The sequence below is a fragment of the Patagioenas fasciata genome, chromosome 2, assembly GCF_037038585.1.
Source record: "Patagioenas fasciata isolate bPatFas1 chromosome 2, bPatFas1.hap1, whole genome shotgun sequence".
In the NCBI taxonomy this organism is placed as follows: Eukaryota; Metazoa; Chordata; class Aves; order Columbiformes; family Columbidae; genus Patagioenas; species Patagioenas fasciata.
In genome coordinates this window covers 139555338-139627426 of record NC_092521.1, presented here as the reverse complement: position 1 = coordinate 139627426, position 72089 = coordinate 139555338, and the positions used below count along the sequence as shown (strand labels likewise).

The following is a 72089-nucleotide window of genomic DNA, read 5'->3' as shown; positions in this document are numbered from 1 at the left end:
AACACAGAACCGAGGTGGCATTACCTAAGGATCGAGTCATTGGACTGCACCTCAGGAGAGCTGAACTCTCTTCTTGGCTTCCACACTGGCCTATGGGGTGAGTTAAGGAAAGCCAACTGACATCACTGAGTAGGGCAGGTAGTGATCCCTGTCTCCTTTGAAAGGCAGTTTAGTTCTACTGATGAAAAAGCTTATTGTTACTTATCCTTATTTAATTTTATATTAATATTAATCAAGACTGGTATTTTCTTCCAAATGAAAGCTGTTTGCTTTAGGAAGATTCAGTTTTATTCTTCTTCATAAGCTTTTCTGAAAATCCATTCCTTTCATTGTAAAATACCCTAATGTTTAACTTCTTTCCATATTTATAGATGTAGGGAGAAACAGTAAATATTAAATAATTGATTTGATCTCCTTTAACTACCTAAGAAGGTACACAGACTAGGTAATTAATGTTAAACATTGCAGCACCTAATTTAGCATTTAAAGACTGCATCTGCTGCTAAAATGAACAAAATACTTGCTTAATGGACTTGAGCACTCTATTGTGTTTTTCCTGTGGTCCAATGGGAAGCAGGATCCCAGATGTGTGGTTTTTGTCTGTGGCTACTGCTGCTCTCCCAAGCAGCATCCAGTTCTGAGGGAAAGGACATGCCAGTCATGATTTTCAATAATCAGTTTGGAAGTTGCTACCATATTCTGGGAAAGACTTTTGCAATGTGGATGTGACAAGGCTGTAATGCTTCCTGTAGGGATCAGGGACTGGTTTTCTTCAGTGTTAGTCAAAGATGGCAGAAAAAATACAGCCTATGACTACTTATACATCTTATTTTGTTATTTCTGTTATAGCTTTATCATAGTTGATTCTGGGGAAATCACTGAATTAATAATAATTGTGGTAGTAGTGGTAGCAGGGGAATGGGTATGTGTGTTTTGTACAATTCATTAAGAGTTTTCTAAGTATAAAATCTGATATCACTTTAAATAGGGCCCGTTATATTTTCAGTCATTCAGATGAAGCCAGCTTTTCTTGCTTTGAGGCCCACATGTTGACATTTTACAAAAGCCAGTATCAGAAAAGATACGTCGCATGTTTTGGGAAACAGCAACTCTGCTAATAGCATGCAAGGAAGTGATGACAATGACTGCTTGGGGACAATGTCATTAGGATGCTGTTAGGACACCCCAGATTCATCACAGATGGGCAGTGTGTACAGCAGCTTCTGAGGGTGTCCCCCAAGGTTTGTCTCAGCAGGCCTGGCTGACGTACTTCTGTTCTATGGCTGGTATTGGGATTTCTCAACCAAATCTAATTAACACCTAATACTGTTGCTTATGTGGCATAAATGCATCCTGGAAATTATGTTTCCATATATAAGATCCACATGTATTTCAAAGACTACTTGTTGGTCACCTTGAACTCTCAAATTTGTTACTTCCATGTAAATAACTTGAGTATTTGTGGAAGCATAATACAATGAAATGAAGAGGATAAAAGAACTAAAGTTAGGCACACTGCCAACTAATATGTTTCAGTAATGCTCATACCATAATTCAGAGAACAAGTGTCCAAGGTTATCTGAATAGCATGATCTGTCTATCTGTATCTGACTCGTGATTACAATATCATGCTTGTGATCCTGAGAGATTCGCATGGATTTCTTTACTTCTTGGAAAGAGTCTAGAACACTAAATTACTGTTATAGACAAATTAATTCCCTTCCTACTAGGGGTAATGTTATTTATAGTACAGTATGTTAAATGAAAAAATAGGTAAAATGTAGCCAGTCTTGGCAGTGAGGTATAGCTAAACTGTATTTTGCCTGAATAATGAGTATTTAAACTCTGCCTAGTTTTGCTTGCCCTTCAGTATACCATTGGGACTATATGTTGAAGAGGCTAGATGTTCTCTGAAAAGATGTGGTGAATGAGCAGTATTATACAAATTTTATAGATGAGGTAAAATTTAAGAATTTTGTAATCTGCTTCTAGGGAAGCCATAATCCTATCTAGAGAACATCTCTCTGAAGAATGTATCTCTTGATAATGGGTATATCTAAAGCGCATATCTCCTTTAAATGACTGGGAATTTTGATTTTGCCAAGGTGAATCTTAACAATTTGCTTGTGGTCTCTGGAGAACTATAATAGCTCCTGCTGATCTACTGAGCAGTGAGTCAGTGGTAGCATCCAGGAAAGGCTGGAGCTACTGTGGATTTCTCAGTAAATTGAACGTGCCCAGAACACATTCATCTGTAGACTGTCTCTGCTCTTCAGGCTGAGTGAATGGCTGTTACTTTGTGACTAACAATTTACTAGGGAGACTTTTGTCCTGGAATTTGGCAAGGGTAGCCAAAATCCACTAATCCCTGTCACCTCAAAACTACTATTCATTTGGGGAGGGTGTCTCTTTTTTTCTTTTTTTTCTCCTTTTTTTTTTTTTTGGATGTCTCTGGTTGTTACACTCAACACCCTATAAAGGGAACTTTTTTCCCCTTCCTCTGGGTAGTGTACTGAAGTAGCATGCTGTTCACCATTGCGAAGTCAGCTGCTTTTCTTTAAAGAGTCTATTGTGGAGCTAAGTGCATGAGTTTTGAAGTTGATTTTTGTATTCTTACTAGCCAAATGTAAAGAATTTCTAAACATCTGGTGCCTCTTTTGTAGCTATGAAGATATGTGGAAATCTCCGCCAGATGGTCCAAATCCCCAAATTATACCTGGACAAAACTTTGACCAGGTAAAGGTTAAACATTCAGAGAAACAGAAATCCAAACATATTTTTACTCCATACAGTTTCCAGACTGAATCTGGCATCTGTCATTGCAACATAAAAACAAACTAAATCTTATCAAAATGTAAGCCCACTTTGGGTATAACCAGAGGGAAGAGAATTTATGAGTGATGACTCGGCTCAGGAGAAATCTACATGAATTTGTCTCGTTCTGATATAAGCACAAGTTGTACCTCAGAAATATTTGTTTGACTTTCTGAAAACAGCAAGGAATTTGCTGTTACCTCAGGCAGGGAATTTCATCTTGGTTTACATAATACTCAGGAGTGCCCTAATGAATAATGCACTGAATAACTACTGCAGCAATTCCTGTGTCTTTGAAATATCATGGCTTAGCTCCAGGTAGGATGCAGACTGTTGAGCTGGTGAGAAACTGCTGAGGCTAGAAAAATATCTAACATCTTAACTGATTTAATTTCTACAAATTTCATATTTTTCTGAAAGAGACACCAAAGAACACAAGAATTTTTACACCAGTATTTTCCATAACAGCCTTCTTTGCAAAATGAGAACATTTTGTTGTAAGCAAAATAATCTACTTCTCTGTCTTTAAGTTTTTGTTTACTGTTGACCACACTGCACATAATTTTATCATTTTCTAACAAGTCTTTAATGTGTTATTGTAGGTAGTGTAGAACAGAGTTTCCTGAGTTTTTCCCAGAATATGTGCTTGGAAAGTCAAATCATGTTATCATGTAAAAAATGTACCTTAAAAGATAAAAGTGCTGTAAGATTGAAGATATCCAAAGGGAAATTCAAACAAGAACATATCAGTTTTACATCTCCTGAATTTGTGTGATGTATTTTATATTCAAAAACAGATGGGACCAGATCTCTGGATAGTATCCTTATTATACCAGTGCCGTTGGATTCTCATTGAGAGTTATCATATGACGCTCCAGGAGAACATAAGGATTTGAACAGCACACAGAAAAAGAAATAGAGTTCTTGTGATACTGCCATTAATCTTTATATCACAATATGCCTTCAATTGTCACAATATCTGAAATTCTGTGATTTCCTGCACAGCTTAATTTTTCATCTATGGCTTTTAAAATCTCACTTGTAATCTTAGCAAAAAAAAGTGAGGAAATTAGGTGGATTATCAATTTTGTCATGCTGATCTTATTTTCATAAACAATAAAGAAAACCAATGAAACACAGAGCTGTAGGTATAAAATGTAATGACAGCTGTATTTTGCAACAAATGCTTCTGGTGTGCTGAATAACAGGTATGATATCATAAGGCATAAGACAGTATCTGTTGCAGAATCTGAAGTTTCAGCACCACATCGCGTGCAGAGTGCTTATATTAACATTCAAGGCAACAATCTAAGTTCTTTGATGTCTAGTCACTATCAAACAGTTAAGTTTTCTAACATCTAATTTTTTTTTTCTAACATCCTAAGAAAGGATAGTTTTAAAGGAGTTTGCGGCTTCATAGATTTGAATTGTGTGGGGTGGTTTTTTGTTTGTTTGGGGATTTTGCAGGCAAGACTAGAGATAATTCTGGAGGAAGCAAACAAGTAGGTGGTTGAAACTGTCATCACTGACAGTCAAAATGGAAACCAGTGGAGTTTCAGGATCACGTTGCTGGAATAGATGAGATGGGCCAACTCCTGAAAGAGAGTGTGTGTGTGTTTGAAGAATGAGATAAGGAAGGAGAACAAATGAAGAAATAAAGAATTAGCAAGAAGCTAAGAAGAGTTTGCTGATAAATTTTAAAGGACTCTTAATGATTAAAAGCTTGAAGGATCTGAGATAGAAGTATGTTATCATACTGTAATATTATTATAATACCCAGATGACAATTGTAGCACGTATATCTTAAAAACAGAATCAAATTCATCTTCACACTCCGATAGATTTGCTAAAGAAAACAAATTCCAAAGTAATACTAACTGTTCTAAAAAACATTAATAATCTCCTCTTTAATCTTTCAATAATGAACAGATTTATTATTTTCAGTGATTAACACTTTGGAATCATACTAGTTGTTTAGCTCAAGAGTAGTATAGTAAAGTAGAGTAAAATTATATTTTACGCGAGATGTGTTAACTTTTCTTCTCAGATTGGCTTAGAGTGAGGTCCTTGGAGAAATTCCATTCTTTCTTACAAGGCAGGGTCTGAAAAAACCTGTTTCTTTTGCTCTATGTACCTTACTACCTTTGCCATTGCAATGTGGTTTTCTTCTGCAAAGTAAAGCAGAAGGAAAAAAATGCTGTTCTTCTGTAGGGGTCTCTGTGAAGTAAATAACTCTCCTTAGATCATTTATGAATGTCAAAGCTTTTATGGCAACCACATTCACAGACCTTTCTGTACAATGTTACTTGTATAAGATGTCCTTATCACCAGCTTGAGTTCAAACATGCTGTCTGGCTTTTCTATATATTCAGAGTATGTAGCACTGCAAAACTTAGCAGAAATTCCAAAGATCTTTTTAACTTTGGTGGTGTCAACACCTGATATGTTCAACCAATTCAGAACTCTCAAGAATCATTGAGATAATTTGTATTATTGCATAAAATTATAGTATTCAAGAGTATGAGTAGTTAGGAGTTGGCCAAACATCAATCGTATGTGCTTCTCATACAGTTCAGTCACTCCTGTGATTCAAAAATATCAGATAAGATAAATACACTGAAGAATAAGGTGGAGGGAAATCATGTTGTGCAAAAGCCAGACAGAATAAGAAGATTTGTTAGAGCATGCAAAAGCAGGCAGGTTCCTGTCTACTTGGCACAAGGAAAAGATAGGAGAAACCTGATGGTACAATGTGGCGTCATAGAGCTGCCAGTCAGAGCTGCGGGTAAATGCAGAAGTAGAGGGGGAACTGGAGGCAAGGGCAACCAGCTGGAATAGGAGGAGGATATTGTGAATGTTGCAGTGAGCCTCAGCTACCAGGCACAGGATAGGGAATCTGATGTCAGAGAGGGAGAAGTACACTTCTGATGATGCCTGAATCATGTCCTGTTCAATTCCCCAACCAGATGTCTGTAAGGGAAGACAGGGTGAGGACTGTTCACATTTTCACATTTTATAGGTGATTGCAGCTTATTTCAAAAGGTTAGAGTGAACACAGGGATTTGAATGTGTTGGTGCTGTCTTTGCACTAATGACTAGAGCAGATGGCAGAAGTGCTGTGCTACAGAGAGTGGAGAACAAGGAAGGAACTAGTAATTTTTGTGAAACAGCAGACTTGTTTTGTTCCTTGCATCTGGTCCTATGCCCATCACATTGCGTTGTGAGTATTTTTGCCAAAAATTGGTTCCATTTTGTAACTTGAATTTTCCTGTAAATATACTGGTTTCAATAATTGCCAAAAAAGTTGTCTTATGTTAAAAATACAATTTCTGGTCAAATCCAGAGAAATATTTTCCTGAGAACAGCACAGAAACAATGAGAAAAAGAAAATGGGTTAGATGTTGGAAGATAGTATTGAACTCCCAGCCTGAATCAAGCAGTGTGGAAAAAGAAGCTTGAATTTTCTTCATCTTAAATTAATGTAATCACTTACTTGAGACCGGGATTTCCTTGCATTCTGACCAGAAAATTCAGCAGTCTCAGATTTGCCTACTTCAGCATGGAAACATTTATTTAATAATTTGCTGCTTTTATATAATTTTTAGAATTAAGCTATATTTCCAGTGAAAATGAGTGGCACAAAGGGATATGAGAAACCTACCTGTATTTGAAAGATCGAAATTATCCTCCTAGCTTTTCTAGCTTCTTTTGAAAGAAGTATCTTGCAGTGATATACATTCAATAATAATTTAATTCATAAATTATATGACTCGTTCTCACTCTTACTAAGTAGCAGATAGTTCTAGTTCCAGAATCTCCTGAACTGTCTGGCTTTGCCTGATTTCCATCAGGTTCCAGATATCTTCGTAGATTTAGATAGGGGTCAGATAAGCATATTTTTATGTGCTTATGCAAACCCTTTGCTGAAGTTTATTCTTTTACTTTTCTTCCGTAATCATACATTGACATCTATATTTAAAAAAAAAAAAAAAAAAGGTGTGGAAAATTTCTTTGCTCTTTTCTCATTCTTCAAAGTGACAGAATAGTCATGATGGGACTCACAAGTACCTGCTGAAAAATCATTTGCATTCTCATCTGTGCATTAGACTGTTGGGAAAAAAATATGTCATGATCCTAAGTGGATGTGACACCAAATGCTCATAGTGCAGAAAACAATTTTCATCATTATTAGACCTCTGTGTCTCCATATTTTCTTCTCCCCTTCACTTTGTAAGGTCGACAACTACAACATTTTTAGAATACCCTTGGAAAGACAGACTGCATTTTGAGCAGTTAAGACTGCAAAAAATGTACCTGCAGAGCAAATGTTTCTAACAAGCCTTGGAAGAATTTGTGAATATGCCAGGGATTTCTCGTATTACCAATCACAAGCTGTAACATTTCCATCACTTAGCCTTTGCCTAACATAAACAGTGTTATTTTTTCTGTCTCTTCAAGTTCCAATCTCCTTAGGTTTCTGGGGCAATATCTTAAATCACATTTACTAGATGTGATTTTATATTTCCTTACTGTACAGTTACCATGCTGTCTTCCAATCACCACCCACTGTTTCATGAAGCAAATAAAACTACTGGGGCCAGATGCTGTCATGAGGATTAAAGGTAAAAACAAAACAAAACACAAAAACCAACCGAGCAAAAAAAAAAAATTCCCACAGACTGACTAATAAATAGATATTAATGAAAACTCTTTTAGGTGAAAGAGACGCAGTTTACTTTGCAGCATCAAGATTTGGCATCCACGGAAGCATGAACTAGAAGACAGAATAACAAACTTCTGAAGTTTATGACACTGGGAGCATGTAAGCTAATCTCCTAACAAGTTAGAAGCAGATCCTTGGGTTAATTGGTTGGTTGGTTGGTTGGTTTGTTTGTTTGTTTTTTTCCACAACCCAGTAGCACAAAACATGGTTCAATGGCCCCATGAGAATACAAGATATATGAAGAAATACATGTTGGACTATGTGTCGAGGGTTTAGATTGTTAATCTCCTCTCCCCCCCACTTCCCCCTTTTGCCCCTCCCTCTCCCCCCTTCCCACTCAGGACAGGCGATCGGGAGGGAAAGAAGGGCAGAGAGAAGAGAGTTGGAAAAACTAAAGATGTTTTATTAATGCTACCAATAAAAATAGAGACAATAATACAAAATATACAAAACCAATCTTGAAAGTCTCAGCAACTGCAGAGCCAGCACCCAAAGTCCTGGATTAGACTCTGTAGCCAACCGGAGCTGGATTCAGTCTCTCACTAGGCCTCAGTTCGTAGGGACAACTGGCAAGGTCCTCTGCTAATGTCGGCCATAAGCAGAATGGAAAAGGAAAAAGGGAAAAGGAGAAAGGGACGAGATCCTCGTGTTCTCCCACTTTTATATGAAGTATTCACGTGAATGGAATGTTATACACAGTTGGTCAGTTTCTTGGTCGCCAGTTACTCGTTGTCCCTCTCACGAGATGTGAATCTGTCCTTATCAATAAGTTTGCATTCCATTGCTAGGTTTGCCAAAACATGTGTCTGGTTCTCCAGGAAAACGCAGCTAATATGAAGGCTTTAGCTGACAGGCAAATTCACTAAAAGAAACTTGTTTTTTAACAAAACCAGGACACTATGCTGCGACTCCTCCCAGCCCTCACTTTAGATTGCTTTTAACTGTGAAAAGTCAGGTCAGAACCTTCACTGTGTGAGGTGTTCTGAGGGACTGCCAGTACAATAATAAATTTTGGTTTAAACACACAGTTCAAGAAAATATGAGAGGAAGATAGAATCCTAGGAATATCAGTTCTTATAACTTTGGTCAAAGACCAAAAGATTTCCAAGATAGTCTTATTCCTTCTCAGTTCCTTACCTGATAAACTAAAAGAAGGGTCCAACACATTGCTAAAGTCTGTGGACAAGTCTAAAACCTCTGTGCTTAATGCTGGCATTTCCAAGAATCAAATTTGCAAAGCTGGTTGCTTAAAATCACTTTGTCCAGAAATATTGTCATTCTCAAGAGGATTAGGTGTGAGAAGCTTTCCCTTTTTGTCCATCACTGTACCAGCAAGGAGAAACACAAGGTATATGTGAGAAAAAAAATTCTGAATGCAAAAAAAAAAAAAAGCACTTGACCTTAGTCATTTTTCTCATTTGTTGTTTTCTAAAATATACTTGAGCTTGAATTTAGATAATTAACTTGGAAATAAGTGTTATATAGCTTGTATAAAAGAAAGCAAACTGTAGTATTAAATTTTTGCTCACACTACCACTTCCTGTACTGTAGTGCAGTGTAAAATACTGTCCTCCATTCTCTCTCTAGGCCTTATTTATGGAGCATTAAGAGTAAAAGGCATGTGAAAGAGTTTGAGAGGTTGGATATTTAATACATGTGGAAATCAATTTTTTCTGTTTTGTTTCTGAGTGAGCACAGAAGAATTTGAAAGCTTCCTTCTATGTTAACAGTAAAATAATATTTTGTATTCCAGCCAGAGATGGTGTCTGATTTTATTACCTGTCCTGCATCATGTGGTTACCACAGAGTATTAATACATTGGTTCTATGGACAAACATAAACCCATAGCACCATCTTCTATATGTTCTTTGCAAAGCATTATTTCAATTTGATTGTATGAAGTTAACATACCTCGAGACTTTGTGATTGAACAAGCCTTCTCTACTGAGACTTAACACCTTATTCAAGGACACAGTCAGAGGGTAAAAATGTTGTGAAAGAACCTTTGCCCTGAATTCATTCAGGAAAATGAAAATTAGTCTTCTGCATACAGTGAGCATTCACTCTACTCTTACACAGCTCTTGGCAGATGATATTTGAATGACTTCTAGGATGCTGTGATTCTACAGCTTCCATTATAGTAATCAATCGCTCATAGGCCCGTATTAAACAGTGGCTTAGGATATATGCACTTTTTGCTCATGCCTTTATCAGTTTGTCATGATACCACAGTACATTCATAATAGCAGACCGAACTGAACCTTTTGATTTAATGGAATTAGCCATGCACTTGAAACTAAGCCAAACACTTCAGTTGTTTATGACCTCACATGTTCAGGTTGATTCTAGCAAGAGAACATGAGATCAGAATAAAATCTGGCTCTCCTGCATGATGAAAGAAATCTGTACAAGTCATTAGGTATCATTAATAAAAGATTGTGTTTATTATAATAATATCCACATCCTATTGTACTAATCCTTGTTTTCATGTAGTTTCATGTAGTTCTTTCATAAATTCATCATGTTGCAAGCCTTAAATTCTGTGAGAGAAAACAGGTTTTTGAAATGTACTCATTTGTGTATCTTTACAATAACCTTACCATAAAAAAGAACTTGAATACATGGGCAATGTCCTTCATGGCTTAAAAACCATCTGAAGTAATTATTAGCTTGTAACATGAATTGAACTGTTTGCTTTTTTTTTGTTTTGATTTTAACTTGCAATGTGTCAAAACCTAAAAGTACACAAACCCACACTATTTTCACTGTGAGATTACTATGTGTGTGCACATGCTTTTTAGAACCCTTTTCCAATTATTTTTTTCCTTTTTAATTTTAAGAATTATGTTCTCTGGCTCCTTCTCATCTCATGCCTATCAAAAATATTATGTCTAAGGTCTGAGTCATAAAAAGCTTACAAAAATTTCATTAAAAATCTGTTGTGATTCTTTTATTTCTATCAGTGGAGGGAACATGGAGGATAAACTTCAAAGAAAAATTGATTTTCCCTTTTTAGACTGATTTTAAAATTCGGTTAGCCTATTAAATATTTAAAAATAAGAGAAGCAGAAAGTTATCGACCAAAATGTTTCAAAATCTTTGGAGAAATATCTAGCTTTTTACATCATTGAGCACATAAATTTATGCAACTTATCTCTGTTATGAATTATGCACCAAAAATGCCTTCAGCTTATTGTAGTACAATATTAAGCCTTTGAATTACAGCTGTACAACAATAGGATTTATCTTATCACTTGTCTAGATTTAATATAAGGTTTCTATCTTTATCATTAGCTAATGCATAATTCGTGTACACGCTAATGAAAATTTCTTAGGCTGCTTGCTGAAAAACAATTATGTGCATCCCAGTCCTGTACATTAGAGTGTGAGTTATCTACTGAATCAGTAAAAAGATGAAAAGGACTGAAATGTGGTAGATGCTTAAGTATCATCTGTTGCATGATGTTTCATTGAAGTGCAGTTTTTATAAAATTTGTAATAGTCATAAATTTATACGCTTTTTTTTTTTTTAAATACAACCATATTTTAGCACTCTGCAATGACAGATAGAAATGACTAACTGAAAACAAATGAGTCATAGCATGCAACATTTTTATTTTTTTTTTTCCCTAGGAGGAAAATAATAAGCATTTTTTCTCATTCTTAGAGTCTGAAAGACCAGATCTCTCAAATGGCTTTCCATGCTGCTGTGAATCACAAACAAGACAAGTTACTCAAATATCAGTATGGAAAGGTGGGGACTTGGTTTTCGTTCTTTAAATTTCCTGATGGACAAATTAGAAAGAAAGGTGTTCTATACACTGGCTTATAGGATATATTTGAGTCTTAATGTGTTTTAACCATGTTATTAAATAAATGCTATTTCATATTATCCCAATTTTTAAAGAAGCTTATTTGCCCAATCTAAAATGTAGGGACAAATTTGTGGCATTCTTTTCCTTCAACCAGTTAGGAAGAAAGTCTTTGCTTTTATGGCACCTTCCATTTTCAGAAACCAAATTATTAAGAAACATACATTAATTTAACCTCAGAACACAATTTAAGACCTACAGAGAAATGGAGAAACTAAAGATCAGATTTTTAGAAATTAGGTGATATTTTCCAGCATTAGCATATGGCATATTTGTAGTCAATTTAGATTATGTGTTTATCCAAGAACCTGATTATTCACATAATTTGGTTATGTGGTAGTTATACAGGTTGAAAGGGGTGTTGGATCACGTTAAGAAAAGGAAATAAATCCATTGAGAGTTACTATGTATGAGGAATCTGCATGTGGTTTCAGGAGACTGAGCTTCAAGTTCTGGAGAAGTATTGCAAAAGGTTCTTAAACTGTCTCTTGCATTTCCACTTCCTGCAGTCTCAGAGACTGGCAGTCTCAGATGTGGCAAAGATGGAAAAAAAGTCCTCACATTTTAACTCGTTATTCAGTTAAAATTTAACTCTGACACACTTTTTCCTCCCCCACATTTTAAATGTGTAGCAAGTTGATGATACAAAACTCTTGCTTTGCACTGGTTGCAATCTGAAAAGTACCTTTCCAGTTAAAATGATTCTCCCAGACTTTAGGTTGGTTTTGCCTCTGCACAAGAGAAGGAGTATTAAAAGATCTAGAAGTGTTACCTATCCAGAAAAGGCAAAATCCCAGCACCCTCTTATTCAGTTGCCTTGCCCACCAGTATCATATGTGCAAAAGATGTTCGGCCGTTGGCTCAACTGTGTATATCAGTTTCAAAATCAGTTCACAATGAACATCTAGTGAAAAACTCTTCACTTTGATGATTTTCAAAAAGAAGATTGGGCAAAAAATTGTGATTTGTTCTAAATACAGAACATCATCAGTTCTGTAATGTTTTCCATCCCTTCTGCACATTTGTCTCCACTTCTTTGGAGTTGTTTCTGACATCAACATACTGAAGTTGCTTTTAAAAAGCATACTTTAAATTAAAAATATCTACGGTACCCAGGTTACTATATTATGGTAGCATCTCTGCTGTCTCTCAGTATCTCTTCTAACTTTATTCTAGGTCTATCACCAGTGAATAGGGAAAAGCTGACCTATGGTTGTACGCTTAGATTTATAGCCAGAGTATGAATTTGTTAGCAGCTTCTGATATCTTCGTCTTATGTTGCATAATGAGAATTCTTTCAAGGGCAATGATTACCAGAAACCCTCAAGATTTACAGCTCAGTTGATTTCTTCTGTTGAAAATCACTAAGTTAAGGAATTTCACTCTGATTGCCAGAGGATTAAGTATGTAAAGTGTCAATGTCCCTTTAATGGCTGGCCCTGTCTGCAGCGTGTGAGGCAACAACAGAGACTTGGTAATTTTCAACTGCAGGGGGGAATTAATGTGGGGAGAGAAGTGAATTGTCCTACTTAATCAGTGTTAGACCTGAACTATATAAGATATTAATATCTCACCTTCCTCCAAATCCTCGAGTGGATTCACTCAAATTATTCAGCACGCTAGAATAATCAATGCTCTGAGATACTAAAAGTAAAGCCCTTTGCTTTTGCCTTGTGCATTTTTGTGTGTGAATATAGATATACACACATGTACATCAATAAAGGTTCCCTGCTGCCTTTGTTTTTTGATTTGAGGTACTGCAGGAACATTATAGAGATTTAGTTAACAATTCATACTGATTCATTTCCTGGAGGGATAAAGTCACTAAATTTCCTAGTCTTAGGCTGTGGTCTGGGTTCTGTTCATTAATTATTGACTTAAGATTTGAAGAAGGAATGGCTTTTTCTGCTATCATAATGATGAAAGAAGTGTAAAAACATGAGGGATTTCATAAAGATTACAAATTCTTTAAAAGAAGGAAAATAGTAAGGAGAATAACTGTGTTGATGCACTGTAGAAAGACTATAGGAAGAGATACAAAGGCTGGAAAGGCAGAAAAGGGACCTGATTGTTCTCTGAAGTGTTTTTAAAGCTTGTACAGATCAACAACACTGTATAGGAGACTCACATTGGATGTTGTAACTAAGTGCTTCAAGATTATATGTCTGTCTAGGGGGCCTGTCTGGACTTAGACATCCATATCATGCTTGAGAATAAGCGTCTGTTTATCCTGCCTGAGGGGCAATGGGTACAAACTGCAACACAGGATGCTCTGCTTAGATATGAGAAGAAACTTCTTCACAGTGAGGGTGACAGAGCCTGGAACAGGCTGCCCAGGGAGGTTGTGGAGTCTCCTTCTCTGGAGACATTCAAAACCCACCTGGCCACATTCCTGTGTAACCTCATCTAAGTGTTCCTGCTCCACTGGGGGAATTGGACTAGATGATCTTCAAGGTCCCTTCCAATCCCTAACAGCCTGTGATTCTGTGAATTTCCTTTGGAGATCTGGAATGTGTCTGAAATGGTTTAAATACAGTCACTTTGTATTAATGCATTTCAGGAGAGATTTTTTTTTTTTCTTTATTATTTAAGGTTTATACTCTTAGAATACAAAATTCAGCACTATAGGTAATAGAAAGAATCCGCAAGCTTCCTTTCTGTGTGTTTTAGTAAAATGAGGACTTCACAATTTGATCCCCAAATAATCTTTTTCTTGCAAGTTTCCCAGCAGAACACAAGTAAATTATCCTCACAGTCAAATGGAGAGAGTCCAACAGTCCAGCCAATGACTCCTGAGCCAGATGCATCTGAACTGTTCAGTTTTTTCTTCCAAGACAGGTCAAATGACTGGGAAAAGTGTTGCAATGATATCCATATTTGTTGGTACAGGAGAAGCAAATCAGAGGGGTTGTTGCAGTACGAAGCAGTGAGGGGTCAGATGCCCACCATTTATTTTTCCCTATTAAAAATAAGAAAAAACACAAAAGTTTCACTGAGAAACTAGGAAATATCCGTATTTTCAGGTAAGGACTTGATATTTTACTCAAGAATTGCAGGCTCAGGAGGTTCACTTTTGGCTGTCCTGAAAAATCAAATATAGTCAATAAAGACTGATTTGCAGACATATTCTGTCCTCTGAAGCTGAAGTCTGCATCCAGCCTTCAGACCTTACATGCAGTACATACATTAAAAACAAACAAACAAACAAACAAAAACCAACACCAGCAACAAAACCATATACAGTCACAATGTAGGTGGAACTGAGCAAGTTTGTCCATTGAAACAGTATTTCTGGTTGCTGTGGTTTGGTGCAAAGTACCTTTCACCTGACATTTCTCACATCATATCCAGGCACTGAGGAGAAAGATTCAGTTGACCTTAATCCTACTGTTTGTTGTTTTTTGAAGTGCTTGAGCATTCTTAAAGACTTATTTCTTTTTATGGGTGTTGCTATGATTTGTTCAAATTCTTTTTATGGACAGCATCAGTTTATAAGATGGCCTTAAGACAAGATAACTCCTAATTTTCAGGAAATGTGCACATCATATACCATGATATGTTCTCACTCAACCAAGTGCCCTTTATTCCCTATAAAGCTTCAAAGAGAGACCATAATCCACAATATCAACATAAACAAGCAACCACACCAGTGAGGATACAGAGTAGAGCTGGCACTTACTATATGAAGATGTGTGAAATTAGTAAGTCATCAGTAATTTTAATTGTATTTGAGGAAGGTAGCCCTCAATAACCATTGCTTGTTTGTGATTGCCTCATCTGTGAGTTACATTTGTGTCTGAAAAATTGTAACTGTAAGAAAATTTACTATGGTTTTGTAAAGCTGTAGGAAAGTTGACTACACACACATATACAAAATTACATACATAAAATCACAACTCATGTGCACGCACAAACATGGAGATATATAAGCTGTAAATTATTTGGTACTCTAAAGAAATATAAACAGTATGTTGACATAAAAACCTCAACCCAAATATCTCGACCACAGACATTATTGGAATATATTTCCTCTGGGTCTTGTAGGAAAATCACCAATAATTTTAAAAAGGCTGTTAACTTTAAATTGCTTTCTCCTTCAGGCAAGGTTCTTATCCTTTTCCCTTCTCACTATTATTAATTAAAACTGGTAATGTTTCTGGAGAAAAATATAGATACAAAAACTATTAAAAAATATAATTTCCTTGGAGAGGTTAATATAAAAACACTACCAGGATTATTCATCTTGACTGACATTTTACAAATGTGAGGAAAGCCAGCTATGGGAAATAAATTATTTTTTTAGCTATTAAAATATAATATATCCTGCCGTAAGACTCAGAGAAGATGTGCGCATGGACCAGTGTGAACAGTCTTGTTTTCCTTTACCTGGACTTGAAATGGGGCTGGACAAAGTCAAGCTTTGATCTGCAGGCAGTGCTACTGTGCAGCTACTGCTGAGCTAACACAGCCTGAAATAAATGCAGTATATGTTAGTTTATGCTCAGTGACATGTTAATATAGTTATATGCATGGACCTGACATCTGACAGAAAAAACACTTGTGCTCTGAACTCATCCATGGACTCACGGTGTTGAGGTCCAGGTCAGACTAAATGCACCATTATTTCTGCTATGAGATATTTAAATGTTGAAAATTATGATATTTAATATGTATAGTATGTAAAAATATATGCTGTATATTTATTATAGCTTTTGGTATTTGTTAAATGTTAGATAATCTTGTCCAGAAAAAACTGAACCAGTGGTATTTATAATAGGCAAGGAGGAAGAGAATTCATGTTACTGAGGTGCAGGCCTCTAGTTTCCTTGTCTGACAAAATAATTTAGAATCTGCAGAGGATCCAAGGTATATTACAGTGCAATGAGGGGAAAGGTTGATAGTGTAGCTATTCTTCATGGGATTTTCTACTGTTCTTTGACATAACATGAGCAGCAGTCACCATTGGTTTCTTCATAGCATTCTCTGGTGACTTGTAACAAGCTCAGATTTTATCAGACTTTATCAAGTCATACAGAAATCTGCTGCTTTGGAAGCGTGTTTTGGGAAATAAGTAGATACAGATGGACATGCTGGTGTTATTTATATTACTGTATTCTCAAAAAATCCTCTTACCTTCCTTCTGAGTCCAGAGAATGAGGTTATGCCGTTTGCTCACACTAACACAGTAATGTGTAAGAGTCATTTGGGAGCTCTATAGATCCCATTTAGTGTTTGTGGGACTATCAGAATCTCTCTCTGTATTTATTGCAAACAATGGATGCAGAACATGACACTATTTAAATGCCACTTGAAGGATTCTCTCTTCACTGTTTCTTCTTTTCCATTTATTTCACTTACATGTTACATGAGATTGTGGATTTGATGCAGTACCGTTGAAGTAGTAGAAGTTTTTACACTTGGTTTATTGAACTTGGCCAGTGTTCTGTAGTCCCGTGCGTGTATTTCAAATACTACTGAGTGAGTAAACTTACATTCTGACACACTATTTATTTTTAGTAGCACATTGACTCCACAGTTCAGTTTTTGACTTGCCTCTTATGCACATACAGGAACAAATTCACAGTGTAATCAGATTTTGAAAGATTATTTCTATTGTACTACAATACCATATCACATTCCAAACTGTGTTTTTTTAATTGGATTGTGTATTTAATTGTGAAACAGTTATTATATGATATTTTCTTTTTTTTTTTTTTAATTGCAAGTGTTTTCTGTAGTCTGTAGATACCTTCAGACAAGACGTCTGTAAAAGGTCACTAAGGAATAACCTATTGCCAGTAGGTTTACTTTTGCTACACAGGGGTCCAGAGCCATACTGAAAATTTTTCTTGGACCCTTGAGTAGAAAAAGGCCAAAACTTCTCTAATCATTTGGATATCAAGAAAAGACTATTCACTTACATTCAGTAGTGTGTTTGTATCATTTTTTGTAATTTATCTGTATTTGTAACTCAGAGAGAAATGAATTTCAGAGGTAAAAATATCTGAAGTTTTCATTTACTCAGCAGAGAGATAGGCATTGCAGGGTGCAATTGCAGTCACGAAGATAATGTCTAAGAAAGAAACTAACTGGAGAAAATAGGTCTAGGAAACATTTTTTTTTCCACTTAGATTGGAAAATAAGTTTTTCTTTTAGTTCATTATAGTTTTGGTGATTTTCTTAAAGTTTCTATAAAAGTAAGTTGAAACACATGTCAGTGCAAACAGTTTGGAAAGATTAATTTAGAAACTGTTTAGTTAGCAATCAGTGAATCCAAGAAGATTTCATAAACCTCTTTGGTTGGCCTCCAACTTAAGTTTTTTATTTGGATGTACAATTTGTCCCCCAATAATGTGCCCTTGTTGCTCCTGTGAAACTCAGTTCAGGAAGTGAAGGCCGATAGCAGAACAATTATAAAGATCATTACAGTAGGGTACCATATGTTGTCATTTGACGTCAAGCTGTTGCACATCTGTACAATTCTTTCCTCTTCAAATCAGTTCTGAACCTGTTCTAGGGAGTGTATAACAATATTATAGCCTAAAATCTAGCATACTGTGCAGAAATCACAGCCAAATATGCTGCCATTCATCTTCCATGCAAACCAAGAACCATAGCCAGATTTTCATATCTCATTCAATGTTTGTTTTTGGTAGCATGATTTCTGTTACTGGAAATAGCTAGACTATGTTCTTCTGCAGACAGTGATAGAACTGTGCTGTTTTTATATGAGGAGAAACTTTTGATATGCTTGTAAGCACTAGATCTGATTTCGGAAACGTCATACTTTTGTAATCTCAGTGGAGTTTGTCTTTCATAGGTATAAATTATCACTTAATTTGCCTTCTATTCCATCTTTGTTCTCTGTAAGGCCATAGATAATTTTCTATTGATTACTATTTTTCTAGGCTGCTACTTCTTATTGGTTTGTTATCTATCTTTTGCCCTGGAAGAGTACAGACCACTGTATAAATAACACTACTGGTAAGATCACATTCCAGTAATGATTTTTGTCCTAGATTAAAACACAAATGTTCTGGGTAGCAGCATAAATTTCTCATTATAGAAAACAGATGACAGCCTATTAAAAGTGCAGGGTAAATGCTTTCTTTGTGAAAAATAATATGCAAAGTTGTATTTGATATTCTGAGTCCTTACTTTTCATGGCATGTGAGGAATGTCTTCATGATTTGTCAAATATATATGGGGTGACTTGGTAAAAGGCCATCTGCTCTGCGGTATAACACAAATAAAGACGGCTGTTGCACTCAACAACACATCTGATTAAAAGAATTTGGCCCCCTCTGAGATCCACTTGGAAATGTGATTGCAAGAAAACTGGATTACTTTACTGATATTCATCACTGCAGACAAAATATGGTGAAAGGATGATCAAAAGTGAGGCCAAGATAAGATGCGGAACTAGAATGGAAAAGAAAGAAAACATGTTTTTATTTAGCTAGGTTCTTTCTATCTGTGTGTTGCATTTTGTAAAACTGTTCCCTGTACTCGCTTATGAGGTGGTTCAGACCCCTACATGTAACCATGCATTATGGATATAGGGAGGCTGCCCCCAAGGGGCTGCCACCGGCTCCCTTCCACTGTGACTCTGTTCCACTCAATTCTTCCTTGACACCTGCAGTATCATGGCTGTTTTCTTCTGTACTTCACTTAAAGTGCTTATATTGTTCCTCTTGTTTTGTTCGTTTTTTTTTCAGTCTTTCTATGAAGTGTATCTGAGGGCTGTGACCATGTTCTCCCTCAAATTGGGAGAATTCTCTACTCCAAAGGGTGCAGAATTGTAATTTTGCTCACAGGTTTAACATACTGGATGCTCTAAAAAGGACTAAAAAGACTAATGGACTAAAAAGATTGCCCTGATTCTGTCAGTTGTGTGTACTGGGATGGTGTCTGATGTCCATTGTTCTTTCTATACCACTCTGTCTCTTCAGGGATCATATCAGTTGAGAGGCAGCTCATCTTAAAATGCTAATCTTTCAGTTTTTCTTAGGTATCCTTCCGCAGAGGAAGGAAAGGTGCTTGGGCCCTTTATTTGTAACTGTACTTTTAAACTGAACACTCCAGGGTACACACTCTGTTGCAGAAGGCAGATGGTATGGTACAGCCCACACCTACACTAGTAAAGTTATCAAATTGTCCTCCTGCCAAGGATTGTGGAGTGTGAGAGCTATGGTGGAAACCGACTCCAATTATGCTGAACTAATTACTTTGTCAGTCTCGTGCTTTGTGTAAGATAACTTTAACTTTTAAATTTACCCCTGTATATGGTAGTGGCTGTGTGGTAGTCTCCAACAGCAAGCTCAACACAGGCAGTGGAGATGATTCAGTCAGACTCAGATCCTTCTCTCATCTTTCCCAACTCATTCTGGGTGATAGTAAACATATTTCTTTCCTGAGTGAGATACCTTGGTCCTCAATGTGTGAGTGAGGTCACCCTGAAAAATGAGAGATCTCAGAAATGTGACATTTTTTAATATTGTGATGCCATGCATTCTGCATTGCTGGGGAGCTGACATGAGAGTGTGCAGGTGTGACCTTGGTGGCATAATACCCAGGGACTATGCCAAAGAAGTATGCTAAAATGACGTGGCTTTATGTCTGCTGCTTTTTGGAAACATTACCTGAGAAATGCCATCTGAGAATTGCTTGGGAAAGTGTGCTTGTGAATCATAAGCATGCCAAAGGCTGTTCCAAAGATTAGGTAGTATCAGCAATGACCTTTCGGCATCTTGAGCACATGTCCTGGTCATGTTCAATTTATCAGTACAGATCTAGATTCTGCTTGACAAATGTTAGTCTTGTCATTTTTTCTGAGGTTAGATTTCAGCAATGTTATGCAACTATTACCTGGGGGAAAGCTGCTACTCTTTTCCTGGTTTATGGTTGTAACGTTTTTAAAAACAGCATAGGAAAATGTTACATAAAGTGACTGCATTACTAAGGGGATTTGCTATAGGAAGTTACAGTGGATTCTATACTGATGGCTTTAACACAGAGGATAGCAATGGAACAGGTACAGAATTATTCCTTCTTTAGTATTCAAGTTGCTAAGGAAAAAGAAGCATGAGTGAGAAAAGAAGACTGGAAAAGCAAGAGTGGTCACTATCTGCTCTGCAGCTTTCTTAGGGTTAATTTGGTACTGTCAATCTACAACAGTCTTAGACACTGTATAGCAGCACTACTCCTAGTTAAGAAGGGTGAAAAGATGTTTCCTTCATTGTAGATAGGTTCATATTGACCCAGTCTGTCAGAGTAAAAACACAATAACTGATAACCAGTAAACTTTCTTCTTTATTTAATGGTGGTAAATTTTCAGTTGTGCCTTGCTTGTAAATCAAAAGATGTGATGCTATTTCTGCTTCTTCCATTGTTAGTTCTGACTGTCTGGATTGATACTGTCTGTTTCTTCATGAGGCTTGTGGAAATGAATTATCAGAGAGTCCTGCACTCCCTTTCCAAGGTCTTCCAAGGTTGGTCAGCTTCAAGTCTAAAATGTGTTTTGCATGTCATTCTGTTAGATCTCAGACAAAATCAATTAAAGTAATTGCAAAACATTTTCCATTTTAATTTTAGAAATATTATAGGATTCATGCCCCTTCAAGGCTTGGGTCTCTTATAAAGACATATGAAACCATATCAAAGTGAAGATGAAAGCATACCAAAGAGTAAGCAAGTGGAATGCCTAGAAGGCATTGTCTCAGACAAAAGGATGCATCACTGTGACCACAAACAGCTGAATTGTCTGGAAGTGAGCTGAAAACTCTGTGGGTTCTTTAGTTTCCTATGAAGTGATCTTATGACAGGTCTAACCAAAACAAGTTACTTCCGATAACCCTCTTGTCATAGTGCTGTAGCTCATCTTGTGATAAGGTTAATGTGGCTACAAGCACATCTCACTACTCCAGATAATGTGATTCAATAAGTTATATATTAGAATGTATGGGCTAGGTGCGCACTTCACTCTGATCAGCCTCCAGATGAGTGCTTTGAGAGATCCCAATGTCACTCATTGACTGAATGCTGGGTAGGTCATTAAAAAACATGAGCTGTGTAAAAGTAGCAGAGCGTTTTTATTATAACCTTATTAATATCAAACTTTGAGAGAGAGAGAGAGGGTAGTGTTTATTATGTCCAAAATGCCTCCAGCCACAAAATGTGGAAGGGAGAGGTAGGCCTTGAGAGTTAGTAGCTACCACCTGTCTCTATAGACAGGCTGCTGACAAGGTCACTTTGGCTGATGAAATGGATTGTTCCGATATCCCTGTGATAGAGTCAGGTAATATCACTACATATTAATAGGCTACATTTTTGTCAAGTAGAGAACCATTCAAAGCTTGCTTTGGCTCTAAATTTCTGATATAAAAATAAACAGACAAATAGTGGCAGTTGGTTTATTTTGTAGTTAAGAAGTGTGTCAAATTTATTTAAAATTTGGTATTAGGTTATGAATTTTTTTTTTTTTTTTGTATGGTGCACTCAAATTTGACAGTCTGTTTCTGTGAATGGACTGTTTTTATTTTGGTTTGGGTTTAGGCTTTCAGAAATTTGATAGTGTGTGATATTGACTGCAAAATACTGCAAAATTTGTAAGTGGTTTAGTTGAGTCTGTAAACAATTATGATGGAAGATGGATGGCAGATTTTTAGTTATTTATGCATTCAATCACTTGAATGTCTTTCAAGTATATGTTAAATGAATTGCATGTTACTGGCTTGCTACAGAACATATCTAGTTGAGACTAGAAAATTATATTTGTATTAGTTTCTTTAAAAACATTAAATCGCATATGAATAACAGTAACAATATAAGTTGATTTTATTTTCTGTTCTTTTCCTCTTAGAAAAGCTATGCTATGTAATTCAGATGCCCCAGATAGCGTATTAATTTTACCTGAGAATCCAACCATTCCTTCTTTTATCACTGTGCTTTTGGAAGGTACAGATCCAATGAACATCACGTAAGACATATTCTTTGTTTGTAGTGTAGTGTTTAGGATATTTGTACTGAGAAAACGGCAATTTCAAAATATTGCATGTCACTAAAAAGATAATTTGGTGATTTTTTTCTCAAAACATTATTGTACCATAGTGTTATCCAAATTCTCAGGGCTGCAATGTTTCAAATGTCTGCCTTCCAGACATGCTGAATTCCAAGTAAAATTAGTGTAAGTCTATGGTATGCCACCACTGAGCTTTGTGAACTCACGGCCTGAGTGTCAGCAGAAGGCCAAAGGTCTCGAGTGAGGCCTTCTGAGAGTGACAAGCTCAGCCCTCGGCTCTGAAAATGATGGGTACATGGCTGACAGTGCTTCCACTCTACAAATGTGTGTGAGCTTTCAGGTATTCTTGATCTGTGTTGTGCTTTGCCTTATATTTCTTTGGCAGGAAAAGTCAGAGGAAGTGACTATATATTTCAGTTGCTAGGACTTGACCTGCTGGAGGAAATGTCTCCTGACAGTACTTAACAGAAAAAATTTGTCATCTCTGTCAGTAATCTGGCAATTAAACTGATATTTTAGAGTCATGGTCTCACTTGTTCTCTGGCTTTACCCTGGAATTTCTCCTTGACAAAAGTGACATAAGCACTACTGTGAAAACTGGTATGATTTCCAAAACACTCTCATGAAAAAAGGGATGCTCTGTCAGCTTGCATACACAGCTGGTACCCTCATTCACTCATTATGTGCCTTTCATAGTTAAAACCAGTTATATAAGCTATCAGAATTAGTGTCAAGTATCATACCATCATAGATTTTTGTGTAGTAGCAGAGGTGATGAGCTATAACCCTCTAAATAATGGTACCTGATACAGGAAGCTACAGCTTTACAGGGAGGGTGTCAAGACATGCTGTCACTGCTGTCATGCTGTTGACTGAAACTGATATGTTGTCATACACTTGAGTTCTGGGATGCTTACTGATATAAGCACCCTTTTTCAGATTTACTCTGTTTTCTTCAGCTCTATATGAGGCTCTGTTCTGCTGTGTGCCACAGTACATATTCTGAAGCAAAAATTTGCTGAACTGTTTCAAATTCCTTAGGACAAAGAGCATACAGCTGTACATAGTCCTACATTAGTGCTACCCCATCAAAGCAAAGACATTCCTAAATATCTTGCTCTCTAAATTGTGCTTCATGACAAAATGTTTTCAAAAATATTTAGAGATAATTTTCTTTCTTTGATATTGGTATTATATTTATGCCAGCAAATATCAGAGACAAGGTGAAGGACTATTCTTTTAATAGTGGTAAAAATTTTTTCAATCATTCTTAAAATTGTTTCAAAAACCACTTACTAAATTCCTTTTTTGATTTCTATTTCCTATTTCTACAAGTTCATGACGGACCTCCCAAGTGCACATACACAGAAAACATGGTCTGGCTGACCTACACATATAAGTACTATGTTGTACTTATAAATGATATCTGGTAAAAGAGCAAATAATTACTGAACACTGACATCTGTCGCTGTTTCTGTACTTCTAAGAGAACAGAGACAGACATTGTTCCCTGATATACATAGCCTTTGACCCTGTCTTCTGGGTCTCAGAAGCCCAGGACAAAATTATAATTGTGTCTGCATTTGGGTGGAGGGAGTAATTTTAAAGTGTCAATAGCAAGAAATAATGTGAGGACTGTGTGAAACTCAGAATATGCGCTGTGTGTCATGAGATGTGGCATGCAGGCTTATGGGGGTGTTTAAGGTACTAAATCCTACTGGAATACTGCTGGAGGATTATACAGAGAGAAAAAAGCCCAAACCTGGTCTTTTCTATACTGACTACTGGCCACTATCTTTAGTAAATGCAATTGCAGCTGTGCCTGGGCATTGTCCAGAGGAAAGCTTGTTGAGACAGGCCAGTGCACAAGGCAGGAAAGCAGGCTACTAACAGAGCTCTTGACCTTGAGAGGGGCCTGATGATCCAGGTTACCCCCCCTGGCTTTTCATCTTATGTTATGTCGTAGACATATTATGAGAGATTAGTTTTCTTCTCTAGTGAAAGCATAACAATATGTGTAGATAAAGCCTGATATTTTAACAATGGATATGATGCCGTATCTGCTCAGCTGGTAAGATCATGGCACTACAACGTGCCATGAAAAAATGTGCAAGGTAACCCTTTCTTTGGGTGTCATGTTGGTCTAGGTGGAGTGATGCACTGGCTGCGTTGCTTATTTTTGAAGCAGTTTGGTATCTTTGCACAACACTGCACTGGTCCATATAAGCACTACAAAATGCCCAATGAAAAGGAAAAAATGTCTTTCTCCTCTCTAGTGCTTCCTTTAAGTAGGTTGCTTCAGTGTTTCTTTGCAAGATCTAATTTCTCTCCCAGTGGGTTTCTCCTCAGACTCTCTGTCCACACCATCCTGCCAGAGACTGCTTCTACTTAGGCTAATCCAGCAAAGAGACCGTAAGTCCCACAGTTACAACTGTGGTGTCTCGAACTGATAGATTAAACACTGACCTTTCAAAGTGAGACTGGGCCAAAGATTCTTAACTGCAAAGAGTGCACTGTGACATTTTAACAAGTAAATGTCAAACACAGAAGTAATTAAACATACGCAGTATTGTTACAGAAGACTGAAGAAGATATAAGGCCTCATATTAATTTATTAAGAATATGTGGTACCTATTTGGTACCTAGGCTACTTGAATTCCTACAGAGTAGAAGAAGAATTGGAAAGCTAATCCAGCACTAATCCAATGATAATACCAAAGCTTTTATATTAGACAGAAGCCAAGTGTAAAGCTATGGTTATTGCACTGTATATTTGTCACAGAAGATTTTGTGTGTACTGATGGTCTAAGAAGTTTTCAGTTGTATTAAAATACAATGATTTATAAAAACAAGAAAACAGCAATGCCCCATAGTGCTGCAGTCAAATACCACTGTATAAGTTAACCTAGGACACTGTGGTTATCCCGTAAAGAACGTAAGAAGTATTAAGCGAAACCAATTACAAAATTATCAGCTAGATTTATAGATTATATTTCTTTGCTCTTTTCACATACTAGCAAAATAGTCTGATCTTTAATATTTTTTGTATTTTCTGGGGATCTTTTGAAGACAATAGATACTCTTCAAAGAAAATTCAGCAACATGCTGGGATGTGTTCAGTAATTTGGCAGGCAAGATCTTTGCCAGTATAGCATTTTATTTATGCAATAGATGGTGAAAAGCTAGCAGTTAAATAAATTATCAGGAGTATAAAGAAATAGTATATATGAAGTTACTGTTTTCTGTTAAGGGACATAGTCTTCTACGAATTTGAAAACAGCCTGGGAGTTGAATTACAGATGCAGATAATCCTGTGATCATTCTACATTTAAGTTCAAAACCATAGCATTCTTCCTTCGGTGTCTACTGAGGCATACTTGTCAGCTTGGTGGACTCAGCAGTTTAGGATACTCTACTCTTACTAAACTCTTTTGCATATTTAGGTAATTCAAAGCTTTCCACAATGTCAATTTACTCCATCTTAGTGCTATTTACAAGTGCTGACTTACTCTCAAGCTACACAGTTTTACTGAAGCTTAACAATCAAAACTACTTTTATGTAACTAAGAATTACAGAAGCATATTATGTTAGAAAGATAGAAAATCAATTAAATATAACATTTCTACTCACCTACTTTTTGTGGGAAAATTTAAGAATTAATTAAAAGTTAAGAATTAATTAAAATTTTGAAGGGCAGTATTACTTACTTCATTATTGTGAACCTTCATTTTTAGTTGTTTATGCATTTTAGATAATCAAGATACACAAAAGTTTAACAGGTTAAAATTGGCATGAGTTCTCATCATTTGGAGATTGAATTTGGAACTGTCAACCAGCCTTTAAAATTTTGTATTTCTTGTTCTACTATGAATTCTCCTTTGTATTGATTGAGGTAGTGCCTAAAGTTCTTTTAAAACAAGAAAATCAACAGCAGCAGTGAACTTAAGGGAAACAAGTGAAAGAAACAAAGCTAGGTGTAATTTTTCAGCTGACTGGGGTGGATCTTGTTTATATGCTATACAAGTTACAACATAGGTCTTACAGTTCATAGGATCTGGATTGTTTACAATGTACCCATATGTTGCTTCAGATGAGTAAAATCCAGGCAAATAATTAATTAAATAAGGAGTGGAAGAGGCTGGTCTTGCAATGGTCTCCAGTGAAGTGTGCAGTAGGAAGAAGAAAAGCCTCTTTAGCAAACCTGAAAATGTCTTGCAAAACTTGCTGTGTCAGTGGAAACAAGTTCAGACAAAATCCATGTAAGAGTCATAGTAAAGTCAAGGAGCAGGTCATCCTGAGTGCCATTACACAGCACATACAAGACAATCAAGCGATCAGGCCCAGTCAGCATGGGTTTTTGAAAGGCAGGTCCTGCTTGACCAACCTGATCTTCTATGAAAAGCTTATCCACTTAGTAGATGAGGGAAAAGCTGTGAATGTGGTGTACTTAAACTTCAGTAAAGCCTTTAACACCATATCCCACAGCATTCTCCTGGAGAAGCTGACTGCTCATGGCCTGAATGGGTGTACTCTTCAATGGATGAAGAGCTGGCTGGATGGCTGGGGCCGAAGAGTTGTGGTGAAAGGAGCCAAATCCAGCTGGCAGCTGGTCACGAGTGGTGTTCCCCGGGGCTCAGTATTGGGCCCAGTTCTGTTTAATCTCTTTATCAATGATCTGGATGAGGGGATTGAGTGCTCCCTCAGTAAGTATGCAGATGACACCAAATTGGGCGGGAGTGTTGATCTACTGGAGGGTAGTAAGGCCATACAGAGCAATCTGGACCAGCTGGATCGTTGGTCTGAGGCCAATTGTATGAGGTTTAACAAGGCCAAGTGCCGGGTCCCCTACTTGGGTCATAACAACCCCAGGCGGTGTTACAGGCTTGGGGAAGAGTGGCTGGAAAGCTGCCTGGTGGAAAAGGACCTGGGGGTGTTGATTGATAGCCAACTGAATATGAGCCAGCAGTGTGCCCAGATGGCCAACAAGGCCAACAGCATCCTGGCTTGTATCAGGAATAGTGTGTCCAGCAGGACTGGAGAAGTGATTGAATCACTGTACTCAACACCTTGAAAACTGTGCTCAGTTTTGAGCCCCTCACTATAGGAAAGACATTGAGGTACTAGAGAGAGTATAGAGAAGGGTAATGAAGCTGGTTAGTGGCCTGCAGAACAAGTCTTACGATGAGCATTCAAGGGAACTGAGGCTGTTTAGCCTTGAGAAAAGGAGGCTGAGGGGAGACCTTATCACTGTCTACAACTACCAGAAAGGAGGTTTGTAGCATGGAGGCTGTCAGTCTCTTCTCCCAAGTAGTAACTGATAGGACAAGAGGAAATGGCATCAAGTTGTGCCAGGAAAAAAATTATGACAAAATTCTTCAGCAAGAGGGTTGTAAAGCAGTGGAATAGGGTGCCCAGGGAAGTGGTTGAGTCACCATCCCTGGAGGTGTTTTTGATGAAGGCATTGTGTTCTTTAAATAGTATGTCTTTCCTGTGGTTTAGAAGCTTCTTGCACATCTAAGATGATCAACAGCAAAGGTGGGTGACTAGTAAGTATTAACAGGGTAGCTAAAAATTCTTCATCACTTTGATTCTTTTTCACCCTTCTTCTCCTGCTTTTTTTAGGCCCAGTCAGCACGGTGCACTTTTCTGAATCTTGTAAAGTTTTTGTATCCATACAGTTACTGAACTCAGTGGCCTTTTGGACTGTTGGCAAGATGTTCTTGGATGCACACCTGTCCAGGAGAGAAGGTTAGGAATCTGAATCGAGTATATTGGAGGTTTATGGGTGAAGAAATGACCGAGACAGTGTGAAAACACACTGAGATGTATTCATTCACTTAAAATTAATTTTAATTGAAACCGAGTTATTGGTCCCAGATAGATGTGATGGACAACACATACTGCTTCAAAACCATCCAAACAGGAACAGAATGCGCTCGTCTGTCCTGTTCAGGTTCAAGATGGAAGTGATTATAAAATTCTATTTGAGACACACTTCCTAAAAGTGATTTTCTCTTTATATGGTGGTCTAGGCAGAATTATTGACAAATTTTATTACATTCATTTTCCTTTAATAGGACACTTTATGTTACGTTGCCTTGTAAATCAATATATTAAATCTGGATGAAATCAGGTTCCTAGGGCAGTATCAGAAGTCAAAGGCCTGTTTCTCAGGGTTAATAGTACACAAAGCTTTCAAAATGCAGTTTAGTAGCATAAGAGAAAAATGGCTATCAGACTACAATGCACATAAAACACAGGAATATTGATTCCTCAGGCTTTAATCCTAGGTGGGCCAGCAAGGCAATTTATTTTTATGTCTTTTTTCCAAATAAAGTGTTTTATCAATAGAGTTTTGCTAAGAGTGTGAGAATAAATCTTTCCTATGAGGAAACTTAAGTAATAGGATTACAATTTGGACCACATAATCTTATACGATTCTTTTTCTTTAAAAGCCCATTTATGTTAACTAGTTCTAATTGAATGACTATAGGGTGCTCAAAAGCCTGAATCAGGCCAACATGCTAAGTGGGATAGATTTCCCAGGCAACAAATTTAATGATGAGCTTTGAAAGAAAGGCTAAGAGATAACCAATAACCCCCTAGGGATATGTATTTAAGCTTAATGGATTTGACCAAAGCAGATTTTCCTAGTATTAATATTTATAGTTGCACTTCACTAGATGGCTAAGAAAACATATGTTGTTTAACTGCAGAAAACAAAGAACTCATGTAGTCTTCTTTATCAAGCTATTCATGACAGCAGCTTCAGACCTCTCATACTAATGTACCTTTTTAACATTTTTATTGGGAATTCCACTGTGTTGTTTTAAAACTTTGAGAGAGTAACTTAATCTTACTGAGTTTGGAGTGGTGTACCTGGACATGTGGTCAGTCTGGTGTATGCAGAAAAAAACCCCATTGTCGGTTGTTTCTCTTGATGGTTGTGACAGGCATTGCATAATGATTCTGTGTTTCTTCGCACCACATACTCTTTCAAAAATGCCTGAGAACTTCTAGGAGGTTTCGTTAATTTTGCTTTGAAAGGCACTTTCCTGACAGACATTTAACTCTGAAGGGTGTCTAGGCACCCTTGAGTGTAGAGAATACCTTAGACTCACTTGGCAGTTCTAATAATCTGTCCTTCATTGTTCTGTTTTCCTTCCCAAAGAAAACTTTAGTACTGATTACCATGTTCGTCTGCTGAAGTATTATAATATCTTTGCATGTGCTGTCTGAAACTTGGATCCTGTGAAGTACCAGTAAGAAGGCACTGAGAATCCTGTCTGTCAGGTATGCTAGATATTATTGCTGAAAATGAAGTATAGAATATGTGGTAATATTCTACAGAAATAACAAGGAAGCAATAACGTTCATAAACAGTCATTTGTGTCCCAGTCATTGCATTTACACCTCTCCAAGTGTAACACTGTGAAAGTCCATAGGTAGAGTTCTGAAATTTTCAATTGTGCCTTATCTTTGGATCACTCTTGGGATATTATGAGTGACTTGATTGGTACAGTGTGAGAGAAATGCCAGAACTGTCCAAGTCTTAGAGATCCCAGGGCATACCATTAACAATAGGCAGTCTAGGTGAAATGGCACTCTGGAGCATGCCAATTTGGGTCAACTTTAATTGCCAACATATATCCTTCAAGATACTACTACAAAGACATAGTCTGACCCCCATGCCCTCATATCATGCCACATGGTCTTCAGGACCAAAATCCCTTTTCTGCGACAAGGTTGGTACTCATTTTCATTCACTTGGTTGCCCCATCAGTGCCAGAATGCCAGGTAGGACAGAGGGCTTGCAAGTCATGGAGGAATCTTGTAGGATTGTCTCACTGGGACTGAGCAGTATGTCAGTGTGGACTTACTGTTTGCTTGCCTCATGTTTAACAACACAACTGCCATTTAAACACAAGACAGAATGACAGTTTGATTCTCCCTGCATTCTCTGCTTCTGTTTTATAGCCTTGGGCCTAAGATCCAGCATTGTGAGACCACACGTTCAGAAAGAAAAAAAGACCTGACCCGTATTGAAATAAATACCCTTCCCAGCTTCATTGGTGCAAGAGGACAGGTTAAATTTCCTAGTATTTTTAAAATCACCATGTTAGATTAAGAGTGAAGAGACTGAAAGAGAGGTAAACACTGTGACAATGTGTAAGTTTGCAAACATCTGGTCTAGTTCAATGATTTGGTCAAAGCACTCATGAGGAATATTTTATATTGACCCAAATAAGGGTTTTAGTGTTTGCTAGGAATTACACAGATGAGGTTTGATGCCATATGGCTTGCCTCCTGTGTCAGTGACAAAGGGGAAGATTTATTCAACAGCTGAACTCCACCAACCCCCTTTTTTTCTCCTAGAACGTATAAAACTTTAGTGACGCTCCAGGTCACTGCTTAGTGAGGCCAGAAGTGCTATTGGCAGACATAAAAAGAAAAAATTAATCCTTATGAAGTCCACTCTTCATTTTCATGTATTACTTCTCAGGAGGTATTGCTACTGGGTTAAATACCCTGTACTAGTACAGGTTTACACTAGCAGTAGAATAGAGAATGTAGAAAGTACAAACAGTTTTGAGTCAGTATAGAGTCTAGGTGTGAAACCTTTATAAGCTTTTTTTTTAAAGCTGACTAAAAAGAAGAGATCAGAATCTGGTTTTATTGATAGTGGTTAAATACGTATTAGCATAAAAATTATGGTATTTAAACCTGGGAGTTCATAGTTGATTTTCTTCATTTGTTCCTTTTAGATGCCACCTGAAAAGAACCAATGGTGTGGCTTTTTTTTTTTTTTTTTTTGTTGGATTTGGTTTGTTTTTTTGTTCTCTTTTAAACAGAAACTTAGAAACATAGAGAAAGTCAAGCAAGCCAAAAATTACTGCCTTTTATCAAATTTTAATTTAAAAAAATCTGAAGAGAATTTTTTAATACCTGTTGGGTTTTTTTTCTGAGATTTATGGTGTAAAATGGTTTTCCCTTTCAAACATCTCTATTTTTTTAATATCTGTACATTTAAAAAGTCATCCAGACATTGTCCAATACTCACTGATATTTCTAGACTGCAGAATACAACAACTTTATAATAATTCGGGAACTTCATTGCAGTAGAACTGCACAGATACAGACATAATAGTCTAGATTAGAATTGACTGCTTTATTCACCTTATATCAGTATTCTTTCATGACTCAAAATAATGAATTTTGTTTTCTGTTTCTTTGATTTGTGCTCCAACCCTCTTCCATACATTTAAACTTAATATTCCAATAGTAGGTTTACAATTTAACAGAATTCAATACCGTAGTATTTCTATATAATTTACCATTGTGGCTGTTTTTAAGACGAGCTGTTAAAGCTAATTACAAGAGATGCAATTTTCATTAGCAAATTGCTGCATATTTTTCATTTATTAATTTTAATCGAGACTTTTAATAAAGATCCTTCCTGATTCACACACAGTATTCAAGCATTAAAAGAGCTGATCCTCATTTCTATGTACTAGGTATTTCCTATTAAGCATGACAGTAGTGGTATTTATAAGAGGCTGAAGTGTGCACTACTAGAGTTTTTTAGATACTTCACACAAGCTAGCATTTGACTAGCCTTTTATACAGGTACTTTCTGATTATTTTCGAGGTATAGTGGTTTTATAAAACCACTGTATTTTGGGTAATATTATAACAGTGATGACATTTGCATTAAGGTAACTTCAGATGCAGCAAGTTAAAATCACTATTTTCCCTTTATAGTCTATGGAGAGAAAAAGATTTCTTTAATGAGCTGTTGAGCATAGATTTAAACTGTCCTCTGTTGAAGTCTTTCTCTTTCCGCTGTCAACAGGGGAGGCTTGGGAGGAGGAAGAAGGCCTGATGTTAGTTTTCGTGACTGCTTCTCCAGGCATCAAATTTATAGCTTTGCAAAGTAAGCACAGGTTTTTTTGAAGCCTCTGAAAATTCCTCGCAGTTATAGCAGGAGAGAATTTGACCAAGTATCTGAGCAACACAAGGCATTAGAGCTGGCAAATAGAGCTCTGCTGACTGGCACACTGATTTAAGACAACAACGGCATGAGGGGCTGTGTAGGCTTCCCTGCAATTCCCAGATAACATGCCTGAGATCTGGTCTGTAAGGACCATCTGCAAACTTACAAAATGTTTTTTTATGCTGACCTTGAACTTCCTCTATAGCACTAACTCAGACATTGCTTGGCCATGGCTGTAGGTCTATGTTTAAAGTGAAAACACTAAAACTACTACATTTTTCACAGTAAAGGGACATATGACCAATTTTGACCGTCTAAGAAGGAAGGCATGGGAATAACATAGAGACTGGTGTTCTCTGGGATGTATATCAGTTGTGGATACTCTACTTGTACAACATTTCTGTGCAGACAGAGAGCTCAGGTTGTAGTTGATGTAACAGCACAATATTGTGCCCTCTTGATTGTCACCTCCTAAGGTTCTGGCACTAAATAGTGCTACTTCGCATGTATATCTACACCGTGGAAAGAAATAGATACAGGATTGATATGCCTTTACTATTCCTGAAAACAGGTGTTGGGCAGCAATCTTAAAGACACCCAATATAACCTGTCTTATTTGGGAAGGGAATTAAGACTTAGTAGCTTATGTACCAGACTAATGAGCATGACACTTCACTAGCTGTGGATTTAGTGGCTCCAATTTGTACTATATCAGGATCTTCTTGCTATATTGTCCATTGTGGCCTTCACAAATGTTTTTTGTTTGTATACAGCACTTGTTAACATCAGGAAATTAATAATGCTACACAGTGCTACACTGATTTTAGAATATTTTGCAGCTGACCACAGATTCAAAGAAAAAATCTTGTCTAGGGGAAACACTTTGCTCCAAACACGCTCTCAAAGCTGGGCCATGACGAAACTATGGAAAGTTCTACAGTTATATCCATAGGAAAACTTAATGGAATTTCATCCCTGTAAATCAGTCTGCTCAAAATATCAGCTTCGGGATTGGGCTCTAGGTTATTCAGCTATTTTGGGGTTTAGACACATTGGAGATAATGTGAACCCTAAAACTGGGAAATGTGATTTAAAAATAACAACAATTACCAAATGGATATTAGAGCATATATTATGTTTGAAACTCCTGATGTATTTTATAAATATGAACTTTCTTCAAAATATCTTATATTTATTTTAATAAACAGAATCATTAGTAAGTGCATCTTGTGAAAAAGTATTCACCCAAGCTATCTTGCGAATGCTATCCTCAAGCATATTATTTGATGGAGATCATAATCTATATTTATCTGCAGAATTCCTATTTATCTTTTGAAGTAGTCTCCCTTTTTATATTCTAGGAATACTTTGTGTGGCGTTTGTTGCTGATGAAAACCATGATAGAAAGATTTATGTGAGTGTGAGTTCCTCAAAAATTAGGTATGCTCCATATCATCTCTTTTACCTGACAGGCTCTGGTTCACAGGAAGACAAAATCCTCAATTTTTCCGGTCTGATTTCTGATGAGCAGTGTTGATGAAGCCCCAGAATCCTGAAGCTGCAGCTGGCACAGAAAATCGGGTACTCAGGTAATATTAAGGTCTCTATATAACATTATCTTATTTAGAGTCTTACCTTTTCAGCCAGGGAAGGAACATATGGTGCCAACAATACATTCTGTCAAACAGGGTGGGGGGCAGTAAGCATAAAAGTCCTTATTCTGCAATGATCTCTACATAAGTAGATGACACTGCAGAGTGCCAGTGACTTATTAAGGCTTTCTATGCTGGGAATCTACATGTGTGAGCTTATTGCAGGAATGGAGACATAGGCTGATGGAGCTCCATGTTCATGTCAGAATGAGGGCGTTACGCTTGATGATCCTCACAGGTAAAACTTTGCTGTTAAGTCAAAATAACTTAAGTCTATTCCCCATCACTGACTTTTACATTTTCTTCATTATATTTCCATCTTACCATGATACTTGCAACTGTTAGTTTGATACAATTGTGTTTCTTTTACTACTACTATTACTTTGTCATTTGAAGTACTACATTTTGACTTCTCTGTCTCTGCCAGGAGCTTTGTCCCTTGGGAAATACTTGTCAAATGCAAATGAGCTACCAGATCTATCATCTTTTATAACAGAAGTACGTTGTGCACTTGTGAACAGGGCATCAGAGAGCTGGGACAATGCTGTTATTTAACGATTAGAGGGATTAGAAACTAACTGAAATTTTTTATTGATTTTCTACTCTTCTGCACATATAGAAACAGAGTTAAAAAGAAGTTCTCGATATTCATAAATACCTGTGCTTTTAACACTAATACTTGCAGAGATTACTTTGAGTCTAATACATTTTTCAGACACAAGTATAGACCATTGTAGATTTTATTAGAAAGTTTTCAAAAATGTAATTGCAAGCATAATGGTTAATGCTTCTTCTCCATTATCAGAAGCTTTGAAGACTGTGCATCTCCTTTAACAGCATATCAGACATTAAAAAAAAAAATCATAATATGATAAAGACATAGTTTTATGTGGCTTCACTTTCTGCAACTTGCTTTATATGTAGGATCAGAACTTCTGATCCCTGAAGGAATCTTTTCATGTTAGGGACTTTTTTTTCCTTGAAATGTGTTTTGAGTTAGTTTTACTTTCACAGGTGTTTAATTATTCTAACAAGGGTAATGATGAATCAACGTACCACAAGTGCAGGTCACTGGCATGTAATGGGAACAAAGAATTAATTATTGGATCTTTAATTAAAAGAAGAAGAAAAGAAGCTTAATAAATATAGAGAGGAAAAAAAAACACCTCCTTTTCACATTTTCACAAATATAGCAATGTGTTCACAATTTGTGCTAAAATACATTTTAGGATCTTTATCTAGAAACAACTTTAGGGCTTTTAACTAATTAAACAGATCACTGAAATATAGAATTCCTGTTATGTTCATTGTTAGTTATGCACCAAGTTGTCTGAGAAAGAATGAAATAAACCAAAAAACAACCCACATAAGCTTTTTTCAGTTACAGTATCACAGTATCACAGTATGTTTGGGATTGGAAGGGACCTCAGAAGATCACCTAGTCCAATCCCCCTGCCCGAGCAGGAACACCTAGATGAGGTCACACAGGAACATGTCCAGGTGGGTCTTGAATATCTCCAGGGAAGGAGACTCCACAACCTCCCTGGGCAGCCTGTTCCAGTGCTCTGTCACCCTCACTGAGAAGAAGTTTCTTCTCAAATTTAAGTGGAACCTCTTGTGTTCCAGCTTGATCCCATTACCCCTTGTCTTATCATTGTTTGCCACCGAGAAGAGCCTGGCTCCATCCTCAGGACACTCACCTTTTATATACTTATAGACATTAGTAAGGTCACCCCTCAGTCTCCTCTTCTCCAAACTAAAGAGCCCCAGCTCCCTCAGCCTTTCTTCATAAGGGAGATGCTCAACTCCCTTAATCATCTTTGTTGCCCTACGCTGGACCCTCTCCAGCAGTTCCCTGTCCTTCTTGAACTGAGGGGCCCAGAACTGGACACAATATTTTAGATGGAGTCTCACCAGGGCGGAGTAGAGGGGAAGGAGAACCTCTCTCGATCTACTAACCACCCCCCTTCTAGTACACCCCAGGATGCCATTGGCCTTCCTGACCACAAGGGCACAGTTCTGGCTCATGGTCATCCTGTTGTCCACCAGGACCCCCAGGTCCCTTTCCCCTACACTGCTTTCTAATAGGTCATTCCCCAGCCTATACTGGAACCTGGGGTTGTTCCTGCCCAGATGCAGGACTCTACACTTTCCCTTGTTAAATTTCATCAGGTTATTCCCCACCCAACTCTCCAGCCTGTCCAGATCCAGCTGGATGGCAGCACAGCCTTCTGGCGTGTCAGCCACTCCTCCCAGCTTGGTGTCATCAGCAAACTTGCTGATAGTACACTCAATTCCCTCATCTAAACCGTTAATGAATATATTGAATAATATTGGCCCCAGTACTGACCCCTGAGGCACTCCACTAGATACTGGCCTCCAGCTAGACTCCGCACCATTGACTATCACTCTCTGGCTTCTCTCCTTAAGCCAGTTTGCAATCCACCTCACTACTCTATTGTCCAGACCACACCTCCTCAACTTAGCAACTAGAATGCTATGGGAGACTGTGTCAAAGGCTTTACTGAAGTCAAGGTAGACCACATCCACCACTCTGCCATCATCCATCCACCTTGTTACATTCTCATAAGAGGCTATGAGGTTGGTCAAGCATGACTTACCCTTAGTAAAACCATGCTGACTGCCCCTAATAACCCTCTTATCCTTGATATGCCTTGAGATGGCACCAAGGACAAGCCGTTCCATTACTTTCCCAGGGACAGAGGTGAGGCTGACCGGTCTATAATTACCCGGGTCCTCCCTCTTGCCCTTTTTGAAGACTGGAGTGACATTTGCTTTCTTCCAGTCCTCGGGCACCTCTTCCGTTTCCCAAGACTTGGCAAAAATGATGGAGAGCGGTCTAGCAATGACTTCAGCCAGCTCCCTCAGCACCCGCGGTTGCATCTCATCTGGACCCATGGATTTATGGATGTCCAGACTATTTAATTGCTCCCTAACCCAGACCTCATCGACTAAAGCAAACTCCTCCATTAACCTGGTTTCATCCGGGGTCTCAGGGGTACAGGGCTCCCCAGGACAGCCTCCAGCAGAGTAGACAGAGACAAAGAAGGCATTCAGTAATTCTGCCTTCTCTGTGTTTTCTGTCACCAGGGCACCCACCTCATTCATCAGTGGGCCTACATTGCCTCTGGTGTTAGTTTTATCCCCTATGTATTTGAAAAAGCTCTTTTTGCTGTCCTTGACCCCTTTCACCAGGTTTAATTCTATGGAGGCCTTGGCTATCCTAGCTGCCTTCCTACATCCTCTAACAGCAGCCTTATATTCCTCCCAAGTGGCCAGCCCCTGCATCCATGACCTGTAAACTCTCCTCTTCTGCTTGAGCATACCCAACAGATCCCTATTCAACCACACAGGCCTCCTGGCTCCCTTCCTTGACTTCCTGCGTGTGGGGATGCTCTGATCCTGAGCTTGGAAGAAGAAATCCCTGAATGCCACTCAGCTATCTTGGGCCCCTTTACCTTCAAGCAGCCTTGCCCATGGGATTTCTCCCAGCAATTGCTTGAAAAGGCCAAAGTTAGCCCTGCTAAAGTCCAAGGTTGCAATTCTACTTATTGCACTGGTCCTACCATACAAGATGCTGAACTCCACCATCTCGTGGTCACTGCAACCCAGGCAGCCCTCAACCTTTACCGCTTCAACCAGACCCTTCTTGTTAGTGAGGATGAGATCGAGCAGCGCTCCTCTCCTGGTCGGCTCCTCCACCATTTGCATGAGAAAGTTATCGTCAGTGCACTGGAGGAACCTCCTGGACGGTGGTTGGTTGGCTGGCTGAATGGTCCTTCCAGCAAACATCAGGGAAGTTAAAATTACCCACAACAACCATGGCCTAAGACTGTGAGGCCATTCTCAGCTGCCCATAGAAGGCCTCACCAACTTCCTCAGCCTGATCTGGTGGCCTGTAATAGACACCTACAACAGTATCACCCCTGCCAGCCTGCCCCTTGATCCTGACCCATACACTCTCAACTTGCTCCTCATCCGCTCCTGGGCAGAATTTAGTACATTGTAGCTTCTCTCTCACATAAAGAGCAACTCCACCACCATGCCTGGCTGGCCTGTCTTTCTTGAAAAGGGCGTAGCCATCCATGACCACATTCCAGTCATGTGAACTGTCCCACCACGTTTCTGTAATTGCCACTAGATCGTAACCTTCTGATCGAACACAGGATTCTAACTCCTCCTGCTTATTCCCCATGCTGCGTGCATTGGTGTACAGGCATTTCAGGGACCATGCTGAGCACACCGATTTCTCCCTAGGGGTACAGGAGGCCACCTGGTCCTCATTGGTTCTAGAATGCTGCCCCACTGGGACAAGCCCAGCTTCAACCCCATCCCCCTTCGAGCCTAGTTTAAAGCTCTCCAAATGATCCCAGCTAATTCCTGTCCCAGCCTCCTTTTGCCCCTGCGAGATAAGCCTTTCCCGCGTATCACTGTCCGAACTGGAGTCTTACAAAACCAGCCATTATCAAAAAATCCAAAGCCCTCCCTGTGTGATTGTCCTGTGAGACTGCGAAATAGCTCAACCGCCTTTAATATCTAAATTTGAGATCAGTCATTTTCAGCCCCCTAATTCAAAAGAAACTGTTACATATACATATATAAAGGCGAAAATTTCAGTGAAGGAACCATCTGGCCATGTGCAGAGAGACACCTATGCGATTGTTTCTTGTGACTCTGGGCTGCATTCTGCCCCTTAGATAATTTACAGAGAAAGTTTATGTTCTACCAGTCTCTGTTTATGGTTTTGCCACCCTCTGATGGTCATGTCTTCAGAGAAGCTTAAATGCTGCATTAAATTAAGTGTTTAAAAAACCATTTTTACTAGTTCTGCAGTATCACTTCCCTATGAGTGTGCATGAACTATCTAATGTTCATGGCTGCTGTCTGCAGCATGTCAAGTTGCATTGGGAGTGCCAGAACAGTAGCAGCAAGAGATATGTAATAGTCTCTGGAGGAGAATATTTCTACCTATATTTGCAAACCTTTGAAGTGGCTGCCTAAGGCAATAGCGTATTGGAGTGTGTGACTGAAGATAAGTGTAACACACATGGGGGAGAGGTCAAAGTGCCAGGCTGCAACAGAGAACTGTGTCCTACCGGATGAAATGTCCCACAGCACCAGTGTTGCATGGCAGCTTCTCCCTCACTCTCTGGAGTACAGCCACCCAGCAGTCTGACCACCTGGGGATGATATGTGCAATGACAGAAAAAAAGAAAGTTCCAGGGACTGATTTGCTGTTGGGGCCATGGGAAATAGGAGTTAGGATTCTGTGCTTTAACTCTGTAATCTGTGTGTGAGATTTGAGGCAGGAGGGCTTGCTACCTCAGAGTCACAGAGCAGCTTGCCCCCCACCCAGTTGCCCTCATGTCATATGCTAGTTTGTAATGATGGCTGGTGAAGACTAGAAATTGTACAGTCAGCATTCATGCAATGCAAGTACACAAATGTCTGCCTTTTTCATGTTTCCTGCACTCTGTGTGTGTGTTTCTTTGCAAAACCTCCACAGAGAAACCTCTTTCAAACTAGAGTAGACCATCTCTATCGCTTTTTCATCTTTAAATCTCTGGAGGTCCCTTCCTACAGCCATGAGCTTGGTCCTGACTGAGATGACTTCAAAATCTTATTTTCTTCCATAGAGAAGTCCATATCCTTTGAAATGTGGAGATCAGTGGCCTTCCGATTCAGGGCATTTTCTGACAGTAGTAGCTTGATCCTTAATGACTTTGAACAAGGAGACCCCAGCTGTGAATGTTTGACTACCCAGGAGAAAGAGCTACTGAACTCAGCATTGTCAGAATCAGGCCCTAGATAATTGGCGAGTAGCCTGAAGGTTGGTGTCACATTTTGATATTGTTGTACCTTTCCTGCTGATTTCCTTGACCTCATTACTCTCTTTCTGTAGAATCACCAAATGTGCAATTTGGCTCATTCAGTTATAAAGCATAATGGGAACTAATGATAGAATGGTCCTTTTTTCTTCTTCTGTAAAAAAAGGACAAGCAGCTGGAAAGTAAGTAAATGCTCCTCAGGGTGTCTGCAATCACACAGCTGAGAAGCACTGCTGCCCTTCATGTCACTCCAACTGTCACAGCTGTGTGATCCCCTAATGAAAAAAACAAATGCTCTCTCCTTCCACTGTTGCCCTCTGGAATAAGAGAAGGATATTTGAGATAGTGTTAAAATGACTACTGTACCTTTAAAGCTTTTGTTATGCTGAAAGGCATTGAGTGTTCGCAATTTCAAAGTGCTTTTTGAGTGTCTAACCAGTGAAACAGAGATTTTTAATTCTACATTTAGAACGCAAATACCACCCAAGCAATTAAATACTTTTTACAGCTTTCCTGAAATGGTTACAGTCTGTGTGATGGGGGAGCGGGCAGCAGGAAAATATGTTGGGGAATTTTGCTATTACAGCTCAGCCTGTTTTGTAGTCTTTGCTTTATTGCACAGACAATTCTCCAAGGTCTAATAAGAGAAGATTAATTTTTTGGTATTTGATGTAGCTTTTGCACAGGATGAATTCTAAACACCTTTTGAGAATGCTGTGGCTTTGAGTACCCTTAACTCCCAATAGATGGCACTAGGGATTGGTGCCACTTGATAATACTGGGCACATGAGAAAAATGCGGTGAGGGAATTATATCTAGCTGGACAATTTTCACATATTTATGACTCCTGGAGTCATATTGCTGCTTTCTGGTTTGCTTTCAGGACATCAGAAAGGGACAACTACTAAAAAGCATTGCAGCAAAGACCTCAGTCTCAGAAACCACTGAGTGTAGAAACCATCAGCAGTGCTTCAGTGGGTCATCTGGCTTACCCTGTGCCAGAACACTCATGAGGTCATACCTTGATCAGGAAAACTATTGTAAAATATGCTTATATTTCAAACTAAGCTAGAATTTTCAGCACTAAAAATGAATCACTTCCACTCTGTCTATTCACTTCTGTTATGTGAATCCACTGTGCTGCAAGACCTGTCTTTAAACTTGCTAATTTAGACTGCAGATTCCTCAGCAAAGGAGTTAATGCAAGCTGCAGAGCATGCTTGAGTAGCAGAGTGGGTGTCTGAGGAGACCGGAGGAGCAGAAAATGGGGTTATGTCAGCTGCACTGTAAGGATGAGCAAAGCGCACACACACAAAAAGATCCAGGGAGTTCAGTGTCCATCAAAGCCAGTAGCCAAAATTGATTTCTAGGGATAAACATAGGAGGAGTTAGACAAAAAAATAGTGGGTTTGTCTTTGTTTGTTTTCCAAGAGGAAGAGCTCTATTATGCTTGGTTAGTTCTCATTTTCATGCCTTTTCATACTTTTCATAAGGCTCATTGCCTTTTGTGAACCTTTTTGAGATGGAGATCAGACCTGCATTTTCCAAGGTACTCTTACATCACACATTTTTTACTGTGGCACAATGTTTTGTTTTGTCATCTATTGCTTTCCTAATGATCTACTGTGTTTGATTTTGTTGTGAGTCAATTTTTGATCATTTGGCTGCCAGGTCCTAACCTGATGTTGCTGTGGCAGTTTGGATACAACACTACTAGCCTTCTGTGTTGCTAATTTCTTTGTGTGTAATAGTTACAATTCACCACTTCAATTTCTGTTTAGACCAAAACCTTCTGATTTATACTAGTAGGCAAGGCAAGCACATGCTTCTTATTTCAAAGGCTAAAATGGCTTGTCCATACCTTCATGTGATGGTTAATTCCAGGGACTAATTCAGGACTTAGTGTGAGTCTACAGCAGCAGCTAAATTGCAAGCATTTAGAAATGGCAGAGAGTGGATTTCAAACTTTTAGGATGAGTTATATGAGGAGGGGTAATTCTCTCCACAGACATTTTTTTGTGTATTATTTGCAAATCTTGCAAAATATTTCCTGAAGTGTTCTTAAAGCTGCTTTGCAGCAGCATACAGTATCTTTGTGTCACTAGTTTGTTTTTTTTTGAAAGAATTATCTATTTCAAATTTTAACTATGTATGTGTGTCTCAAATGCAAATAGTCTGAGATGCAGATTTCAAGCACTACGTATTTCTTAAAATGCAGTTCAATTATCCTGTTAGTATTGATAAGTAGCACAGTTTGAAGCAGTAAAACTCCACACTGTTGCTAGGTTTCATAGTATAAGAAGATTTTATTATCAAATTTTTACTCTATCTTTGTAAAACTGGGATGATTTCTAGCTCTTCACAACCTGGGAGCAGATAGCAGCATTTTTGAAAGTAAATAAAATACAGTTTCTTAGTCTCACCAACTGTCACTGAATACACAACTATATAAAAACCTTTTCCTGAACCATTTCTGCTACATAGCTTTTCAAATTCAGGAGATAACTGCCATGTTATGGGTGCCTTTACACCGGTTTACTAAAGAGAGTACTTTCTTGCACCAGTTGGTTGTTCTTAATTTTTTTACCACTTCTTCCATTTTCCTTGTCTTTTGCATTAGAGAAAAGTGATGCTATTCTAAGTATAACTGTATATGGTTGACTTACTCCACAGCGGACAGCCCACTAATAGATCAAATGTAGTAAGTTTGGTTCACCGACATTGGCTGGAGGCTTGAAAGGCAAAGCCTTACACACCGTTAATTGCTTTTTAGAAAACAGGCTATTTTCTGCTCTGGATCAAAGACAAAGATCAATGTCCAGATCTTAGGGTTCTGATTTAAAGGAGGGAGATCTCAAGAGGCTGTATTTAACACTCTGTTTTTGTTCTATTTTTAATATTTTGATTAATAGAGATGACTGACCAAGGAAACAGGTGGGCTAAGTGCATTTCCTGATGGTTTTTCATTGTTTGGTTAACCTGACCTGTTAATATTTCTTTCATCCTTTTTACTGTGGTTCAAGCTTAACAAATTGAACACCAGCAACGGTATTGGTCACCAGCAACATCTAGGAGCTTTTAAGATTTTTTCATTATTTGTACTTCATCCTTTATAGCAATCAGGAGAGGGATGACGGCTGGCTTTTATATATATATACATATATATATATATAGACAGAGAGAGGCAGTAAAATAATACAAAGATACATTTTTATGAAAACAAAAATCTAGATTTGAGTTGTGAAATTACAGAAAACTTAACACCCAGCAAAGTGCTTTTCTAGCACTATCAATTGCAAGCAAAGTGTAATATCATTCTCTGTCTCTTTAATGAAAACTGTGATATCAGCTTATTGAAGTGAACTCTTGCAGGTCTTCAGTTAGTCTTTAAATAGAACAAAGTGAGTCAGACTCAAATGATTACATTTGTAACAAAGAGATTTGATTACTCAAACAGAGGTCTCTAGCTTTTAACACAATACCATAATTTTGAATCTGCACTTGCAGCAATCACTATAAATATTGCTTCATAGTCGAGTCTTCTAAAAGTCTTGTCAGGAAACAATTACAAAAGAAAAGCTTCAGACTTGGCATAATTAGATGAAGTCAGTGGAATTATACCAATGATGAATTTGGCTCAAGATTACACTGAGGTCTAAATAAAAATATTAAGTGAGCAACTGTTTCTAATTATCTAGCAAAAATAAAATAATGTGTGGACATTTCTAGAAACTATTAAGGCCTTATGACTCCATTAGAAACCCAGAAAACACCAGTTGAAATAGGGTAAATATTCATGTTGGCACAGTTTTCTCCCCACCATTCTTTGCACTGTACAGATTTCCACACCTCTAGTTCTTAGGATAGGCAGGAGAGATGTAAGTTTCTATTTTGTGATTGAACTAAAGTTGTCCTTTTTTGCCAGCAGATTCCATTATGACCCTGTAGGTATCCCAGAGTTATCACAGCTTTCAGTGTTGTAACACTGCAGTTTTAGAAATCAGGAACAACTGCTGATTTCAGTGCTAGGTGACTGCTTGCCCAAGCAGAGAAGAATACCGTTCTAATCATAATGCGCATTAGCTACTCCTGATATACAGATGTAATGATCCTGGCACTTGCCTAGGAAATTGGGAGACTAAGGAAACCCTTGACTTCAACAGTTATGGAGTTCATAGATGAGACGTTTCTCCATCTATTTTGCTAGGAGAAGGAGGGAAGGCATGATTTGGTAGTATGTTTGTAGTGTACCTACAGTAGTATGCACAGACGGGGTTATGATCATATTTTTTGTAATAAGAACTTATGGAAACCTACCTGAAAATCCACAGGTTCATTTATTTAGTTGACATAATGTAGGATCTCCTGCTTTCCTCTGATCATTCCCCACCAGAATGAATGGGTGTGCCAGGGTAACTGCATAGAAGACTTAGGCATTCTTTCAGCCAGAAAGGTGGCAGACCATCTGCAAGTGCTCACTGCTGACTTCTGCAGCAGGGTGACTGGTTTGCACCTTGTTCTGAGGTGCTTTGTACTGCAGCTTATTCAGGGCATCAGCTAAAATCTGTGGTTGATGTTGTGCTTCCAGGATAAAACAAACAAACAAACACAACAAAACAACAACAACAAACATAGGTGCACTTAACCACAGATCCAAAGTTCCTCTGTGGATCTGTGCCAAAATACAAAAACCACTTTGCAAACTAGGGACCAAGGGCATTGAAAGTGGGGTATGATGAGCATAGTAACCAGCAGACTGAGTAGATTACAGGAGCTATCCATGAGTGACCAAGAACAAGAAGCAATTAAGATTTATTAGACTTGCCAAGGTTTCTAAACTCTAGTAGAATATTTGGTCTGGGTGATGCTTTCATTCTGTGCATGCATTTAATTTGAAAACTCGCTGTTTCCTGGTAGTAACATAATTATGACTAGTGAGTAAAAACTGTAAGAACGCAATGTGTTGGGGAGATTAATTGCATGAAAGATTTAAAAAGGCCATTATAAATGAGAAAGATAGCTTGGTAGCTATTTCTGGGATTAAGCAGTTACATGTTTCCACCATAACTCTTATTGTAGGGCATTCACTGCTTCTGGAAATATAGTGTATGGGAGGTTGTAACTTTTCCTTAAAGAAACCTTTAAAATATTTTGATTATGCTTTACCAGCTTGCCTTATATCCATTAATTAATAAGCTGTCAATTTAAAAATGGATCTGAGTCTTAGAAAGAGTGTATCTGCGTAATTCAATTCTCTGCATAGGATAAAACTTAAAAAGAAATCACATATTTTCTTTGGTCATGTGGGTAAGTTTCAAGGAAGTACATGTGGCTATATAGTTACACTTTAATTATCATACACCTTGAAGTTTTGTAAGCCCTATCATAAATGAATATGTCGCAGTGTGGCAGCAGTGACATTTTGGAGGATGAATTCTTAGATGTAGTAAGAAGGAAACAAATATATAGATTCACAGTAATGTGAACATGCAAACTTTGTTTGAAAGTTATGACAAATACAATTATTGTTCTCCTCTTGATTGTTCATTTATAAACTGAACTTGCTTAGGGCTTATATGCAATGTTAATTAGATAGTATTTTTCTTCGTGTCTCTAGTTCTTAAAACACAGAAAACTTCTACTAAACAATATAGTGGAAGTTAAATGTTGAATCATTTACTAAGACAGAACTTTTTCAGCTGCTCAGGTGTGCAAGACAGTGTAACTGCTCACAAGTTGTATTTTACCTGTCTGAATACATTCCTGGATACTGGAGTGAAGTCCAACTTCCATTTACCAATCTCACTATTCTAAGCATCAGGAAATAATAAAGATACGACTTTCCAAGTGGATTTTGGTATCAATGACCTATGTTTTTCCTAATTTTTATTATAATGCTGCAAAACTCACTCGATGAGAATGGGAATCAACAGCAATAATTTTTTGCAAAGTGTTAGAGCACAATATTCTCATATCTGTGAAAGGAAATGCTACTACTTACATTTTCATGTGGGGAATTCAAGTAACACTATTTATTCTTGTAATTCCGCCTATCTTCAAAAGAAGCATTCTGAAAACTCTTGCAGGCTGCCACAGATCCCGAGCTGCTGTACATACTTCCAGGCATCTATGGGTTTGTTTATATGTGTACTCGGGTGTTCCTACCCTGACACAGCCGAACCTCTCTCATCAGATGCCAAAGTCTCATCCTCAGGAGATCCGAAAGGCTGCATCAATTCACAGAACAGCATCTCTTATTCCAGGATTAGACACCAGTTCCTTTAAAGAGAACTTTTTACATCACTGAAAGCAGCTTTTTAGCAGAGAAAAACCACTTGAAATTGTGTTAAGGATGATTGGAATCCGTTAGAGGACTTCTGGTTGAGACTTCTGGGAAACTTCCGCACTGTTTTCCCTAGCTCCTGGATTCAATAAGGTTTAAAAGAAGATCACTATCAACCTGTTCTGATATTGGCAATTTGTGCAGCATGTGTAGAAACAGTTGCAGCTACCTAGGGAATTTCAGCCTAAGCAAAGAAGCATGCAGGTTTTTTAATTGCTTGGATTCATGAGTTGGAATAATTTACATTGCAACACTTGAACAAGTTACCATTTTCTGCCTTCTCACCAGCTGCACTGCTCACTGAGTTACGTCTGAACTCCCATAATTTACAGTCTGACATACTCAGGTACACTAGAACTCGTATTTTGTATGGCCCATAAACACATGTTTTGTTTCAAGCACTTGACTAATCCTGTCATTGTGCAGCAAAGCAGTCAAGTGCATATTCATCTCCTTGAAGTTAGTGGGAGTTGAGGACGGAATTAAGATAAAATATATATCTGAGTGCTTTGCAAAAGCAGTACTCAAAGGACCTCCTTTTGTGTTATCTTTTCTGTGAGGCATACTGTCTGCTGTATTCCATTTCAATAGTTCCATTTTGTTGATAAACTTGAGTAATTATTTTCAGCTGTAAATTTTCATAGGTCAAAAATCGTTTAAAAAGCAAAAAGTAGTAGTTAGCATTCAATTCAAAATGAGCAGTGGGCAGACAGAAGGAAGAAAACAAAAAAGAAATATTAGTACTTCAATAAACATGAAGCAATCCTTGCATTTATATTGTGAGCTCTAGCTAGTTTGTACATGAAAACCTTCTAGAAGGTTCATGGAGCACTTTCAGCCTCTTAAAGTCAGGATTTCTTAAGTTTTTATTTATGAACAAAACAATTATCTCCATGTTATTTTAACATATACCTATGATTTCATCTTGTTTTCTGTTGTTTTGATTTTTATACCCATTGATAGCATAGCATATGTTGTATGAGGAAACTGAAACCCATTTGGAGACAACACTAGCGTTTCTGTATGACTAATGTATTTAAAAATCAGATACTGAAATGTCTTCTAAAATACTACAATATAAGTTTGTAAATACTAGAATGGGAAAATATAGCTTTCACAATAGTGTTAAAGTAATAATTAACTTAAGCTATATTCAACACTGATTATTTAACTTGAGGTAGGTACTGACTTGCTGCATTAGCCTGATACAGGTACACTTTTATTTAACATTCTTTGTTCTGTGTAGAACTGATGACATTTAGAATATCTCTGAACATAATTAATTGAATTAATAATGTGATTTGGCAGTTATTTTCCTGAGGTTCATTAAATTTCAGTTCTTAAAAAAAGTTTCTCAAATTTACAATGATGTTTTGCTAATTTATTAAATAAAAGCATTTAGATGAAGTTCCATATGCTTTTCATATGCTGAGATCAATCAGAGAAAAATAAATACATACTTCTATCAATTTCATATATATAAGTGGATATATATATGAATAAAGAAGGCAAGCAGAACAGCTTTAAGTCTCACATTCAGTCAGTAAAGATACCTAGCAGAGGATTCAAGCCAAAATGAAAAGGACATTTGTCTTAAGTAAGAGGCAAATCAACAAAATAGTCTTCATTTAGTACATAGTATAGAGTTCTTTCAAGATCCATAGAATGAATGACCCCAACTATGTTCTTTGGCTTCCTTTCCTGATGAAGTCTGTGGATTATTCTGCTTCAAGCTGAGGTTAATGGAGTTGGAATGAACCTTTGTTTAGAGTTCTAATAATTAAAACGCCATAACACATTTTTGCTGTTAAGTGTTTGGTCAAAAATGGTCTCTTTGGCAATTATGACTTCAGTGGAGACTCATCTTTGGCAGCCTAAACCCAAGACATTTAGCATTTTTGAACATTACTTCCACAGGTCAGCTTCCAAAAGATGACATAAAATGCAATCAATTTTAGACTTGAGGCCAAAACTGTATCAGATTATAAAATAATTCCTTCCAAATGGAAGGGAGTGAGCAGTATGAAGACATGGCTGCGATACTCTAGTTGACTTGCAGTTCTCAAAGGCAATTATTTTCTCTAAGCTAAGTGAACATCATTTTCATCTTGGCAATTGATGAAGTACAGTAAAAGAAATATCTTATTATTCTTGGTGATAAAAAAATAGAATCCAGCTATTAGTGTCTAGCTAGATTCACATTGACCTAGCAGCAAGAGAAAATGATGACACTGTAAAGCAAGTCTACTAAATGCTTTAATTTATTTCAAATAGAAGTTATCATAAATTAGTACAGGTTATTTTATGAAATGTTCATCTTTGTGGGTTCACTTTTTATCTGACGATTTGCATCTTTTGGTGAATTTCAGATATTTGCCCTTTTAATTATGAGATTTAACCCACATAAAAATGTAGCTGTGCCAGAGCTTTACACTCATTTAATCACTGTGGTCATTGGCATTGTAGAAGTGCAACTGAAGATGAGTTTTCGAACATTATGTATTCTCTTTATGCAATGCAAATTTCATACCTCTGGTTTTCTAGGGCACTGAAAGGAAAATCTAAAGGTCTGAAATTAAGACATGATCCAACATTGACCATCTGAATTGAGTGGGTTCTCTGTTGAGGCAGCAGTTAGAGTGTGGTATCCACCACATCAGTCTTAGTCATCTAATTGTTTTTCAAAGACATGCTAAACTTCTTGCTATCAACTCCTCATCAGAGTATCAATCTGTACTCTCTTACTAACAATATCCACACCAGATGCTGTCACACCGTGACAATCAGAAAGTGAATTTGCTTTGTTTAATATTCCTTTTTACTCTTAAAGCTTGATGAACGACTTCATGGCTTTCACTTGTGATACCATCTCTGGTGCAAACTGGATCATTTAGCAAATGGCTACATTACTGAGAATTCATGAGTAGCAATGTGTGTAGGCATGTATTGCTAGTGATTTTATACACTTATGAACATTTGTTTAACACTGAGTCAAAACTCCATAACGGTGACCTGACAAAATTTTGTTTTCACATTCTTTGTCATCTTTGTTTAAATCTCCATTTATAACTCTGCACATTGAAAATTTTTTCCAGTCCTTATTTTATCACATAGAAATTGGAGCAGGATTAGCAGGAGTGAAAACTGACTGCAGGAAGCAAATAGCACTATTTTAAGTCATATACTCTTCCCCATCTTATAGCATAATAGAAAAAATTTATAGCAGTTTTCTGGTGTTACAAAGGAGATTTCATAGTTCCCCTTGTTATGAAAACAATAACTGTTGTTTAGGAGATTGACGGTATTACAACCAAACAATTTAGCACTCTGTTGTCATTATGTAAAGGACAGTAATGCCAAGGATTTCTGGCAGGTTCTGTATACAGTGCTTGTAAGGAAGATTGCTCTGGTCAGTACATCCATGGGAAATGAGTACAATGTGACCGAGGGAGAAAGAAGGATGGGGAAAGAGATTACAAAAAGCAGAAGATACAACAACTTTGGTTTTGCCTGAGTAGTTGATAGATATGTAACTCTTCTCAGCAAGGCACATTTTTCAATGGATGTATACAACTAGGGGTTCTAGTATTCCCCTTTCTTTTCTCTATCTGCCACCATTGTCAAATGTCATGCATGGTAAGGGAAATTGAAATCCTGTAAAACAAGTGATGTCATGGAAAAGACTTTCTGAACTCTCTGAAATCTTTCATTTGTTAAAGAAAAGTTGTAATGTAGTTGTCACACAGCATACAGAAAATGATCTGCGTTCCTGATGCTTGCTATGTCTTATCTGAGCTTTTATGATTATTAAATAAATATAAGAGAAGTCTATTTTATGCTGTATTAGTTACACAGTACAAAGTCTTACAATAGCATTGTTAGTCCGTTTCCCAGGTGACAATTCTTAATAGCAGTTAGAAGAGAAGACAGTGATTTCTCTGCAGTAAAATTAGCAGAGCTGAAAGTATTTCAGCAGTTGTTACTTCTAAAAGTTACCGTTAAGATGATATATAATTAGTAGCCTTGTAAAATGCCATCCTTGACATAGAAAGTGAGTTGTCTGAAATCATGTAAATGAAAGATTTTTCTGGGGACATCCTTGTCCTGTAGTGATCAGGCAAGAAAAAACAAAACAAAACAAAACTGAACAAAAATCAAAATCAACCCCCCCAAAAAATCAGCATAATTAGAAAAAAACCAAATGTATCAAAAATCTGACTGAAGAAGAGGGAAAAAGTTTTACTAAGAGTTTAAGTTTGTAAAACTATTGTTTTAATAACAACAGGCCAAAGACATAAAATACATGGAAGTTATAATTACCACAGTCAAACTTCTTATGGGTTTTACAAGTTATTATTAGGTGTCATGCCCTTGTACTACTAACTGCTGCTAAATAAAGCTACGAGTTTGGAAGAGCACAGCTATTCTCATGCTACAACAACATCATATTCCAATAGTAAAAGTGGAAAAGAAGAAAAAACTTTGTAGCTAGACCACTAAACTCCTCAATAATTGTTTTTAAGAAGGACAATAGCCATGTAGATTGATAAATATACCTAAACAGAGACCTCTTTTGGAGTAAGATCTTAATTTTAGCTTCAAGCTAAGAAATGGAAAACTTTGAGTCATGCATGGTTCTGGATAATAAAATTCAACAATTTAATAAAAACTATCTAAGGCTTATAGATGGCTCTGTGCTACCAGCTGTCATTGCACATATTTCAAAACTCACAATATACTTGTAGCTGTCTGCAATCTATTCTGAATCTATTTTGAGCCCACTTTTATGTTAAAATGTTTCTTGTGAGTGTAGCTGATATTCCTTTTTTTTTTTTAATGTTTTAATTAAATACCACATATATTTGGTTAGAAACCCAATTACAGTATTTTTTTTCCATGAAACAACTAGACAATATGGTTTTATGAAATTATAAAATAAAGATATGGAGCAGTTACATAATTAAATGAGACATTAGAGATTTATATTACTGCAAATGTTCCGAAGAGTTTATTAATTCAGAATGCAAAAAAGGTACTTATATGGATTGATTAAAAATATGTGAAGATCCTAAATGTTTTGAAACTATAGTTCCTAAAAACATTGCTTCAAAGATAGATGCTACAATATTAAGGTGAAATGCTGAAAGCAGAGAACTATAATTTAAAACGTGTAAAATGAGCAAAAATTTTTTATTGTCATGTCACCATTGAGATTTTAACAGTATGACTTTTCCTAACTTTTTTTTTTTTTTTAAATGGAGTGTCATTCACCCTTTTTTCCCCCTTATCTCATTTATAATACCTTTATGATGTCTTAGTGTTACAGCCCACTGCAAACAGTTAGTGATTTTAATAAACCATAATCTTGCCTCATCATAATTAAGCAGTAAGAAGCAGATTCTTACTGACGTCTAAGAACTCACACAATGCCACCTAATCTAGAGATATCATAGAGATACTGATTCTGGTGCCAAAAACAGCATGATGAAACTACCATTGTAATGTGTATTTTACTAGTAAAGCTATTAAATTCTGCCTCACATCACAGGAAATTAAGGGCAGGACAGTCCCAGTATGTCTGTGCAGATCCTCATTCTGGAAATAACTCAATTGCAGTTATTGTGTTTTCTCCTTTATTGTGATGAGATGGACAGAAGATGTAAATAACACATTTAAATACGCTGACGCCAGCAGAGAAGATAGGAGGAGAAGGAAGACAGAGAGGGAATGCCCAGGACAGCAAAGCTGGCTCAAACCATATATTTGCTTATGGAATCATTACTATCCTTTTGATCATGTATGCCCCTGTGGCAGCTGCCAGCTTTATAATTCTTAGACGCAAACTGAATGCCCTTTCTAGTTGCACATATCCAGCTATAGGATGAAATTAATGATGTGTACATGAAAACTTCGGGTTAGTTTGCTGATATTCACACATATATTCCTCTTAGTAGATTATGAATATTTCAGGAAATCACAGGTATCTGATATTGCTTTATAATTTTCTTAGCTGTAGTAGCTTTAGTGAGCAGTGAAATTTAAAGAACAAAAAGAATGTCAAATGTTTTTCAGGTGTTGTTTTTGTTTTGTTTTGTTTTTCCATAACAAAGATTAAAAGTGGCAACATCATTGATTAGATACCAGATGACAGTGTTCATGTAACATAACTGTGATAGCAGATAAAGGCAAATCAGGGTTTGGTCTCCAAAATATAACTTAATACATTTAGTAGTAAATGGCATCCCCAAAACATTCATGCTTCCAGTGCAAGCTTAGAATGAATGCAAGAACACAGCAAAAAATGAACAGGGAAGTAGGAGACACTCAGTTACAGCTGACATCTTAAGCAGTACTGTTGTAGATGGCATGAAGTGTGGTATTGGAGGTGATTAAATAGGATGTCAAGGTCATTCCTTTGCAAATGTTTTGGAGCATTTCTCTCATGAAAGAAGGAAAAGACCTTTGATTTGATAATCTAAAACAAAAGCTAGCAGAGAACAACAGGAGGCTGGGAAATCTACCATCCTACATTTTGTTCAGACAAGAGGGAGTGGAATATCTATATTTGTTAATTGTCAGGTGACTTTCTATCCTTCTCTTCTTCCTCTAAAACTTATTGAAAATGGTCTGCTACATTGTCTTCTTTTTCTTTATACCACTTAGTGACTAAAAAATGACGGGCTTTAAGAGCAAAGTGTACAAATGGGAACAGCCACACCATCATATGCTTTTCTGTTAGTGTTTTGTTGTTGTTGTTTGTGTTTATTGGTTGTCTGGTTTTTCTTAACTTATCTGTTGAATGTTAATGGTGGAAAATGTTTTGGTTTGGTTTGCTATATGACATTTATTATGATTGTTTGCACAGCTGAAGAGATTGATACAATCTATCTGTATCTTAATGGTATTGACTGGTTGATCTATATGTGCATCCATAGATACTCTTGTACTTCTGTCTTATTTAACAAAGGATTGAAGATGACAGCACTAAATGTTTAGTACACTTTGAAATCTTTTTCTTCTGCTCTACATCAGGTAAGAGGTAGTAACTTCAGCATAATCTTCATATACTTTGCATCAAGTGTGGACAGGATATGATTTCAACTGTGGATTCTGTACAGCATGTGGACAAAAAATGATGAACAACAAAATGAATATGTAATGAGTTCATGTGGTTTCACAAGACTATTGAAGCATGCAATCAAGTTTGTTTTGTACATATGCAATAATCTTGGCAAACAAAGTGCTGAGTAAGTAAACTATTAGGAACCAGTTGTGACTGTTTTGCCTTATTTTTTTATTTTGTATTACCATGTGTGAAACATTTTTTTCTAAAATTGTTTAAAATCACTTCTAGAGTGACCTGCTGTGCTGTCCAACTGGCTAAGTGATTTCTGTTACTATATCAAACAGTGTAATGACATTTACAGAATAAGAAGGAACTGTGTGCCAGTGCTACTTTACTCCCTCCTGGAGCCTCACAAGATGTCATTTCTGTCATGCTGCGTGCTGTTTATTTTAGATTAAGAGACATTTACAGGTTTGGCTCCTAAAATACTTCGAGACAGCCTGCTAAAAAGGCACAAAAAAAAAAAAAAAAATAGAATCGCCTGATTTTAATGCAGCATCACCAATTTCCAGCCAGTTCTTTATCCATTGAAGAGTACACCCATCCAGGCCATGAGCGGTCAGCTTCTCCGGGAGAATGCTGTGGGATATGGTGTTAAAGGCTTTACTTAAGTCTAAGTACACCACATTCACAGTCTTTCCCTCATCTACTAAGTGGGTCAACTTGTTCTAGAAGATCAGATTGGTCAAGCAGGACCTGTCTCTCACAAACCCATGTTGACTGGGCCTGATCACTTGTTTTTATTGTATGTGCCATGTGATGGAACTCAGGATGACCTGCTCCATGACCTTCCCTGGCACCGAGGTCAGACTGACAGGTCTGCAGTTCCCCAGATCTTCCTTCTGGCCCTTCTTGCAGATCAGTGTCACATTTGTCAGCTTCCAGTCAACTGGGATCTCCCCAGTTAGCCAAGATTTCTGGCAGATAGTGGAGAATGGCTCAGTGATAACCCCCACCAGCTTCCTCAGCACCCTTGGATGTATCCTATCTGGCCCCATAGACTTGTGGATGTCCAAGTGGTGGAGCAGGTCACTAACCATTTCCCCTTGGATTATTTGGGCTTCATTCTGTTCCCTATCTCTCTATTCTGGCTCAGGGGGCTGAGTACCTGGAGCACAACTGATCTGACTATTAAAGACTGAGGCAAAGCCTTTCTCTCAGCTTCTGTCACTATGTTTCCCCCCGCTTCCATGAGGAGAAGAAGATTCTTCTTAGCCCTGCCATTTACAACAGTAGCTGGGCCAGTTCTAGTTAGGCTTTGACCCTTCTAATTTTTTTTCTCCCTGCTTAACTTCATGCCATTTTTGTATTCCTCTTGAGTAGCCTGTTCCTCCTTCCAAAGGTTATAAATTCTCTTTTTATTCCTAAATTCCAGCCGCAGCTCTCTATTCAGCCAGGCTGGACTGCTTCCCCACCAGCTCACCTTCCAGCACACAGGAACAGCCTGCTCTTACGCCTCTAAGATTACCTTCTTGAGGAATGACCAGCCTTCCTGGACTCCTTTGTCCTTCAGGACTGCCTCCCAAGGGACTCTGCCAACATGAACTTCTATGGATTACCCTCAAAGCTAGCTGATCACTTAACTTCAGAGTTAAATTGGGATGTTGCTCATATGTGTCCTTCTAGGGCAACTCAGAAAAGCTGTATTATCAATGTGTTCTCTTTATGTTTGTCTTAATTACTAGTTCTTGATCGTGAAGTTTTGCTTAGCACCACATGGAGGTGAAAGCATTTAATTCAAAGCATCATAATAAACATAATTTACAGCAGAGCTTGTGGTAAATGTGATATGCACGCTGATGAACTGATAAGAACAGGAAGACAAATGTGATGGTTGTAGTAGAGTGAAAGTGAAGAGGGAGAAGAAATTTACTTAAAATGTTTTAGTGCAAATACTATATACTTTTAAAGATTCATGCATGACCCTGATTGTAACTCTCCTGTGTTCCAGCCATTCTCTTTTCTATGTTATGGTCAGCCTGAGGCATGATTTCATTGACCTATGTTATCATATTCCTAATTGCTTATTGAGAAAATATATGTAGGCTTAAGAGCCTGATTTTTTCACTCCTTATACTAAGAAGAGAAATCCCTCCACCTCAGGATAATTTCTCTGCTCAGAATTCTCTGTCTTTTGCCCTTTGACAGCACTGCTGTTGTGAGCAACATGGGTGGGGTGACAGACCACCTTCTCCAATTTACAAGCCTGAGCTGTAATTCACTGCAACCCTGTAATGACCTCTCAGATCCATGTGTCTCTTGACTGATATGCCTTGTGATTTACTCATGGAAGTTTAATCATATGTAGCTGTGTTGTGTTGCAAAATACGTACTGCATAGTTTTAATGGGGTTTGAAGATACCTGGCTGATGATTTCCTACTGGAAGAACATTATAATTGTCACACTGATGTCACAGGAGTGAGCATTTTGCACTGTAATAGCCAGAGATCTTAGGAAGGGTTCAGGATGAGAAGCATTCACATTTGTTTTCATTTTACAATAGATTTTTTTAACTGACTAAATATACTTTTGACTGCCTAACTTTATTCTATAAATAAAACCTGAAAGATAAATTTCTGTCTCTACTCATTAATTTATACCTATATAACATTTGCTTGTGTACTCACATGTAAGTAGTTACTGCATGTAAGTAGTATTGTGAAAGAAAAATGTTATAATGAATATCTTCTGTTTCTATTAAAAATACTCTACTCTGATTACTTCAGATAGAAATCATGCTTAAGCAAGGGAAGAAAGGATGACTCCATCCGAAACTTCACCAAAATCCAAGTTTCTATTCATGGTCACAAGAGTCTTTGAAGTAGTTACAATATTTTCATTACTAGACTTCAGTCAAACTTATTTACATGAGTGTATCTATATATATATACATATATATATATATATATATATATGTGGGCACAGACCAAGCATACATTTTTTCACATGGCTTATGGCACATTTTCTCATTCTCAAAAAACAGACTGCTGTCTGGCTGCATAGACACAAAGCCAAACTCCTCTGAAGACAAGTGGGCAATCTGAATGCCAGGATAACTTTTTAAACTGCTACTGGTGCTTATGGGAAGGGGCTTTCAACTGCAGTGACCTTGATCCATCATCACATCAAAGAAATAGGAAAAAAATAGTATCTTGGGCATAAAATGCCTGTAAAAACTATTTTACTTTCAGTGAGCATGAAAATCTGTCCCTGTAAAATCCATCAAAAGATTACTGGTAAACATGAACATTAGACCATTCTCATAGCAAGTTACAAAAGGTCGGATCCTTCATCAATAATTACAAAGCAAGTAAATTAGGATTGTATTCTCAACCATACTCTGTAATGACCTGCCTTTTCTATTAACCTTGTGATATCTTAAAGTTCACATCTCTCTCTTGGCATTCAGTGTTCAGAGATGCATCTTTGATATTCTACCTGTTTGTGTTATCTCTACTAATCAGTGGAATGATATTCAACTCTGTCATAATTCTCTATCTCAGGAACAGCAATTCAAATAGTTATGTTGATATTTTTTCATTGCTTCTGTAATAAGAATCAGTGCACACTAATAAACATGGAGGGAGGTGTATGTGTAAGTTACATGTTTTACACAACATGTGCTGCACAAATATATGCATTTATAATTTCCTAGCATTGCATTATGCATTTTGCCTACTTTAAAAGGATGATGAAATCTCCTGCACAACCTACTGAGATATTCTTCTGTCTTTAATCTACTTCTTGGGAGCAGAGACCACTGAAAAACAAACAGATTAGGTCTGCCCACAGGTTTTTCTCATCTGAATTTTTCATAATTAACATTAGCTGTTCTAAGACTTCTGTTTTTTCTTGGCAAAACAGTGTGTTCAGGCAGCTGAAACTAGATTCATTGCTTGTGGATGTTTCTAAGATCAGCAAAGTATTACTGCAGCAAATTGTTGTGGTTTTTTTTCTATTGACTGAAAACAAATATGGATTTGAATGAATTGCTCACATTCTCAGAGTTAAAAGATGTCCCATAAAGTATCTACAGTGTTTAAATGAAAGGAAGAATATTGTGCATGTGATGTTTTTCAGTGACTAGCAGTTGCCTAAGAAGATGAACTTTATTTCTGTGACAGTTCCTAAGTAAAGCAATTTTAGGTTTAGCCTCTAACAGACAGGTATTGATTTTTTCAGTGTCCAGTTTTTGTATTGCAAAGTGTGAGTTAGGAATGAAATGGATGTGTACGTTTTGCTGAAATACAAGAATTCAGCATCAGCAGAGACGGGAGAGCTTGCAATAGGAGAGCCAGTTGCCTGCATTTTAGGGTAGTCTGGGCTCCATCACATATTTATACCTAAGCAAGGTGATACAGTGATATTGCCTGGCTGTGCAATTAACCTGACAAAGTAGTCGTGCTTGTACTGCGGACAGAGTCACGTATGTCCTACTGGAAGGAGGTACAAATATACAGGCTTAATAATGAAAATATAGTAGGCATTATTTGAGGATATGATTTTTTCTTCATTATTAGTAAATCTGACCAAACTGAAAAAAAAGAATCTATGATTGTTCACACATGTATTTCTTTCATCAAGCTTTTAATTTGTAACCATCAGTTCACTTTTTCTCCATAATGTCATGAGCATTCCCAGATTTCCTAAACTGTGCAATGACTTATTGCTTGTGATCTCTCTTTTATCAAAATATCTCATTATCTTAAACTCACTAATATAAACTCTTACACGGAATTATCATAGAATCATAGAAGATAGATTCCTAGGTTGGAAAAGACCTTCAAGATCATTGAGTCCAATGGTTAACCAAACACTGTCAAGTCCACCACTAAACCATGTCTCTAAGCACTACATCTACACATCTTTTAAACACCTCCAGGGATGGTATCTCAACCACTTGCCTTGGCAGCCTGTTTCAATGCCTGACAACCCTTTCCAGGAAGAAATGTTTCCTAATATGCAATCTATATCTCCCCTGGTGCAACCTGAGGCCATTTCCTTTCATCCTATCACTTGTTTCTTGGAAGAAGAGACTGACACCTACCTTCCTACAACCTCCTTTCAGGTAATCATCCATTATTTTAATGTACATTTTCATAAATAAGGTGAGGAAAATGAGTGCAGTTGTGTATTTTTAGTATTCTCTTTTCATCAAACAATTAATGTTGTGGAAGAACTAAGTAGTATTCTCCCTTTAGTGCTAAATTTAACTTAATACATGCTAGATGAAATTTTGTTTGTATAACTTCACATTTTTCCATCACAAGAGGAACACTCTCTAAAAGCAAAAAAGAAAGTTAAATGAACATGGGGTCATTCATATTCTTTAAAGATTTGTTTTTTAAAGATTTAGTTTTATCATCTATGTTAAGAGATAGTAATATTTTCTTTATTTTTTCAAGGTACAGGAGAAATACATGTTCAGCAAAATTTTCATAGGATTTGTGACTTTGCCAGGGATAGGATAAAATGCATCTTAAAAGACTGCAGAGATAAACATTTTCTATCTAAATGATAAGATACAGTAAAAAATCAATGTCTAGAATGAGAATTTGACAGTTCTTCAACGTGGAAATCTTTGGCGCTTCTTGCAATCTATTTGTAACAATTTTTGTTTTACAAATACTTCTTATATGCTACTTTGTACATTTTGTCACACAAGTATATTTATATAGTCTATATACATTTAGTATTTTTATATTTTTTTATATATGATGTACATATACACACACCTTTTTGTTCTTAAATTCTTCTAATCAATTACTTAAGTGTTATTTTTGACAAGTTCCAACTCTTAATATATATTGTCGTTGGCATGCAGTCATTGCCTTAGCATGCAACATTGAGCAGCACATCAGCACTTTATCAAGCCTTCATTCCTCCCTGTATCTGTGAGAAAACTGGTTAAGAGCCCCTAATGTTGACTGAGTTTTTGTGCTGTTTTTGTCCTTGGGAAAGGAACCTCATCTCATTCCTACAGCCACCATGAACCCTAAACTACCAAAGAAATGCATATTGTTTATGACTTCTTTTGAAGATATCATGGGTGAAAAGGCATTTCAGATCGGTCAAAAATAAATTTAAACATACACAGTATGTCAAGGAAGTTTCTGTTGGGCATATAAGAATTTCCGTCAGAAGATTAAAGCAAAAACTTTGAGGTCTCTAAAACTTCACAAAACTGGGAATGTAGTTAGATATTAAGCTTCCTTCATTTTCCATATTGCCTCTTTAGCATGAAGATTAACTCAGTCTGAATCAAAATTAATTTAAGTAAAATTGATGTGTATCTACCTATCTACACATATACAGAAAGTCTATAGGCATAGAAGATAGTCATAACTGACATATTAACCAAAATTATATAATCACTAAATATATTCATAGAATCATAAAATCATAGAATAGTTTGAGCTGGAACGGACCTTCAAAGGTCATCTAGTCCAAACTCCCTGCAATGAGCAGGGACATCTTCAACTAGATCAGGTCGCTCAGAGCCCTGTCCTGGCCTTGAATGTTTCCAGGGATGGCGCATCTACCACCTCTCTGGGCAACCTGGGCCACTGTCTCACCACTCTCACTGTAAAAAATTTCTTCCTTATATCTAGTCTAAATCTGTCTGCTTTCAGTTTAAAACCATTATTCCTTGTCCTATCACAACAGGTCCTACTATAACAAAAAAGTTTGGCCCTATCTTTCTTATAGGCCTCTTTTAAGCAGTGAAAGGCTGCAGCCTTCTCCCTGGACCCTTCTCCAAGCTGAACAACCCCAACTGTCTCAGCCTTTCTTCATAGGAGAGGTGTTCTATCCCTTCAGTCATTATTCCCTAATTAATTTACTACATTTATTGAAAAGTTAAGCAATTCGCTGGTGGTGTGTAACATTACTAGTCAAAACCAATTTGATACCAATATACTATTTTAATAATTTCTCAAGCTACACTGTTTTCCAAACTCCTGGACTGACTGAACACTCTACTACTATGTGTCAGATGGTAGAGAAATTCTGATGCCATGAGACTAGTAGTTGCTATGGATACTTTCAGTAAGTGTGTACGTCTGAATTTCACACCAGGTAAAGTCTGCCTCTAGTAGAAAAGTGGACCATAAGGTAAAGCTTATTCTACAGTGTAAGATACCTAATATTTGCATTTTCATGGTGGAATGTTCCTGTACTCTTCCATTGTGCTGCTTTCTTCACACATAGTAAGATATTTGATGATCAGCAGTCAAGCAGGTGACTTTAGAGTAGGGAATTAAAGAAATAATTTTGGGAATTGCTGTGCTCCTGAACTTCTGCTTCACTCTAAAGTTACAGCAATGTAAATAATACAGCCAAATTGAGAGTTATAATTGGGGCATTTTTGACATTCGATTGAATGAACAATTGTATTTTATTCCAACACAAACTTTGCTTCTTATTTGAGTGGACCTTTGAATGTTACTCTGTCAGTGTCAATCTCTCCATAGTGGTAAGCTTCAGGTAAAAGGTATCTTAGAACTTGACCTCAGTTGTTCCAGAAGACAAGTGTTTAAGTGCCATGCCAAAATACCACCAGAAATTAAATGGTGATAGTAAAAAATTGATTATTTCAACCTGTCATAGGTTTTTGAAACACAGAAAGAATCACAAACCTGAACTGAGCCCAAAGCTTGAGTTAAATCATCTTTTACGGTATACTAGTTCAGGCTCCAGTTTTGCAGTAAGTGTCTAATGTAGTTAATGGGAGTTTCATTAAATAAAGATAAGATCAATCCCCAGTATTTACAAACATTCTTAAAGGTGTTTTTTTATAAATCCAAAGAAGGGACAATATGTGTTTTATATGACACAGAGGACTTAATTCATTGCAGGTTTTTAATGGCAAAAGATGCTTTCACGAAGAGAAAGTAAAATCAAAGTAATATATAGAAAATTCACTGAATTGAGACTTGGAGGATACAGGTTCAGCTTCTGGTGCACTGCAACTACTTAATGCAAATAAGTTTAAACATAACTTTTCTTCAATGAAGATAATACATCCCTTTCTTTCTGCCTTTAAGATATATACTGTGTAAAAATTTGTGGTGTCAGTCCTCTGGGGCAATATGATACCATTATTTGGATCCACCCAGCTTCCAAGTCAAGACTGACAAAGAAGATTTTCATTGAAGGAAGCTGTTTATTTAGTTGAACAAATGCCAAGTCAATGCTTTTATAGTACCAGAAGGTACTGGTACTGTAAGTACGTTGAGTGGGGAGTGAAGCATAGGAGAGAAAACATGGATAAGTGGAACTGCGGTAGGAAAAATGAAGAGAAGTTTAGTTAAAAAAGTTAAAAATATGTCTTTTACAGATTGGAAATATTTTTTCATGGTAAGAGATGTTCCTCAGCAATCTAAACAGAGTTGCACACCTTAATATGTATATAAGCCATATCATAGAGTTTTCATGAAATTAAAAGCAATTTGACATTTCGTTACATTTATTAAAGAATTAGGTAGTTCGTCTATAAAATAGCATAATTATTAAAAACTTGAAATGTCTTGAAAATGTCAAACTAGTCTGGTTTAGTTTGGAAAAAGTAATTTTAAATGTGAAATATCTGATGAAACCTGACTAAATTAATGAAATATTGTAGTATTATGGAACTATGTTTTTCAGTAAAGCAGTGTTGTTTCATTTTTCTCAAGTCCTTCCTTCTGATTTCTGTTAGTTAGCCCAGGACATGTTGTTCATGCTGCTTCAAAACCACTGCCTTTTAAATGCCAAAAGATACCTTCAGGAACAGATAACATAGTTAAGACAATATATAGAGAAAACGCAGAACTGGGACTTGGAGGATCCAGATTCCACTACAGTGTCTTGCAACACCTTCCTGCAAGTGAGTGAGTTTAAATATTGCTTTTACTCAATTACTGCTCTCTGATAAAAGTATTTGATGCATTTCTTGCAGATATATGCTATATAATAGCGGGTATATCTACTACTTACCCATTCATGCTAGAAATATGGTCAAATACCGAAGTGAAAACAATTCATGTATACATACTTCTCACTTGCTTTGCAAAAAAATAGCTGTAAAGAACCAAAGTTTTCTGATATCATGCCACACTATGTCCCATTTTTGGTCTTTTCTCCCAAGTAACAAGTGATTGGACAAGAAGAAATGGCCTCAAGTTGCACCAGAGAAGGTTCAGATTGGATATTAGGAAAAAATTATTTACTGAAAGAGTTGTGAAATATCGGAACAGTGGTTGAGTCACCATCCCTGGAGATATTTAAAAGATGTATAGATGAGGTTCTTAGGGACATGGTTTAGTGTTAAAGCTAGGTTATGGTTGGACTTGATGATCTTGACGGTGTCTTCCAACCTAAATGGTTCTATGATTCTAAGGCAGTATGTCCCTAACTTACTACCTTTAAAATGCAATATGTTGTCACAAAATATGCTTTATGACAATTTTCTCTTTCCACCTCTGTTCTTAAATTATGAACTTTGATTACGCAGAAAAGGGTGTGGAAATAATTTTCATAGATCTGTTCAGTTAAGTCAGAGATTTTGTTTAATTAATCATTCCTGCTGATGACATTAATATTGAGCTAACCAGCTTGAGGAGCTGGATCAGTCTTGATCTTTGATTTACTAGTCAATTTGTTGGTGAAGTCAACAGAGTTAAAACCTCATAAAGTTGTCACTCAGTTTCTAAAATTATGATACACTTGGCTTAAAAGGACAGGCTTTGGACTTCGATCAACTCTGCTTTTTCATTTTCCAGCTGAAAGTCAGGAGTTGTGTTTAGGCAAACGGTACTTTATTTTATGTTGCATTAGTATGATTTTTCTGCATGTGTTGTTAGCTATACATTCGCATTACTTGGCATTGTATTAACTAGAGATTTTATCTGAAGATTTTGTAGTATCTGTTCTCTGATAATGGATTTACAGAATGGAAATTAGGGTCAAAGTGATCAAATTGCTGAGCTGAAGAAGTTGGCCTCTCTAGCTGATAAGGAACAGATGTGTCTCTAGATGATGTAAATCACATACAGGTGTGGCTAAAATTGAACTGTCATTTAATTTAACAAGTCCTTGAAATTCATGGAAATATATGTCCCACCTTATCCAACCCTCTTACTCCTTTATGTACTTTCACAGCAGACACTGTCCTTGGCAGATGCATGTATGTGGGTGGTGGCTATGTAATATATACCTTCTTTTCTGTTATAACTTGATATGTTGAATTCTTTGGGATTTCGAATACATGGATGAAATATAACGGTACTCAGGAGGTGAACCTTCACTGCCGAAAGGGTTTGTATTTTTTATATTTTTGCTTAGAATTAGAGTGAAGCACCCAAAGATAGTGATGTATGAGGGAAAAGTAAGAACCAGTCTATGAGCATAAGGAAACCTGGAAGATAGTGAATTTGAAAAAAAGATAAAATAATAAATAAAACTGCTATTGTTGAAGAAGGAGAGAGTAATGACAAAGGAAGCTTACATTAATTTAATTGATTTCTTTTGATTGAATTTTATGAGATTTGTGGCAAAGAGAAAAATACAATTTCTGGGAGAGAAGTTAGGTGAGAGTAAATATCTTCTACTAAAACCGTATAATCAGTGTAAGTGGGAGTAGTCAAGTTATTTAACTGATGGCATAAGGGCAAACAAAGACAAGAAATTTTGTGGGAGAAATCAGCCTGTTGTCACAATTTCTGTAGAACAACTTTGAAAATTAAGGCAAGAGTAAAGCAGGAATTGTAAGTTAGAGGTTGGCCATTGACAGGGTAGATAGCATCTTAGGAGAGAGTCTAAAGAGAAAGGAAGCCTTCAGAGTGTTTATTGGCATGGCAGTGGAGAGATGAGAGGTCTGAAGTCCAATCCTGTCTTCTGATGGTCAACATGCCCTGCAAAACTGGGTGGAAGGACTGAGCAGTAGGGAGAGGATGCTCAGCAACACCTGAGGTAGAAAGAGCAGAGAGGACTAGTGATGGTTGATGAAGATTATGTAAATTAAGGGCCTTGTTACTAACAGCAAATTGCTAACCTCTGTATCTCTGGATACAGGGTTCTTCAGGCTTATGCTGAGGTTACAAGCTGGGCCATGTCTTGTTTCTCAGATCTCATGACCTAAAAACACCTTCTGTTTTCTAAGCTGCTGAATACTGTTGGCACTGCCAAAATAGCAGCTTTGTTCCTCTGGGGGGCAAGTGTCAGTAATGGCTATTTTTGAGGCAAACCACTAAGAAGGCTTGATGTTTCAAGACTTAAACCAAAGAATCAACAAATTTTGTAGGATGGACTTGAACAGAGAACATGATAGGGATGCAGGCAAGTATAACATTACCTATACCCTGTCTACTATATTCTTAGCAAGGTGAAGAAAGGATTGTTGTATTATTCTAACAAGATGCTTAATTGTTTGTTGAGGCTTGAGCCTTGTCATTATCCCAAATAAAATGGTAACCAGACAACAGACCTCGTTACTGAAACCTGGATCTTTTCCACTCCCAGGCCACATCTTTGTTCTTGGTGTGTTTTTTTTGTTGTTGTTGTTTTTGTTTTGTTTCTTGTTTGTTTTTTGTTTGTTTTTGTTTGTTTGTTTGTTTTTGGTTTGTTGTTTTGGTTTGGAGTTTTTTTGTGTTTGTTTTTTGTGCATTGTGCCAGATTGAGACTTTTAAGATGAATTTTACATCAGAAGCAATATTTCAAGTCATTCGTTTGTAATAAATGAACCTTGAAGGTGTGAGTATTGATTTTTTTAAGACTGGAGTTTTTGTAGCTGCAGGTAAAGTTATGTTCACATTTCTAGTACAAACCTCATTTTGGAAGGACTTGTACATCTGTTGCAATAGTATTCTCATTTGAGGAAAAAAGACTGGGATAGCAGATAGTGTTTGTATTCACTAGACTTCTGTATTTGAGCTAACTGAAAAGGCCTTTTTCTCTAAAGGCTCCTGCTTAATTAGATAATTACACAGTGAACTGTAATGGTTACTCTAATTTCATCAGAGGATTAATGTGCTGGGAATTGGAGCTATTCTTTGAACCCTGGAGGTGATTCCTGCAATCTAGAGTAGTGCAAATGGACAAGTCATCAGGGATATACTTGCAGTGTTGCTGCCTATACTCTGTCTCAAGCAATATACCTCTTCTGTTTTTGCTGAAGTTTGGCATGATAGGCTGTCAGTTCAATACCTTTTGGTCCATGCTGGCCCTTTTTGGACACTGTGCATAGCTGTATTTTCTTGATGGCAGTAGAAAACCAATAAATCTTCTTTCAGGAGAAGAGGGAGAAGGAGGAGGATAATACTTCATTCACTCCCTGGGTGCAAACAGCAGTTCTTGTGTGAAGGTGTGTGCTCTTCCTGTGCTCAAAAGAGTCCTGAGCACAGGGAGCTGTATGCAAGTCTGACCTCCTTTCCCTCCTGCTCTAAGAGAATATTGTTTGACTAGACCAGTGAATTATATAGTAGTCACCAATGCACTAAGGATGAATAATTCAAGATGGATTGAATTTTAAACTACTGAGAGTATCCTTGGAAGATAGCTGTGCAGAGGTGGGGTGCAAGTCAAACCCATGGCACCAAGGTACCAAAGCTGAGGCAAAGGGAATACCATGCATTTAATTGGTTTTTCTGTGCTGGGTGTCATGTATGTCTTTAACTAGAAAATGGGCAAGAGCAGTCAAAGGAACTCACATACAGGCAATATGGAAAAAGGTACATACGGCATACAGAGCAATCCATGCCTCGGCTCAAGGAGGCAAAATAACTCCTGTCTTGTGAAAGATGCCCAGTGCCTTCTATTTGTGTTACTTCTCTCAACAGTTTTCAGAAGCTGTTCAGTGTTTCAGCGTTAAAGAGGGAGGCAAATATTCTCTTCTTGGCACTGTTGATTTGCCCATGCTACGTAAAACATTTTTAGTGTTTTCCTCCAAGTGGAGGCCAAAAACTCATTTTTTTCCGAAGAATCCAAAGTTTGGACAGTAGTTACTTCTGACTCTCAGTAAAAGGGATAAAAGACAGGTGGGGTTCTTGTTTGTTTGTTCGTTGGTTGATTTTGGGTTTTTTATTATTATAATTAAAAGTGTTGTTACCTTCTCATATTCTTGTTTACTTAAGTAGTATCAGTTTACTCCAGTTACTTATCTAAAAAAGCACGATGAAATATGTCAATATAGCAAAACCAGAAAGCATCACTATTACTGTATTAGTGAGTTCAACCTTGTGTACTGTGTACAGGAGACAAAATGTGTTCCTTTCACCATTTATCACTAACAACCATCAGAATAAAATAAATTAAAAAATAAATCCAGATGAACTCAAAAGAACACAGAAGATTCAATGTCTTTTGCACAAGCTTTTGAACAATTTTTCAAACAACTTGAAGGCTAGGAGACTTGTAAGCACCATTTCTAGTTAATATCTTTCATTTTATCTTAATTATTGGCTTTTAATTTTGATTGCCTCACCTCTTCTTCAAAAAGAGAGAATGTGAACAAAACTCCCTACAGTAACACAGAAGGCCATAAAGATTTATTTTTTATAACCCATTGTAATTCTGAAATATTTCAGTAATTTAAACCAGCTAAGTCAGCCTAGACACTTTTCCTTCTACAAATCTTGAACTTCAGATCTCTCTGCCTTAGAAGCAATAATTCTATTTGCTGTAATAACTTTTATGGCCAGATTTTTAAAGGATGTAATAGCCGCATTTATAAGAGGATAAATATGTTAGTGTCAAATCAATAACTGCAGTTTTCTATGCAGCTGCTTAAAATAAAGATATTCATCTAGGTATTGTGAAAAGGATGTGCACATTTTTACAAAATACCTAATACATCTTGATTTCAATAATGACCTTAAATCAGGTCATATATTCCTATGTGTATGTATTTTTAGCACACAATTATAAAATTAATTTTACTATTAGATGCTATATAGGTTATTTTTATGTATTCCAATACTTTGGAATACTGACCTTTCAAATCTTTAGATTTTAAAGAGGCAGTAGACATAAGGGCTGTATTATTTAGGCACTGCAGCCTTTGAGGCATCCATAGTACAATAGTGTTGTATTCTTTGAGATCAAAAGGCCAGCACGTCTGGAGTAAGCACATCCCTTGTGGATTAATTATAATGAAATTACTCATTTGGAACACTATGCCAGAGCTTTGACACTATCCAAGCTGCAGTAAAAATTTCATGTGAGCTTTCTTTACACTGAAAGAAATGCTGCAGTGACAAAAGATGTTTTATTTATAGCAACCCTGTCTGTACAGGAGAGGGAAGAGCTACTGCTCACATTTTGTTAGTCAATATTTTCACTGTAGCTTGTAGTTATCCTGCAGCTACATTACAGCCGTGATGCCTAAAATAGATGCACATCATAGGAAGAATAAAAATGCACTTAACTATTATCTTCATAGCCCCCAACTTTGAAAAATCTCTTGAAATCTGGAAATTCCCCTTTTAAAGATTATTACCAGCATTTTTAGTTTCAGAAGTGAAAGGGGCAACAATATCTGAAAAGGAAAATATCTGAGCTTTCTAAAACATAATCCAGAGAACAATGGCATCCTTGAACCTTCTCAAGTTATCTCAAATCTGATGAAGTTGTTGGGAATCCCATCAGACCCAAGTGTACATATAAGCAAGACAGGTAGATCTGTGAGTTAGCATGGAGACTCCTCATATTTGTGGCTGGAGTTTGTGCTCCTATTTTCCAAAGCAGTAGAAGTCCAGCTTAGCCTGTTTTATGTGAAGTTGTTTATGCAACTCAGTAAAAGTTCCAGAGAAAAATGCAGAACTTGTTCAAAGTGCCTATTAGTACAGTCCATGCATTGGGCTGAATGTTTCAAGCAATTAAGGGAGCAAAGAACTTGAACTGGATAGACCAAAATTAGTGTGCTGGAAATAAGAGTTAAAGCAGTACCAGAACAAACTTCTTCATTTTTCTGTCTTCTGAGTTATCTTCTTCCACCTGATTTGTCATTTGAAAGGTTAATTAATGTGCAGTCTCTTGGACCATACAACTCTGTGGGCTCTTATCCCACTCAGCTAAGGATGACTACCACCAAGCTGGAATGAGGGACCAGGTGACAAACACATGTAGCTAAAGAAGAAAGATTTGAAGAACAGCTGATGTGTGAGAGCTATGCTATCCTTGACATGATGTTGTCTTCGTTCTTCCACTTTTTTTTTTTTTCCAATGAGAGTAGGGTGTGTTGCCTATTTCTTATACCTGCCCTAGGTAGAGTCTAAGTTAACTAATCAAGAGAGCATTTTGTGATTGAGAGTGCTGCAGAGCAAGGGTCAAAGCAGCCTCGACGTTAGTGAAGATTTGCTAACTCAGGCAACATGGCTGTGCTGTGCTAGCCCTCCAGCAGTGAGATCACACCAGAGGATACACCAGGCTACCTACACTAAAAAGAGGATCTTTATCTTTGAGTCTTCTTCTACTCAACATGATTTTTGTCATATTTTCCTCAAAGGAGATAAAATTACTTTACAACAGTCATGCTGGTTAATCCCCAACTCTCTAGAAAGGTTAGTATTACACTGTTCAAAGTCTCACATGGGACTCCTTCCTTAGAAGAACTCCACACAGCTTGAGGTCAAGATTAGCAAAAATTAAAAAAAAAAAAAAAGGAAAAAAGTACTTAACGGGATGTTGCTTTTTAAAAGGTCTCTGTAGACAGAGCCTTTAGGCTTTGTTTGATATTAATACAAAGGCATTTTCTCTCTGAATTATTTGGACTCATTTATTCTATACAGGCTAACACACAACCACCTGAGGTAGATCAGATTTCAGGGCCATGGATCCAGTAGGGACAGTGAAACCTTTTGTTAACATGAATCATTACATTAAAGTGGGCGAAATACATTCAGTTACCAAATACCTTCTATAGTTTTTGTCCTTCAGTTGTTTTCAATACATTCCATGTAAGCTCAAGTGCTTTTTCTGAGAGCTAGGAGCAAGCGATGATTGGAGTGAGACTGTACTAAAGACTGTATCTACTAAGAGGTATTTCTACTGATGAATTTAAAGGGTATCATAAAGCACATTTTTACAGTTGGAAAGGTTGAGGTGAAAAAATTTGAGGTGACAACACAACATACTATAGCTGACTCTGCTGCTTAGTGAAAGAGATGGGAATTAAAGGAAGATCCATGGACTTCACAAGAAAATCTGTTTCTGTGCTATATTAACTTATGCAATACCAGTACTTGTCCTAATATTATAATCAGTGCTGAAGCTTCAGAACTGTGTTGCAGCATCTCTCTAATTGTAATCTGGTTCGTTGTGCAGGAACCTCTGACAATCTCTGTAATTTCATTGACAAGAATTTAGAGACTGATGGAGAGAGAGGTTGTACCAACGATGTTCAGATTTCTTATACTGTTCATTTAAAAAATAAATATGAACTACAATTATGGAAATCTGGAGGTTCCAACAGAGTGGTAGACAGGCTGTTAGATTGCATGCTTTTTACGGTTGGAAATGAAAAGTGATTTTCACTTTCAGCAGATCAGAATCAATGTTTATCTTAAATGATAATGTGACACTTTAGGTAGACTAAATAAGCACTCCTAGGATTATAGATGAGTTTCCAGAACTCCAAGCAAATTCAGGCAGTGAATTTGAGACAGAAAGTATAATTCTGATTATAAAGGATTTCAAAGAGCTGAATTCCTGTAATTTCAGTTTCAATACAAGGAAGCTCTAAATTCTTTCCAACTTCAATTATGTATATCCCACTGATCCTACCTACACTTTTATCAGTTTCAGTCCCTAAATCACTTCTCTCCCACCAGCCACTAGTCAGTTAACCATAAGCAATGCATCATTTTACTTCTAGGAGAGAGGGGAAAGATAAAACACGGAAGAGAGGACACTCCCTTGCTAGCAGGATAAGTAGAAATCTGGTCAGGTGGTAAGCTGGAGGATAGTTAAAATCAGGTTTCCTACAGATAAAAAAAAATCTGCTATGCTCTCCTGTCCTCTGCTCTGTGCTGCTGAATTGACATTTGGGTGTAAATAACCAGAGCTTAGGAAGTGACTGACGAGTGAGACTCCTAATGTGATGAATGTTGCTGCTGTTTAAGTGAAAGAGAAGTCATACCTCAGGGCAACTTGATTCAGCTGCTGCTGCTTTTGACTGTCTCTGGGATGAAAGTGGATGAGCACTAGTAGCTGGCTTAGGGTGGGTGCAAATGTTTGGTTTACTGCTATTGCTGTTCTTGTACATTAAGTGAAATAAATACAGTGGCAAATAGCATATTTTTCCTAGACTAATTACATGCCCACTACTGGCTGTATTGTACATATAATGCTATCAAGGTATCACCCTCATAAGCAGAACTATGGCAATAGTACAAATAGTGTGGGTAGAACAAACATTTTTGCAAAGGATCTACACGTAAGGAAATAATCTGTTTAATGCTGGTAAGAAACTCATCTAGTATACTGAAATCCCAGTCTCTAACCGGTGTATTTAGCTATCATGTTCAAACATGGAGGTTTTATCTCTAGTCAGGGCTTAGCAAGGGGAGTTGAATTACAGTAGAGCCACACTGACACCAGGAGGTTATCAGCATTACTAGTCAAAGGCATACAAACGTGGAAGTATTAAAATGTCTCACAAAAACTTCTTAAAAGTGCAGTCAGTAAACAAAGTGGGACTAAAAAAGACCTGAAATGTCCACTTTCATTGCAGGGTTTTTATCTGATATTCTCTCTTCTGGATAGTTATCCTTCTCTCTTTCTCAGGGTTTTCACTAGAGGCTTTTTGGCTAACCCTGCGTACCATGTACCCATGAGAATGAGGACTACACATTCTCTTTAACAGCCATTATAAGGTGAGAGGTATTAATAGAAAAATCTCTGTAAGAATAAGTCTGTGTATCCATTCAAACAAAGGTGTATGTCTGAAATTGTAAGTAATAAAATATTGAGTGGTGGTTCTCCTAATTTACAAGTTGCTTTTTCTCCCCTGTTAATTAAGATGTGATGGGCTAGCTGCTAGGGCATCTGTCAAGTCATTGTTTCTGTTTTTCCCTGTTGCAAAAGCAGGGGAGAAATAATTATGAAACTGCAGATCTGTACCCCTACAAACCCCATTTCTGTAACAAAGATGCTATAGCAAGTGCCTCTGGTGGTACATGCTACCCAGAGTCAGCTACCTAGAAAACACCAGCCATTTGGAGAGGCAATTGGTCAACTATTCAGAGCCCTTGAAGACAGAAGCAGCAACTGCCAATCAGGAAAACAAAATTAGAACATGAAATGCATATATTTATGAGTTGGACAGAAACTCTTTCCTTAGGGAAAGTCAGCTTTTTACCTGAGGGAACTCTCTCCTGTATAGAAACAAAAATTTAAATGTAGGAGTTTATCCTTTGTATTTGAACACAACTAAAACTTCAGAAAATCATTTTGGATTTCTTTATTTAGAATCATAAGTGTGAGGCTATGATACCTTTGTTAATTTCATGCCCATCTAACTCTGACCTGATCAGTGATAATCTGAGCAGTAATTCTTAGTTCTTAAGCACTAGGGCAGACGGAAATGCAAACCTGTTTCTGGTCATGAAGCCATATCTCAGCTAAATAGACTTTTCAGGGTAAATCAAAGAATATAGATTAGTTTTACGACTGTTCATTGTGGGTAGATGCTACTGGACTTGGTGATAAGCCTAAATAT

The 72089-nt window shown here is 37.3% G+C and overlaps 1 long non-coding RNA gene across 1 annotated transcript; it reads left to right on the top strand.

Moving 5' to 3' along the window:
* Nucleotides 1-29620: 29620 nt before the first annotated feature.
* Nucleotides 29621-55926, top strand: LOC139827439 (uncharacterized). Its single transcript, XR_011737977.1, has 3 exons — nucleotides 29621-29723; nucleotides 33897-34013; nucleotides 54770-55926. It is a non-coding gene; the product is annotated as an uncharacterized lncRNA (long non-coding RNA).
* The last annotated feature ends 16163 nt before the right edge of the window (nucleotides 55927-72089 follow it).